The 58949-nt window shown below is 39.6% G+C and overlaps 1 protein-coding gene across 1 annotated transcript; it reads right to left on the reverse strand.

The window, feature by feature from the left end:
• Positions 1–443: 443 nt before the first annotated feature.
• WARS2 (tryptophanyl tRNA synthetase 2, mitochondrial) lies at positions 444–39453 on the reverse strand. Its single transcript, XM_058800232.1, has 6 exons — positions 39376–39453; positions 19160–19417; positions 7877–7957; positions 6059–6144; positions 3335–3453; positions 444–1323 (listed from the first exon to the last, which is right to left on the reverse strand). Exons 1-6 carry the CDS (start codon positions 39427–39429, stop codon positions 875–877), a joined length of 1047 nt encoding a protein of 348 aa, XP_058656215.1. The 5' UTR covers positions 39430–39453; the 3' UTR covers positions 444–874.
• Between the last annotated feature and the right edge of the window lie 19496 nt (positions 39454–58949).

Below are 58949 nucleotides of genomic sequence, written 5' to 3' on the forward strand. Positions count from 1 at the left end.
AGCACAATTTTCTAAAGAAGCAATTTTGTAAACTTTACAGAAAGTTCTCTGATTCTCAACCCAACATTTCTTTGATTCAGGACTACATCTCCTCTTCTACACCTTTTTTAAAGCAATTCTAGACTTGATGCTGAACTGAAAATCCTGGAGCTGCCTGTTAAACAGAACAGCAGGTGAAACAGGAGCAGCTGAAGCACGTCATTTTTCACTGAAGCACCTTAGACCTGACCAGCAGGATGGCACAAATGGCAGAAGTGAAATTCACTTCATACCAACTACATAGATACAAAAAAATAATTCACACTGAATTTGAAGAAACTATAAGAAGTAAGTTCTCTCTTCATCATCCTGAGCATTTATTTTTAGGTCTCTGCTTTTATTGTGGTTATCCAAGAACATGTTCAATCACTATATCAAAGCTGAATAACCCCCAGTAGGATAAATTGTCCCTCTGTAACAACAGCACATACACAGCTAAGCATGTTCTTGAGGGGATTACAAATCCTTCTGCTAGATTCTGATCACCTTACCTACACTTCAGCTTCTTGCAGTGGTCAGTGGAAAAATCCAAAAACCCACACAGGCAACCTTATAATCTGCTTTTGCACAATTTCTTTGTGAATTGTGATTGCTTCTGTCCTCCCTCTTTGCCTAGCCAGACAAGCTTAATGCTGGTCCCACAGGAAATACCTGGCTTCATGCACATTTTTTAATGCAATCACCTTCAACATTCTCCTTGGGTCTTCCAGGAGAAAAAGTTTTTGTTTCAAACCAAAATGATTAATAATTAATAAATGATTTTGTTATAAATAACAAAATCTCTGTCCCATGATACAAAAGTCCTTGCAACTACAAGCTGCAAGTCCAGCAGCTTCTATTGAAATCCCACCAATCTCCTTATTTCTTGATAGACAGGAGCAGCCAGTTCTTTGGCTTTCTCTGCTCCATCCTCTAAAACCTTTATCAGATGAGACTTGTCTTCCTGGAGTTTCTTGATTTCACTCCTGATAGGTGCAAATTTTTGGATAACGGCCTCTGCCACCACCATTTTGTAGTGAGCAGTGTCGAGACCTGTGGCTTGGTGCAGCACGTCTTTGATGCTCAGCCCCGTCACCGCGGCGTGGATGGACACCAGGTTGGAGACACCGGGGCGGGCGGCGGGCTCGTAGGTCACCTCCGAGGTGAAGTCAGTCACAGCTTTGCGGAACTTCAGCACTATTTCATCTGGGCTGTCTGCTATGGTAATGGTGGCTAACTTCTGCGGGTCTGACTTGGACATCTTCGCCGACGGATCTCTGAGGGATTTTATTCTCTTTGTTGTACCTTTAAAAACAAAAAGTTATGAGCACAGACAATGGTTTCTTATGACAATTGCTAAGAACAGTGTGCAGCTATATGATGAAGCTGTTTATTCTTGCTCGAAAATGAACTGTGAGCACAATCATGTATGTTCTGTTTAGTCCTTGCATCCTTCCCGTCCTTCTAAGAAGCCACCTTTCTCCTCTCATAAGCTGAATGAAGCCCATTCCATTTCTTCCATCCTCAAGAAGCAGGAAATTCTGCTGGAGCTACTTCTAATATTTTATGTGGCTTACATGCTGATTTCCCCCCAAATTTTTCCCTCATCTATCACTGCACTTTACTGAATAGTTTTGAGCAGCAGAGAAACAGGTTAACTCCACTGGTAAAAAAAAAAAAATAGAATCCCATAACAGTTAATCTCCTTATTTCAGGAAACTCTTCCACTCAAAATCTCTTGCAAATTCTCCTAAATCTCAGTAAAACAGTTATTAAAATTCTCTAACTCAACACTGACCAGCTCTGTTAGATGTAAAGCACTGTTTAGATAAGAAGGGTGTGGGTGTTGTACAAACTGCTAAGATACATGCATGTACATGAAACAGGTAAGTAGCATTAGGAGAATATTGCAAAGTACTTTAACAGCATCAATCCACACTGCTTCAGTTTTTCACCAAGAAATATAATTCATGGAGTACCTAAAGTATCACTTATCTACAGAGTACTAATACCAGTTGTTTTTACACACCTAATACAGCCAACAAAATTACCTGCATACTGGTCATAGATGGCCTATGTACTCAGTGAAAGGATAAGGGTTCTTCCAGCATACAATTCAGACTGCCCCAGAAAGTGCTTTGTTCTGAAATCACTTTTTGGAAGAGTCTCTTCTGCAAATTTGAAAGAGTCCAGGTAATTCAATTGTCTACAGCTAGTGAGTCTGAATAGGTCCTCTACCTTCTCCATCCATCTAGGATGTTTTGTTGGTTTGCATATACTTATGAAGTAGTACTTCAGAAGTACTACTTAAGAAGGAATACCTTTTGGGAGCAAAATTAAATGTTTTTTTCCTTTTTTTTTTTCCAAATTGAGCTTTTTATTTAATGGTAAACAGTCTCACTTGCATCAGAGGCTACACTCAGCTCCTCTCTGTAGTGTTTAGTACTCCATTAGAAACTGTAGCATTTGCAATCCCTGATATTCTCAAAACACCACTCCAGGTCTAACATAATTTTTGTCACTGAGGCTTGAAAATTGAGAAAGCTTTATTACTGCCTGTCTTTTCTAAGGTGAGAGCTCCTTGCCCTTTTGGGGGCGAAGGTCTCTGCTGTGCATTCCTCTACATTACTTACAACAAAGATGCAGCGCTTCATCCTTGCCCAATTCTTCACGTTTCTTAGCAAACATGCCATTTGCGCCATCTGACTCCTCCTCACCCCCCGGCCTATGACCTTACAGCTCAAAAATGGCTGAGAAGATTTTCCTTGTAAGTCTTCCTGAGACTAAGATCAAAACCGTAAAGTCTTAAGCTCTGTGACAGACACATATTGAAATACTCAAGCATATATTAAACACCCTTAAAAAAAATTGGAGCACTGTACATATAACCCAACAGGCTGTTCAGCAACCTTAAAGTAAACATCTCTGACTTGGACACTGAAGAATTCTGCTTGCTAGAGGTCTGTTGCCTTGTTGCTTACATGTCTCCTGAATGAGCAACATGGAATAGAGACCCTACTCTTTTTAAAAAGTCCAGTGCGTGAAGAGCAAGGCTGACTGGCAGCAGAGTGCATCTGGCCCACTGGACTAGAATACCAGACGTCACGTACATTCCTCAACCATGGATTTCTAAAGCCTTATATCTATCTTGGGAGTTCATTTTCACAGCCTCTAGGCTCTTTTTGCCAGGTTTTAATTTTCCACTCCCTTAATATCAGTTTGCCCCTTTTTCTTGGTCCCTGAAACTACTTCCACAATGTTTAAATCCATCTTCAACTTCGAAGTGCAGTTAAGGGGAAAAAAATAACGAACTCACTTAAAATGGCTTTGGGCACAGGAAAGAATTCTCCATATTTCTTGTTGAAATGTTGTGCTATATCTTGGGCTAGTTCCAGGTGCAGGACTTGATCTTCTCCAACAGGAACACGTGTTGACCTTTTAATAAAAGACAGATACAGGAAACTCAGCAAAGCTCTCTGGTTCTGCTGAAAGGTTACTCAAGACTGTAACAGCTTCTGCCATGACTGAGGGCCAGACTGAGCCAAACACTCAGTCCCAGCTAGATAAAGGTGCTGTGGGAGCAAGATCCCAAACTGAACATATTCAAGGATGACTCTGCTTTTTGTGCTGAACTGAAGCACATAACCAAGGGCAAAAATAGCCATTTGTGAAGACATATATGGCAAAGATACCTGTAAGAGCAACTCATTAAACTCAGCTCAAAGAAAGGTTTCTTTAGTATCTCCTGTTGCCTCTTTAGAGATCAAAGAGCACATGCTATAGTGTAAAAAAAAGTAAGAAAGATCTGCAAGGCATAAAGTGCAGGCAGCTTGTCATGTCAAGTCTCAGGAAAACATAACTGCTGTTGAGGAGTTAGTACTGAGAATGTATCAAGGGAAGGAAAGAAGAGAGTGTTTCTTCTTCATCACAATTGTATAAATCATGTGGTCCAGCGCCTCTATTGTCACAAGAGTTATTAGAGGATTCAAAGGATAATTTGATCTTCTGTATTGAACTCAATGGCTTGAATACACTTCTGGAGGGAAACACAATCTGCATCAGAGGACATGAGGAGGTGAAGAGTCCATTACTTCCCCTGGTGATTCTTTCCCACAGTTAATCATACTTGCTAAAAATGTATGATTCTTTTAGATGAGGCAGACTTGAAATCTTGCCAGCTTTTGATTACTTTCCCATCCCCCAGCAGATTTTTTTTCCTAAGGCTTACGGGGTATTCAGCTATGAATACTGGACATGTTCCAAAATAAGGAAGTTCACCATGCATCTTTTAAGTTCCCAGAAAATTTCAGATCAACATGGTACGCTTTCCTTCCGATTCTGAATTACTGGAATCAATTTGTCCACCTTTATTCTCAACCAGCCAGCAAGGCAACCTAAAAACAGTTACAGTAGGAATCAATAGGACAGCACAGTGCCCTATAACTGAGAGAAAATCAGTTACCATAATCAATATACTTTAAGCAGGTCAAAAGAAATGTTTCCATATGCCAAAATGGTTCCATATTCACAAAGTTTGCCACTAAACAGAAAACATATTATCTCCATAAAAGTCTCTGCACGATACCTTGCCTTTTTCCTTGCTGGCTTTTAAAAAAACTTTTTCTATTCTGGTGCTATTTTTACTTCTTTCTGTCGTGCATTTACCTTCTGTCCATTTTCCTGTCTCTTTGATCCTTGGTTCATCTGAGCTAGTACTGTTTCTCCCCCTCCTCCAGCTCTAAATTCTACTTCATGACTGCTGTTCCCTTCCTGTGTTTCCATTTCTCACCAATTCTTGTTCCTCATATTATTTTGTTTACATTAAAACATTTCTTATTAAAGACATTAAGTCAAGTTTCTTCAAAGAGATACTGTTTCTCTTTCAATTCCTTGTTTTGTGCTCTGGGTGGACAGCCTGCTGTTAATACAGATAGTAGCCAACAAACCACTGGCTTTGCTAAGGAAAGATGAAACACCTGATCTTATTAGAGATGGAAGAGACAGACATGGTTGAGCTCAATCAAAACAACGTGATTTCTGATAAAGTTGTCTAAATTTCACCCTTAAATACTTGATGCTCAAATCACTCAAATATTTGACAATCAAATGGGACTCACTTCAAATAAAATCATTACGATATTCAAAATAATTCTGCCTTTTGCTTGCTTCCTGTTATTTTTAGTTAAAATTTAGGTAAATTAGAAATACCATCTCTTGGTCTTTTAACAGTCCCGTTTTCCCTACTATGATCAATTAACATGAAATTTCTCTAGATACATTTTTCTGAATTCACAGCTGGTTAATCTTGGTTAGTCTGACCTGACATCCTTGTCCTCAGTTCTGTGTTAATTCTCCGTCCCAATCAATACTCACAAGTTCCTTCAGAACAATGCTACAAAGTACATATGCTCTGAACATAAAAAAAAAAAATCATATAGGGTGCACTGTCTTCAACATTTACTTACTGAGACAGTTTAAATCATATTATGAAATACAACTAGTGATTACAATGCACTACAAGTTCTATTAGCCAGGCTACAGGCTTAGGCATGGTGAGTCCCCAGTCCCTCACTAGGGGCTGTTTCCACTGCAGCACTAGCCAGGTACTACAAGCTGCAGTCAGTAAGTTTCACTTTTTCACCAGTATGAACTGGCCTACACAGAATCCCCCACTAATATTGGTATGCTACATACAGACAGTTTAAGTACAGTACACTGCATAAAATAAAGCATAAGTACTTTAAAAAAAAAGTGTATCAGTGTGAATGTGCAATATGTATAATTAAAAATCAGTCTGTTACAATTGCCTAATAATTATTCTCACATGACCAGATTTTGCTCTTTACAGCCCTGTCAGTAGCTTTTTAACCAGGCTAGATTTCAACCAGCCACTCAAGAGTCTGTCTGTCATCCATTTCCAATCTTCTGATCTAATCACACCCAGCTCCCCTGCTCAATAAGTTAGCGTGTTGACCTGACAGGCATTCATTCCAATGTAGCTGAACAGACATTGCCCATGGGCTCACATGCTGCCTCTTACTTGTACAGTAAAATATCTGCTGCTTGAAGCACAGGGTAAGTCAACAAACCAACAGTTCCTTCGCTATTCTGGCTGGCACGCTTCATCTGTTTGGAAAAGAAAAACAGAAGAATCACACTTTTGACTAATGGTATCAAGGTCTGTGATTTTAATTAATTAGAATTCTGAGTAATTGAGAAATTTATTATGTAGCTCTACAGAAGACAGTGTCAAGTAAAATCCACTACTTATGAATATATTCTGGTTGATGTCTTACATTTATGAATTTCTCTACACTGTTCTGATATTCTAGTGAGAAGGGAACATAGGGTTTCTTTTGTTTTCTGTTTGTAACCATATTAATGGAAATGATTTCAAATGCAAAACCATAAGGCTAAGTTATTAAACTTGGATATTACACATAAATCCTACTTTTTAAATAGTGTCTTCAGCAATAAAATTTTGAAACACTTCATATTGGAGATACAAAAAGATATTAAAAGGTATTAACCTGTGTTAGAGATCAAGACACAGTGATCACACACAGTCACCAGGACAGCCAGTGACAGCTGGGAGAAGCCAGACCTACAGAGGCAGAGTCCAGTGCTGTCTCCATCAGTTCTCACTGCTCCCCACAATCTACCTAATGCATTCAAGTCCTCTACTGCTCCCTGATATGGATCACCTAGATCAAGACAGTCAGGGTGCAAACACTAACACTGTTCTAGCAATGACATATCTGTGTTTTACTTTTAGGAATATTTAAGTATACTAACCCCCTTGAAATCTGAATTATTTCATTAGGACTGATCAAATATATTTCAACTTGTCTCACACTCTCCAACAGATCCTGAATTCTGTCTCCATCTTAAGTGCCTAGGGTTCAGGGAACCTAATTTGCAAAGCCTAGCACCTGTAACACCTATCTGTAGGTCTGGAAAGTCAATCCAGTCAAAGTAGGATTTAGGAGCTTAACTTTAGAACCTCAGGTTTGAAAAGGTTTGCTTTAATCTATGCCATGCATTAACACTGGTTGCTGTATTTAAGTTTTACTGGTTTTATTTAATTAAGAAGGAAAGCAGGAAAAAAGAAAACATCTGGAGGTATTTAAGGCTGCTCTGAACTCTGCAAGCCCAAACTGCTCTTAAGCTGTTGGGTTTTTTTTTTTTCCCCTTTTCAGATACTTCTCTCTCCTGTCTTTTTCTGCTTACTAAATGTCAAAATAAAATACAAGGAAATTAAATGTAAGAACTCTATTGATGCAGTCAGGCTAATGCAACACCAAGATTAAGAAGATGAATATTTGACACTCATAGAGGCAAACATTTAAGATAAAATATCACTCAGCACATTTTTAATATTTATAATTTCTATACTCCTCTTCAAACATATGCCTCTTTTGAACACTCTTCCATAAAATCTACAGAGCAGCCACTCTTTATAGTGGAAAATAAAAAGCTGTTTATGGAACTCCTTAATCGGCAAGGCCCAAGGTTTCCACTGCAATATCTTCCATTACTCCTGCATTATTAAACAAGCACTGAAATAACACTGAATGTTCTAGCAGTTTAATAACAGCAAACAAACCTCCTTTTTAGCACAGTTTTTCTGCAAATCTCTGCCAAAACCACAATTCTGTAGCTTCCAGCAGAAAAATGTTCACTAAGAAGAACAGAACTGGAGAGGTATGTTTTACCCCTTCCACCACAAGACTACAGAATTACTTAAAGCAAGAACAACCAAGGTAAAGTTGGTACTTCATACATGACAAGTATTTCCAGGATAACATTTCTACTCAATTCCCATAAATTTCTTTTAAATTTACCAAACTGTCCATACCTTCCACTGGGGCAAACGTAGCAGACGTGGCACATTAGTTAAGCACCCAAGAATCCAGGCAAGTTCTGCATGCTCAGGAACCTGAAAGTAAGAAGTTAGAATCTATTTAAATCTTCCTCCTTTATATGCATATTTTCTCAAAGTCAGTAAGAATAAATTACATCAAAGATGAGAAAACCATTTATTTCTGTATATTACTTTTTCAGTAAGGTCAAGCGACAAGCTAATGGAAAGTTTTGGACACTGCCAGGATTGAATACCCTATATCAAAATAGTATAGCAAGGTTCTTGATCCTATCCACCCATATTCTAAACAAGGAAGAAAATGCTTTAGCAATAGCAGAGTTGAGCAGACATGTAAACTCCTTTGCTTGAGTACTTGATTCACTCTTTGCAATATTGGCAGGTTTGAATCTTTAAGAGGATGCTAACTGTCTCAAAGATGTTCAAAGCTGCATGTTTGCAATATAATATAACATAACAACTCATACAGAAGGCAGTAAAAAGTGTTTCTTGATAAGTAAGAACTACTAGGATTATTAATTGCAATTCTTTTGTTGTCACATTTTAAATACAGTAATTTCCTAGCTAGTAGTCATTGGACTACTTTGTGGACCAATGTGCAAAAGTATCCAACCTCCAGACTACAGCTCAGTGGTTAGAAATATTTCAGGTTGATTCTTTCCCTTCTTTCTGCCTTTCCCACTGATTCAGGGTTTTTATTAATTCCCTCATGCTTATTTGACCTATAATCTTCTGTGCACAAGACAAAGTGCAACAAAATACTGGAGTAAAATGAACTTCATGGAAAATACTGAGCACAAGACTCCTACTTCATCTAGAAGGAATCACCATCTGGTTGAAAGTGGTTTCTCATTTCTTTCTTCTAGTCACGGACAGAGAGAGATGGTGCTCTGTTGCACTTGTGTTGACAAGAACCCTCTTTAAAAGCTATGCAGTCATTGATTCAGCCCTGTCAGATGTTGCTTTCGCAGCCAAGACTGCACGTGCGTTTCACTGGATCAGTGGATTTGACATTACATCAGTTACCAAAACACCAAGTGATCTAAACAGTATTTGTTGGGTTGAATACACGGTTCTTGGTCCTACCAAGTCATACTCACTTCCCACCTTGAAGCACACAGTCCTCTCCTAAATATTACTAAAGTGCTGAATATGCTGAAGAAAAAGCCTGATAAAATGGGGACAAAATATGTAGAAGTATACCAAAGGGTAGAGATTTCAGCTGGAATAAAATTCAGTACTGGAGGCTAATGAGTCAGCATTCATCATCCAAATTGAAGTAACTGACTGTGTACTGGTGTGTGAATCAGGAGGTTCTAGGCTTAAACCACAAATCATTTGTCAGACTAAATCACAGTTTAAGTTACTGTGTTTTACTTGGCAAGAGGGGCAGGTAATTGCTGCCTTTGGTTGGTCATGGGGCATCTGCTCAAATATTACTCATTTAGCTATTTTAGTATTTCATCACACTGATTGCACAAATCTGATACAATGAAACTGGAAGACGTATATGATGATGCATATGACACCAGAAGAATAATGGCTCAGTCTGTTCTTCCTTTCACTGAGTAATATCCATGGATCACAATCAGGAGAAGCCATTCTCCCAGACAAACTCCATCCACTTCTTGCTGCAGGTCCATTTAAAACTGCAGGCAAATGTCTTCATTAAACAACCAAAACACAAGAATGTGAGAAATAACACTGTACTGGATCACAACAAAGGCAATGCAGCCTTGTGCCCTATTTCCAGGAGTAGTATTTGGGGCAAACACAGGAGGCTACTGCTTCCTACAGTATCTTCCCCTCATACTTCTCCAGCATCCATAATTGTTGCATTAGGGAATATCAGAAGGAATATTAGAATTATCCCTGGCTCAGTCCTGGTAATGTACCCAGATTCCCCAGGAAACTTCTCCATCATCCATAATTGTTGCACTAGGGAATATCAGAAGGAATATTAGAATTATCCCTGGCCCAGTCCTGGTAATGTGCCCAGATTCCCCAGGAATATGTCTAATTGTTTTCTGAACCAGCTGATAGTGCCCACTTCATAACCCCATGGAGCAGCAAGCTCCAGAGGCTTAAACCTGATGTGTAAAGAAATAATTTAGCCACTAATGTATCTATGTTTATTTACTGGTTTTGAATACCACCTGTTTCTTATATTGCACAATTTGGTGAACAATTCCACATCCACCTTATTCAGTGTATTTCTGATTTTGAAAACTGTGATTGCATATACGCCTCAGCCTTCTCCTCTTCAAACTGAAGCAACCCTGACTTCTGATTTTTTCCTTCTTAAGGCAGCTACTCTATCCCCTGCGGCATGAATTCCTCTCCTTTGTATCATATCTAAATCATTAGTTCATTCTGGAGACTCTAAGCCTTCACCCGGTATTCAAAAAATGGGCATATTAAGGTTTGCATGGTGACAAAACATCATCTCTGTCTTACTCACAACACCCTTTCTGGTGATGTGGTGATGATGACTTATCATTGGCTCTTTTGAAAATTGCTTGAGCTGAGCCAATGATTTCAGAGAACTGCCAATGATGACTCCAGGACCTTCTTTCCTGGATTTTGTGAAGAAGGTTTAGAATACTTTTACCCAGATGTTTTAAAGTATTTAAAGATCTTCTACCCCTTATTTGCCTGTCCACTCTGTTTTATGAGTTCTTTTGGAACTCCTTTCCTTGGCATAGCATTTGGCTACACAAAAGGACTTAATACTGTCAGTGAACTTCTGTTCACTACTTTCTTCAGGTCATGAAGGAAAATGTTGACTAGAACTGCTTCCAGCAAGAATTCCTGAGCAACATGACTGCTGACTGTGCCATTCAAAAAAAATGAGTGAGCATTACAGCCTATGTGGCTTGCAATAGCGATATGATTTGTCTTTCAACAGAGAAGAGAGATCTCATATTTGCATAAATCTACAAAATGCTTTTCAGTTGATTCCTATTGTGTTAGGTAGTGTTTATTGTGCCATCACAAGGAAAACCTTTGTCAGAGAAACATCACTTTTCACACAATTTTCATTAAAAAGAGTATGACTGTTAGAGAGGCATTCTGCTTGCTTTTTTAATTTATTTTTTAAAGGAGGTTACCCAATAATCCAACAAGGATTTCAAGAAATAAAAGTATAAAGAGCTCCAATTAATTCAGGTTATTCTGTTTACTTTTTAACCAATGAAGAACTCAATTTCATTTGTATTTTAAAATCTGACAACAAACCACTGTCTAGAGCTACAACGTACTTCAGGATCACCCAGTTTTTCAAAAGACAACAGATAATAATAAACTTAACTCTTTTCCAAAGAACACATAATTTTCTCAGCGTGCACTCTCCTCCCACTACATCAGTATAAAAGTAATACAAATGGTAGAAAACCAGAATTACATCTCCAATTAACAAAACTCACAACCAGTGACAGTTGCTGAACTGTATGTCAAACCAAACTCCAAGAATGTCACAATCACTGGTAATTCTGAAAATCAGCTATCAATTAAATCCTTCAGGTCAACTTCAGCTACTTTTATGTCCTGAAAAAAATATAATAGTCTGTTTTCAGTATAAACATTATTTTCTTGGGAAATATTTCTTGCAGCCTTGCTGAAAATATTTCCAGGAATAACAGTTTTTAAGTGCTCTATTTATTGTTTCCCTTTATAAATTCAACTATTTCCCATTTAAAATTTTCCAAAACTTCTTACCCATATCCCTATAGCAATCTCCCCTTCTCAGGCAGCCCAAATCCTACCCTTTGCTCTTCTCAGTAAATATAGCAAGTTTCTCTCTCTTTTCCTACTCTGTGCTCTTGCTTATTTTAACAATTTTTGTTTTCAAATCTCACACAAGTCTGTAAAAACTATCAACATTTCTCAAAGGGTTGAGATGGCCACCTCTATGCTATTACCAGGGACACATTTCCTCCTTCAATCTCCATTAGATTAAGCATCCCCCACAACCTGGCTTACTAATCAGTAATCAAAGAGTTATTTCCAGAGCAAACTACATACATTCCTTCCCTGTGGCCTGACAAGGCTAAAGCTGCCTACACAGATTCCTTTAATTTTTTTAAAGCACACATATTCAACAGAGGTGACCATTTCCAAATGATAATGAGCAGTTATCTAAAAGGCACAAACACTTCTGTTTCTTCACCTGAGCACCCTGCTCCTCCCTTTTTAAAGACAAATAGCTTCTTCATTATTTACTTGTGCAGCCATTTGAAGTTATTAACCTCAGGTCACATTTCATACTTGGATCTCTGGAGCTTTATATGCTGGAGTACAATCTCAGGGCTTCTTCCTGTAAATCTATTTTTTTGTCCTTGATCCTAGCTATTCCTTACCAAATTCTTGTTGATATTCCCTTGCCACAGCCAATTATATATATATATGGAAAAGCAGTAGCTACTTTTAGTCCAAATAATTCTACATGACTTTTTATCATTAAACTTAGAGCTGAGGAAGATAGCAAGCTGTGAGATTCAAGAACAGTGGGAGAGGCATGAATAGTGGAAGCAGATTTGAAAGCAGGCAAATCAGCAACACTGGGCCTCAGCTTTCTGAGGTTATAATACAAAGTTGTGTGTTGGCAGCTGAAGTGGCTTTCTGCAAAAAGAGATGCAGAGTTTTATTTGCAAGATGGACTTCCTCAAGTTGCAACCTATAGCCCTTCTCTGTAAGGCACTGCCAATTTGCTGCACAACTATCATGAGGAAACAGCTTTCCTCAGCAGAGTAACCTCATTAAGGGCTACATTTTAAAGGGGCAGTAAATTTTAAATATTTAATTTTGATAGAACAGAGTACAAACAAAGTCTCAGGAGGTAATTTGGATAGCTGTGTCCTAAAAGAAATTGAAACAGAGAAGGGAAAAAGTCCTACATTTAAAAAGAAATTAAACCAATTTTTAGGACTTTTGTGTCTTCTAGAAGTACCAGTAAGAGCTTCTGCAAAGTTCAAGAGGCCCTTTTCAAAAGCAAATGATGCTCACATTTTTCTTGAATAAGAGGTAAGGTTTTATTAATGTGTAAGGTTGAAGGCAATATGTTCAAGATACTTAGCAATGTGTCTCTATATTACACAGCTAAAGAAAAAAAAAAGACCATAACAAGACAAAAAAATAGACTACCCTTGAATAAAATGCACACAGTGCAGGTACTCTTATGACAAAAAATTTGCCAGAGTATCCCAAATTTGTGTTCAAAGAAATAATTGATTGGGTAGAATAAGTTTATGGTTACAAAGGCAATATGGGATTTAAAGAACATGTTAAGCAACATATTGAATTGGGAGGTGGTTATCTAGTTATTGTCAGTAAATGTGTTAGTATCTATCCCTCTCACCTTTACCTTGGAACAATTTAGTCACATATCCTTATTTATATTTGGTTAAAACATACAGAAATAAGATCTGCCTCTCCTTTTTGAAGAACCTGACCAAGAATATTCCTAGTGGAATTAAGCTTTACTGGTTATAAACCCCGACAGACCACAGCAATTTGGCCAAAGCACCCTCTCCTCTCCTTTATTTATTATGAAATTAACTTATTTTCAGAAACATTCTCCTAGTATAACTCACAATACTGTTTGAAAAATTAGTCTGGTGTGTCCAGAAGACTGGTGAAGAGAGGAAAATATAACAGCTACATAATAGTATGAGATGAAGAAGGTAAATTAAGGCAGAAAAGAAAAAAAAAAAAAAAAAGAGAAATCCCAGTGAACCATGACTTTCCTTCCCACTGAGCTCTAGTTATGTCTAGTCCAGTCCATGAGAGAGAAAACAGAGGAATGAAAGAAGCAGAATAATTTTCTAAATTAAACAGTCACATACTTCCTCTTATGACAGGAAGTTTCAATGGACCGTGCTAAATTAATGTACTTTAATGAATTTATAAGCTATGATGCAATAGAAGCTTTTCAGCCCTTCTGAAAATTGGACAAGGGGTAGTGTGAATCCATTCAAACTCTGCCCACAAAACAAAGCAGATGGATACTTCTGGAAAATAACAGCAGTGAAACAGTGCACACATTTATATTGTTGTATTTTGGCTTTTGGAGTCAAGGCTAAGACAAATTTGCAAATTCCCACCTCCCAGAGTTACTGCCTCAATTTGCTTGCACACTGCAAGAATACTGCAGCTGATTATACTCAGAAAATAAATCAGCCTATCCAGAAGGATGAAAACTGCAATTTTCCACCCAGAAACAGAACATTATGTTGTCCAGAAACTCACAGGACTCCTCAGAGAAGTGCTCATGCAGCGTATCAAGCACTGCCTTCTGAATCAACTCTGATGGAATTTTAGTTTCCCTTGGGACATTTAGCATGTGTCTGCTACAACAGATAGGTGGACAGGAAGAACAGCCTGAGACCACATAAAAGCAAAATAAGTTTCCAATATTGTTTTGACTGTGAAGCAGATGAGATACAAAATGGTTATGGGTAAGAACTGAAATGTGTAGTGTACCCACCACGAATCAGAGAAAATGGGTTATATCATGTAAGTTTACCATGTGTGCAGATTGCATACTGTCTTCCTTATTTACCCCCCCATAGTCCTTTTTGGTTTTATTAAAAGATCTAAGTTTTATGAAAGATGACTCTTACAGCTTTTATCAGTTATGGTACAATTTAAGGAATATATTTTCTGTTTCTTCGAATACTGTCACGATATGTTGTATAAGTCATTATTCCATAACTTCTTTTTTATGCCCCCTAGGCAAAGGCAGCCACTTAAAGCATATCTTGACATTATTTTCTCTAAGAGGGTTTCATACATCTTGCAGCTGTACTCCAAACAAAAATGCACTATTTTTAAATATGCATTTATTTTTATTTTTCATTCTTACTAAAATTGTCACTTTTCTATAACTTCCTACTTGAGAAAATATAATTAAACAAGCTGTAATGAAAGAGCTTCTCTCACTGGGAGGCCATTTTACTGTCCAACATACACCACAATTGTTTTTCTAGATATTCTAATTAAATGTGCTTGTTTATAACCCTTCACAGACAATGTGGTTCCAAACACTACCCTAATTATTCATCACCATCCTTCTTGCTTCTAAATATTTTCAAGTTATCATCGCTCGTTCTTTGTAGCCACTACTTCCCTAGGCTGGAATTCAAGTTTTTATATGGTAATGGAAGTGTGGGAGATATTTGTTGAACTGCAATGTATTAAGACCAAACATACAGCCAGCCATTAACTTACTCTTTGTACATGCTTTTAAACAATATAATCTATAAATGGTAAATTCTGAAGCATACAAAACTAATTTTCATCCAATTACTAGCACTTTCCATTTATAGGTAATTTAGCTGTAAATCCAATACAAAAGAACATAAACCATATGCTCTCTAAACAATACAATAAAAAACTTGCCTATGCAAAATTTGTCACTTTTATATAATTCTAATTGAAAGGCAAGGACATCACTGAAATCTGTTCTGGGATTCCAAGTGAACTTCACCTGTATCCTTATCATAACAGCACCTTTTGGACCTAGTATAGGCATGAGAGGTATCTGTTCTCACCACACTTTCTCCCAGCAGTCAGTCTGTGATTCCTATTGTTCAGCTTTTTGCCCCTTGCTTGTATTGAAAAGGATGCTAAAGTGTGTGAAAACTTTGGAGGCAGGTATTTCAGATATCACTGGATTAGAGATTTGAAAGAAAAGCCTAAGTAAGTAAAATAAATGAAACCCTTACCAAAAGGCACAGGCCTTTTGAGAAACCAAGTAGCATTATATTTTTTCACATATGGCCAACATATTCCAGAGAAGCAACACAAACAGCAAAATACAGACAGAGAAAGCCAAACAAACAAGCAAAGAACAATAAAACCCAAGCCTTTTTCAACAATTCTAGACTACTCATACCCACTGTAATCTAGAGAAAGTGAGAGGACACAACAGCATTTACATGAATGAATGCATGAGCAATTCCCTTAGTGGGGCTTACCACTACTAGCATACTTCTGTAGTGCAAGAATTTCATTCTGCTTTAATGCTACAGAATCAGGGTACAGAAAAAGTCATTAGTTGTGGTGGGTTTTGGTGATTAAAACTAGAAGTTCCTAAATAATACGGTTTTTTTGCATGAAGTTTGTTTAAAAAAAAGAACAGAAATGTCATTCAGGAGTAATTAAAGAAGTATTTCTGTGATCTACAAATTAGGTAATTTTCTAGATAGAACTCAAAATACAATAAAAATTACAGCATGCTAAGCTACTGAGAATTCTCATTCAGCAGTTTGATCTGCTATTGAAAAAAACTGCTCTGTCCATAATTAAATACCTAATCCAGTTTTCTATTTGTGGCTGGATTTTCACTGCTTTCCTGCTATCTCTGGAAGTACACACACCCTATTTCAGTATACAATCAGTTTTGGCCACTTTGCTTTACACCTCAGCCAAATGTTTGTAAACAAAAGTGGGACTCTTTTAGACCACCCCTGGAGACTGCTACAGTGGCTGAAAAGGAGGTCAGCTCCTTTTTTTTTTTTTGGAAATCTGAGAAATTTCCAATCAAAATCCAGCAATAAACTTTCTTGATTAGCAATAGCTGTAATCCATCTTACACCTTCATTTTTAGGAACAATCATCTCGATATTATGACATTCCGTAATGTACTATTTCATTATCATGCTAAAACAATAATCACATTAGCAAGGTTCCTGTCTCCTTTCCTCACATGAAGAGCTGCATGCAGATACTCCTTTTAATTGCTTCCAGAGAAACATCTGGTGCTGCCTATGTAAATGTAACAGATCACAGTGCATCTCTGGGTATACCTGACCACTTCATACAGCTTGCACAGACTTGGTTTGGGGAAGCAGACTTCAGCCTGAACCAGTCCTGAAACAGTCTATATTCACAAACAACTGAACAGTTCTTCTGATTGCAGTATGACAATGAGCTTTCAAAAATATGCTAGAATCAGTCATTTCTGAAAGTTGTATGGATACTTGTATGCTAAGTATTGGTAATAATATTCAAGACATCAGACATGGCTCAAATGTTTAATCTAATGGTTTAGATTTAGTAAGAACAATGTCCATTAGATCTGGACAGATAAGGACACAGAAAAATTAAGGTAAAAAGGCAAATTAAAGTCTATTTAACTGAGGCCAGCCTAACCACCATAAGGAAAATCTGAATCATATTTGGTGGAAACTTTTGTTTGATAAAGCAGAACATGTTTAAGTTTAGCTATTTTAGGTTTTCACTGTTTTTTGACTGTATTGGTACTGTAGAAGCACTGCACAAAGATCCATCATTTCCTGAGTCTGACACTTTCTCTTTGGGCGTTCAAAGATTCAATCTCTGCATTATTATATTTTGAAAGATAAAACATACTTTCTGTGGCTGAGCGCAATGTAAGATCCTCACAGATAATCTGCTGGCTTCAAGGGAAGCCTGAGTGTTGCTTTTAGCAAGACCTTGAACAGCACAAGTTTAGCTTTTAGACCAGTAGGAATATAAGAAAAGCAACACTGGACCAGATCAAATATCCACCTCTGACAGAAATCAACAAAAAAAAAAAAGAATGTAAGTACAGAAAAGCATGGACACTCTCCCATCTGTGGTTTCACCACTTCCTGTAGAGGTGACTGCTCAGATATGCAACAGTCCCAAAGCAATTTTTCAGATTAATTTGTCGAGTCCCTTTCTGAATTCATATAAATTTCAGCATGCATTGTATCCTGTGTCATGGGGTTTTGTAACCCAGTTGTGGATTTTGTGAGATGCATTGCTATGCTTGTGTTGAATCTTCCACGTTTTAACTTTTTTCGATATTTGTCAGTTCACATCCTTCAGTGGACAAAACAATTTCTACATATCACTTGCAGTTTCATAAACCTTCACTTTATTCCTCTCTAACCATAACCTGCAAAGCATTTCTCCTTCATGCTGAAGAGTCTTCTCTGTGTATCTAGTCACTGATCCTGTGTTGTAACTAATTGAATTGTTCACTTGCTTGAAAACAAGAAAAAAACCTCTCTAGACTGGTTTTTACTGCATCATTGGCTTGGAACTCACCTTGCGATTATTCCAGCTAATGACTTCATCATTTTGAGCTGACAAGTTAGAGTACAGGAAAATTAAAACCCAAGCTGGTAACATATTTAAAATTATAAACAAATTTGAAAAAATGGGGTGAATTTATTTAAACATATTTTCACTAGAATTCTGAGCTCATCTATTTAGACTGTTTTTTTAATACAGAGGAAAAGTGAAGCAGGAAGTGTATCTGTCTTCATCAATTCATGATTCACCAGGGATATAGAGCTATGATTGCCATTTACAGTTTAACAACCCCAGGAAACTCTGCCTGTAAAGAATCATGTTGAAAGGGAGAATACAATACCATTTCAGCTTGCATTGATAAAATTCAGATCCTGTGTGCACATCATCTTTGCAGTTCTGTTGCAAAGATACTTGTGGGTGTCCTCACAAGAGCAGAAGCTATGACACATCTGTGTCTGTGGAAATTACAGAACATTGCCAGTTTAGAGTCAGTAACAGAAAGTTCATTAAGCAAGAAACTAAGTTGAGTTCCAGGAAAATGTAACATGTGATAGCTATATGCCAAGCGGGAAGGTAAGCCCAGTCCCCCTTGGGGTAGTCCAGAGAAGCACATGGTTTACATACATGAATTACCAGATCAGATAGAAAAGCATCCGCATGAAAAGGAGGTTATAGCAAAGAAGGGAAAGTAAGCCCCAGAGAAGATGTAACCTCCTGATGATCATGGTGGAACTGATACAAAACATACCATGTTAATCACCTGTTACTTTGTGATTACTGTGCAGCTGGCAGAATAAGTGGCAATAGCTGATACAAAAGCATAGAAACATGTTTTCCTTACCTTTATGGTTCCACATAAACACAGGCCGTGTTTATGCATTTATGAGTTAACCTTTTGTGATTAAAGTGATGCAGAGACAAATTAGTGGTCTTCTAAGAGGTCTTTGAAGTATATTACTCATAATCTGTACAAACTCCTAGATCTGCTTCAGAAATTTAGTGTACTTATCCCTAAATGGGCTTCTCAGTCATGGTTGCAGCATTCACAATTTCAAAACTGCAGCAAGGGATAAGTTTAAAATCCAACACTGCTAACATTTTCTAGGTCCACCAACACAAACACGATTAAGGAGTTCAGTAATCCTGCACTCATTCATTAAGACCTGTGGAAAGCCACTTAATCAGAAACAAATCCAACACAACAGGAGCACTCACCAGTGACTGCCGGAAGAGGAGACACTTGTTGGGGTCAATCCCGCAGGCAAGGATGGCAGCAGTGGTGTCCAGGATGTTCTGGCGCAGGACAGCTGGCTCCTTGGGCATGGTGAAAGAGTGCATGTCCATAATGCTATAGAGCACTGAGCTGCACTCTTCCTGCAGATTCACCCAGTTCTGAATGGCTCCAAGGTAGTTACCCAGATGAGGGGTCCCAGTCGGCTGGATACCAGAGAAAATCCGATCCATGACCATGTTCTGTGACAAAGCATTGGCAAGATTAACACACACATTTTTTTGACAGATTCTTTTATATTTTAAAGTAATTTTAAAAGCCTCATTTATGCGTGTCTCTTCTCCCCACCTCTCAGTGTATTAATGTATAAATGACCTCAGGATCAATAATTGCAGTAAGTCAGTTAAATGCTCTATCTTACAGCAAAGAGATTAACAACTACCACAATTTTAATCTGTCAGATTGCATATGCAAAAAAAAAATACAGCTGTAAACAAGATTAGTGAAAAGCTGGTCTCAGAAAGCAAGAGGTAGATTCTTCCATTTCTTTTGCACCAAAGCTGTATGTTTCTCTTTAGTTTCTATATCCACACTTCAGTTTCTATATCCACTCTGATACAGAAACTTAGGGTCACAGAGTAGAGAAAGTCAAATACTTGTGTTGTAAACTCATGCAATGTCCCAGTAGATTGCCATCTTAACTCCCATGAATATTGAAGTCTTATTTTTCTAGCTGCAAAGAACATTTTGAGCAGCTCCTGAAAGAAACCTACTTCTTGACCCAAAGGTCAAAGAATAATGAAAGAGATCATCAAAGTTCTGAAACTCCCCATTTTGGTAGCAATAGAATTTCTAAAAGATCTCTACAAAGAAACACGGCTACAGCTCAAGATTGCACTTGGAATACTGTTCATGCATCAGGACCAACACTGGAAAAGAGTTCACAGAGAAACAGCAAAAACAAAAAAAGACTAAGAAGTTGAGGTTGTGAGCAAAGATTAAAAGGCTTGAAACATGTATAGCTTGGCTAAGTGACAGTTACCATCTTAGAAAATTTGTTTTCCTGCATCCCAGCCCTCCATCTGACCATTTTCTCAGAGCCCTGAGCTGTCAGCATATGATCAATTACCTCCCTGACCTTCCCAAAGAATTCCACCATATTCAGAAGTAGCTCAGCAATGTTTTATGTGAAAATGTTTGCAACATGCCAAGTTGCAAGAGCGTGCAAGACCGCTCAATTTATAAATGCGGGTCCCTCCCCATCACAGCAAATACAATACAAATCCTCAGACTCAGTTGTGTGGCAGGATCATCAACTTCATTGTGCCTGTGGCTGCACAGTTTTTTTTCCTGCTAAGTTTTATGAGCAACATCTATCACTTAGCAGGAAGCATTTATTTACTGATGTAGTCTGTTTTCTTTTCTGTGAATCTCTTACAAATGTGTGGGACAAAAAAAAGTCACACAACTATTAAACCACACAAAATGGCAGTAAAAGTCAAGGCCAAGTACCATTACTTTTAACTATTAAAAAAAGGACTTTGAATTGACTTAATTCATTTTGACTCAGACTTGAGAAATATTAATGAGAAAGTATTTCCAAGTGGAATAGGACTTTTTCAATTTTAAGCATGATGTATAGCTCAGAAAAGCCTAGACTATTTCTTTCTAAATTTGCTGGAAAATTCTCTTTTCTTCTAAAGTAAGCTTGTTTTTCAGATCAAAACAATTTTCTTACCCAATGTTTAAGTGTTTGAGCTGACATACCAAGAGCAGCTTTGGGCTAGCTGTCATGCTAATTTCTCCTGCTCACATAAATGCCTACACATTTAAGTCTTGATAGCAACCCTTCACCCAATCCCAAATATCTTCTTGACTTCCAGTATATTCTTGACTCAGTTTTTAAGTATTTTGAAGCTCCAGCACAGGAGCTTCAAGGTAGTCACTTGAAGCAACGAAAAGCACACCACTTCTTCCAACAGCAATTCCAGCTTCCAGTCCTTGTGTTTCAGTCCTTGACCACCCACCCATGTGTCTCTTTTCTTCATTACACAAAAATGGAGTTATGATACTCAATCTCTCACTTGGCATTTGATTCCTTGTTTTCCTAGGAACCTATATCAGAGAACTTCTCACCCCTCACAGAATCCACTCACCTCCCACTAAGCCACTACCTGGCCCAGGACTGCAGCCAGCTTCCTGTTAACACTGAGAAGGGCCAGGTGCTCTCTTGCAGAAGGAGGCATTCAACATTCCAATGTGTATAAATGAGATGAAGTCTTATAGAAACTTGGGATTCACTAGACTTCAGAGCTGTACTTCTATTACTACAGGCCTAGAGCAGCTGCTAGGAAACGCAATGGGTACTTCACAGGCATAACATTTGTTTTTTGCTTCCTATGTTTCTTAACTAAGATAATAAGAAGTCAGGGAGGAAATAGTTGACCAGCAACATGGTGTTCTACCCCTGCTGGGGTCCCAGAACAGTTGGTTGTTTGTCAGAGCACATAACCTTCCTTCACGTCTGTATCTCCGCTCACTAAGTTCAAATCCTGATGCTCCTTCCCACAATTACTTCTCCCCACAGAACTGGTTGTTTTCTGGTGCCCATTTATATGCTTGTTTAACAACACTCTTCTTCACAGACCATAATTCTTAGAGCCCTTCTCTCCATTTTCTTATTTCATCCCTCCTGCATTCATTTCTTCCTCCACTTGTGCTTTACACCCCTTGCTTCCCCAAAGAGCTCTTATATACAGCTCTTGATATACAGCTCTTACTGTAAGAAGGCACAGAGAATGCCATGTTAAGATGATTACTATTATTACTAATTAAGCTATTACTGCCTTGACTCCAGTCACTTCATACAAAATATGTTTTCTACCTGCACGGTTATAAAAGCTAAGAAATGTCATCGTGCCAGAAATCCACTACGGACCCACATCAATTACAGTATCTTCGGATGATAAATTAAAACATAGTACAGAAACTTGCACATCTTCCAACTTCAGTCTAGTAAAAGACAGCATCACCTGACATGTCATGTCTCCTGATGGTACTGCTTCTTTTCCCTGGGACTTGAAGCTGGTGCTACTTCAGTGCAGGAGCAGCTCTACCCCCTGGGGTAACTGTGTGTCATACCAGGGCACAGGAATTTCTGTGCACTCAGCACAGATCAGCTCATATGCCGGTACCTTGACCCAAGAAGTGCCAACACCCTGAGCCCTTGGAGAACAGTTCTGTCTAGAAATTTTATTGGTCCCCAAGTCAGGCAGACTCAGTTCCCTTGCAGCTGCAGTCCTTGCTTTGGATGTGTCCCATAACAGGTTCATTATCTGCCTTTTCAACTTCTCAGATCACTGTCCAGTCTGTAGATAATGTTATTATGAGCATATTGGATGTATTGGCAAAATTGTGTCCCTTAATGTGAGTATAATACACTCAATACATAAAAATGCAATAGTGACATTTAAACAGGCAGTCTGAGAATGTCTTTCACCAAGAAAATATAAGACATCAGTGTCTCAGCATAAACTGTATGTTCAAATACTGTACTTACTCCAAAAATTCAAAGGCTAACAATGAGCTAATGAAAGGTAGGTTTGTTACAGTACTACATAAGTTAGCATCTGGTGACACACTACGTGTTGAAAAGAAAATACACAATGTACAATGTCAAATGGACACAGTTTCATATAAAGAAAGAATCAAGTTCTCTATCCATTAAAGAGAATACCTGTGAAGGCAAGCATGATATCTTTAATGGTGCTTTGTATGTTCAAATGGTAAACAAATACAAAAGGTTTGTTCAGTATAAGGTCAATAAATAGCAAGTGAAACATTAGAAGCAAACAGTAGCAGTATTATATTCAGTTTAAGCACAGCAATTACTTAACCTGAAGTAGAGAATTCACAGAAATAAGTAACTCCAATAATGAAAACTGAGCTAGGCTGAACCTGAGTAAAGCATTAGCAAATCCATTACAAAGAACAAACCCATTCTGGCTCCCAGCTGAGGGACCAGTTGACTAGGAGTCTTTCATCTTTAACTCCTTTGATTCCATTTAACAACATAAAGCACGAGAAGTTACAGCAAACAGGGTGGCATGAAATATTCCATTGTGTTAGCAAAAGTCTATATTAAAAAAAGCCCACACAAAACACCCTCAAATGAATCTTGGATTTCTTGCACTAAAAATATACAAAGAACATTGCTCCTTTGGAGAGAGTTTATGTTCCCTGTTTGTTCACTCCGTGAGAAGCAGCGGGCAGCATAGCAGCGTGGCAGGGGACTTGTGCCTGGTACCATGAAATCATGGGGCTGGAATGCACTTCAATGGAGCTCTTAGGTCAGGGGATGGGAGCTGTGTGCTCCAAAGTACTGGAGCTGGAAAAGGATAAAAACAAAAGGAGTGAAGACTTCCCAACGGAGCAGAGTGAAAGCCACAAGACATGCAGCTCCAGCCCACAGGCACTCACTCATTCAGACATCTGTAGTAAGCACAGTGTGAGCCTGCTGTTCGTATGTTTAACTCTGTGTGGTGTGTGCACCTACACCAGCAGTGCTGCACGTTAATTCTCATGCCTGCTACGAGTGCTGCATCTGACAGGTGACTTAGCACCTACTACTTTTGTTTTCTCTCTAAAAGACCTCTGCAGGGCAGTTCTAAACACCACAGTGCATTTCTCAGCTGCATTACCGAATGAAGCTTGGTCCCAAACCTGTTAAGATTCAGGTGTTCTCTCACCTAACCTTCCTTTTGTCATGAGATCAACAACTGCCATTCCTTATACTGAAAAGATATCAACATCCAAATGCTCACAAATAATCAGGAATAAGCATTTCATCCTTATCCCAGAGTAGGATGGCTAAAGTCTCATCCTGCCATCCTGTAGCATGGCCATAGCCATTTTCAATGCAAAACAAGAAAGATGACAGCTTCCAAAAGTCCAATTCTGCTCTCTTGGACCAAAGCAGAGTTTTTCTCTGTAGGGAAGGTGAGCTACAACTGTCAAGGACTCAATTCAGCAGTCAAAACCACAATAATTCCCTCTCATGAGACAGATGTGCCAGAACTGGAAGATACACCAAAGCTGATTAAGGAAAACATCCATGCAGATCCAAGCATCCCATGTTACAGACAATTCTTGGTATCCTGGCTATATATTTCATGTTTAGCTTTATGAATTCTGACACTGCTGAACACAAGAATTTATTTACCTGTTGGATACACATACTTGCCTGGTACAGTCAAGAAAAAACTGCATCTCAAATATGTAGTAAAATGAGTTGTAAAATAGTTCCCCCTTCACAAAGAGTTACAGAAATAAAATCAAGTGAAAGCATTCACAAAACTTAGGTTTTCAGAATCTCTCTTCTTTACAACTCCACATAAATATTGCCATCACACACTTGAAATGACAGCAGACAAGCTACAATTATAGGGTAACCTTATGCCTATGCTTTAGTCTCTTTTGGGTTTTAAAACCAGAGAAATGTAGCGCCCATTCAAGGAGGTACGAGAAAGCTGCCAGTAAACAAACAATTCTCAGGATTGTTTTCTCTTTTTATTTTGGCACGGGCATGTTATAAAATTACATAAAAGCATACATAAAAATGTGGCTGGTTGGAGTCTAGTTAAGACCTATTGTTTAACACAACAAACCATTAAATGATCACATTAATCCTGCCCTAGAAATACAGAGGCGGTGCCTGTCAGCTTCTCCATCTACCCAGTCATAGGGAGACAGACAAAATCAAATTCAAAGGAGGCTTTTGCCAATTATATCCTTGGAGTGACTGAAGGTAAGGACAAAGCTTCGGACTAACTAGTTTCTTTGGACTTTGTTAATGACTTTATATCAGCAGCCTAACAGATGAGAGATAGGCTTATGCCTCCATCTATAATATAAATATTTTAATTTCTATATAATACTGACTCACAAACTCACCCTGGGCTGAAACAAAAGCAGGAGATTTTAGACCCAAACCTCACAATGTTACAGAAAATTATGACAGTACTACAAGAGCAGCTGCAACAGAAATCACCTCCCAAGCCACAGCAATGGTTACATTCACATGCCACAGCATTTAGCTGCTCTGCTTTATTTGAACAGCCATTTACTCGGGGCAGAACAGGTGAAGAGCCAAGTGAGATCCACAGCATCAGAGCTAATTCTAAACACAGGTGGTGGGCACGACAGAGAGAGCAGGAAGTCGACAGGAGAATCACTGCTGACATGTAGGACAGGGAAGATTGATGGCTTCCCTCTCTAGTTTTCCCCACTGTGTAGGCACGCAGGGGGTGGGGGAAAGGGACGGAGAAGCTGCTGTGCTGGCGACATAACACACCACAAGGCTCCACAGCACCAGCGCTGATTAATGATGCTGGAACGGCTCAGGAAACAGCAAAGGATCATTCACAGACTTTGCTCTTCTTGTTATAATTTTATTCGTGGGGATTCATTTTGCCCCAGCTGCCTCAAGCTGAAGTGAGTTCAAATTTGCCAGATGAAAAGAAAATGTAGAAGTCAAAGGGAAGAAAGAGCAGCATAAGCAAACACAGACATGCATAGAACACAAAAACTGGAAAATTTGAAAATTCTAACATGAAGATCCTCTCAACAGGGATCAAAAAGGGAAGAAAAATAAAACGAAAACAACACAACCAAAACCTTGCTCCAGCCTCAGAGACAAAAGAAATTCTTTGGCTGACAAAAGTCACCAACTACTGCATCTTTTGCATCTGTCTACAATTTTTTTATTTCCCTTATTAATACTTTGCAACTTCAAAGCTCTGGTTGCTAAAATAATATGCTCATCTGTTAACACTGGCTTAGCAAAACATGTCTTGAGACACTTATTAAGCAGCAAAATGAAGGGAAGCCAGACGAGTCACATTTTACAAGATAAAGCATAAATTTTAAAGCCTAATTGGGACAATTTAAGTATTAATGTTGTTACAGAAAGAAAAAAAATGAAGGAAAAGGGAAACTTAGGAGCAGCATATGTATTACATACTTTGTTTCCTTTATTGTTTTTAATGCAATTACTTCTCTGCAAACTTGCTGTAGAAACTTTTAAACATGCTTATTTTGATCTGATAATTTAATATGCCAAATTCATCTGGTGCAAATGCTATTTCAACACGCTTAATTCTTAAAATGAGAGACTAAAGATCTAACATTAAATTAGAAAGAAACATATTTATACCAGAGCAAGTTTTCAGATAAATAGCTTCTGAGTAAAGATTAACCCATTGCCCAGAAACTGAACTAAATAAAGATTTAAACAGAATTGCCTAGTATCCCTTTCTTGAATGTCAAATGCACTCAAACTTCAGTAGGACTTTAATATTTATATTTCAAATGAAAAACACATTGGAAGGAGGAACATTTACAGCACATACTAGCCCCACCCTATAAATTTAACTCTGCCCTCTAGGGCTAGCAAAAGAACTCAACGAAGCTGCGGCTGGGTTAGGCTGCCCTCTCACGCTGCCTTGGTACAGATGACTCAGCAAATGGCTCCTTTCATGTGGCTCGCTGCATCCCGCAAGTGGATTCTCTCATTTGCTTTATGAGCCCCACGCGCCACTCGGGGTGCTAATGACAGCTGCACTGACAGACCCCAGCATTATCTACAGCCAGGCTGCCACGGCTCTGCCGCCACACACCACAGGGCTCCTCCAGACCTGAGGCAGCCACGGACCCTCCCCACCGTGGGGAGTGGAACAGGGAATAACCTCTGGTGAGGGGCCTGGAGACAGCCAGCAGCCTCCTGGCTCAGAAGAGCTGGCTCCAGTGCTCTGCAGGGGCTGGGACAAGAACCTGTGCTAACATTTGTGCAGAGCTGGTGGAGGAACCAAGCACTGGGTCTGCATGCAGCCAACAGTGGCCACCAACTTTACCCTAAACCACAATGCCTTCCTGAGCAAGGACACAGCCTGGTGGTTTTCATTTTTCCTGCTGCGCTCCTTACAGTTCTCCACATCAACTTGAAGGACAGCATGTTAGAGCTCCTGTTCAGAGCTGAGCCATAACCCAGCTACAGAGCAGGTCCAACACACACTGAAACATGCACTACTTCTGCACCTCCTGGGTTTCAAGGGTGTGCACAGAACTGCAATTAATGGCCTCAGATGGTGCCTGATGCAACCTTAACCCTGATTGATGATTCTCAAACCATTTACTTGCCTTTTTAAAGCTGAAGCAATGAAGTTTCTTCAATCAAACTATCTAAACATAGACATTAACTGCAGATCTTATGAGTTAATTTCACCTAGGGTAGGTGAAAGGCTAAAAGAATTTATAATAATATTTATTAACAATTATGACATAAGGAAGGTAATTAGTGCCTCACTGACAGAAAGCTGCAGCAGGAGCTTAGCCTGAACCATCAGCAGGAACATTCTGGCCAGACAGGCAAGGCGGGAAAGTAAGGTCAGATTGATACATGCTGCTTCCAAAACCATCAGATGATACACTCAATGCTCAAAAGATGAAAATTTGACAGTTCCAGTACTGCAGGCATTGCTTGGAAGAGATGGTGCCAGGGAAAAGGAAAGGGATAAGCAGGACTACCTTTGCTACACTGTGAAGAACACCCCTAAGATACAAATCCATATAAAAAGTTCGTTGAACAATGTGGTTGAACCAGCAACAACTAAAGTTTTCAGGCACAGGTGCTTCCTGGAAACAGCTGCTCAAAGCACCCATCAGGTCTGGTATTTTTCTGATCCATATACAGCCCCACAAAGCACACTGGCACGGAAGCACCAGGCCTGGGAGCTCACAGAGAACCTCGTTTTCCACTCTGCAACCTCATGGAGTTACTCTGTATCAGTCAGCTCAACTTCAGTTCCTGAAAAGATACAGGAACAAATAATGAACTGCGAAGAAATTACAGAAATAACAGAAGACAGTGGTATTTCTCAAGAACTGGTGCCTCTCAAAAACACTGATAGCCTGCAACAGCACAAGAGATGCTAGAATGGAAATGAAATACTAAAGGTTACATCCTACTTTTCATTCAATTCCAATACTATCTCAGTTTCCAACAAGATAGAGAAATAGCACCTTGAATACAATATTATGTGCTGGGGGTGAAACTGGAGAGAAAAAAATATCCTGAAAACAGCACCTATTGATGGCTTACAGTGGTTGGGGAAAGATATATCAAATACAGTTTTTCAGGGTTTTGTGCTGGTAAATTTGATATCTTTGTATCTCAAAATACAAAATCTAGATGATGAAATGGAGCATTCATTAAATTTGCAGACAAAACAAAATTAGAAGGATGATAAGGGCTCAAAATAATCTTTACAAAGCAAAGAAATGGTCTGAAAAAATAGTATGCTATTTACCAGGCAAAAGTACACAGATTTATACAGAAAAGTCTACTCAACCACATAAACAGAGGAAGGAGAACAGCTGTCAAGGCAACAACTACAGAACAGGGTCTGAGGTTTGTAATATTTTAAAAGGTGAGCATGAATCAATATCATGCAGCTGCAAAACCACCACATTTATAAACTACACCAAAAATTGCACAGGAATATATGAATAGGATGAAAATCCAGAAAACAATTTGCTCATTTTACTCAGGATGAGGATGGCCTCAAGATGCAAAAGTTGGATAGTTTTAGGTCCTGTCTTCAAAAGAGTGGTAAAAAGAGGCCATAGAAGTTCAATCAAGTCCAGTGAATGACCTGAATAAAAAAGACTACAGAGGAAAGTTCAAAGTGTTTTTATTCTAGTGGAAGGAAGACTGTGAAAGTAAAAGGTATTAAACAATGAGCTTAAGATGAAGTAAGAAAGATTCAGACCAAATGTAAAAAAAGTTTCCAAGAGTAAGAAAAAACAAAGCATTTCAGATGAATGCTTAGAGAGGTTTTTTGTTATAAATAAATAAATAAATAAATAAATAAATATGTTGTATGTTGATAAAGATGTATGGGCACTTAATTTTTACTTTGGGCCAGGGGAAACACCAGATCACCCCAAACAGGGTCTGTTCTAGCCCTCTGAGCCCATAATGTTACATAGGCGTGATTAAAGTCAAAGTGAGATGATCAAAAAGGATGGAAAAGGAATTGGAATTTTATTTAGATAGATTGGATCTCATGGCATTTCAAGTCCTTCTAACTGCATTCAACAAAAATGCAAGAATTGAGGCCTTTTCACCGATAGCAGCTGAACACTGACGGCTGCTGAACACTGACAAGCTTTGAAAAACCATTCCATGTTGTTGAAAGATGGGAAATACAAGTTAACATTTAACACAAGTAAACTGGTACATGCCCACAATTAGAAGTATACATTGCTCAACAGAATAAATGTAATAGCAACAAGTTAACAATTAGCATTTATTTTGCTACAAAATACATGTGGAACTATCAAAATGCAGTGAAAAGTGTAATATATTTATAAATTATAGACTATTTGATATATGAAAGGTTGCTGTGATTTTAATATATTACACTCTTCTAAGTACCAAAACGTTAACAATCTTGAAGCAAAACAAAGGCTAAAGAATGCCCCCCCAACTAAATACTTCCCTCACAGAGAAATTAGAGAAGTTTTATGTTTTTGATCACAGTAGTATCCAAATCTCTTAAAACCATCTGATTGCTCTTGCTCTTTCTCTGACCTCTAGCTGAAAGAGATTTTATTGCATTTTTTTATATATTTTCTTTAAGTGAGGAGTCAGCTTGCTACTAAGATTGCCCTGTGGGATATAAACAAAGAATATCAACTTACATCTAGAAGGATATTTTTTTAAAAATACTTTTTGTTTGGAATTACTACGTTTCTTCAGAATATTGTCCTAGAAACTCAAAGAGTAGTTCATTTCCTCTCCATTATTTTATTTGGCAATTTCCTGTAGCATGGAAAAGTTGGCTTTGTTTCACATGGGGCCAAAATTAACACAGCTGTTCAAAAACTTTCACCTTGTGGTCACAGCATGAAATTCATCTCAGGTGAATAGAAAAGTTTTAAAACCACCTGATGGATGTTGAGAGGCCTTAGAATGTAGAAATCCCAGTAAATTCCCAAATGATGCACACATGCACAAAGAAAATGCTACAGCTGATCCTCCTTGTCTATGCTGGAGAGAATTCCATGAATTTAAGTTTTTTAGACAATAATCACACTTGCATAAGGGACTTCTAGAGAATTTAAAAAACGTTTTCTGGAGCTAGACAATTCTCACAGACTACATTTAAACTGTTGTTAACAGCACAGGTTGGTCCTGAAATCATCAGGCTGGGCTGTTTCCACAGAAAGGACAAAGAACAGATGAGCAATGGATGAGGGGTACAATGGACACACAAGTGTTCATCTGTGCTCAGGTCAAGAGAATGTAGCCAAGTGACATGAGAATGGTGAAATCAAGCTGTGACTCGCTGATTAGACAGCTTGAGGCTAGAAACATCAAATGAAAAGTTCCCTAGTTAGTGTGTGACACTCACTGTTTTGCTGGTCCTAAAGAGGAGATGAGATGAGATGAGATGAGATGAGATGAGATGAGATGAGATGAGATGAGATGAGATGAGATGAGATGAGATGTTCCTTGCTAACTTACATGTATTATTCAAACTGGCCCACAGAAAGCCAGGAAAATCACCAACTCCCAGTTTGGATGCATCCCATGGAGTAAATCAGTGTTAAAAAAACCACTTGCTTTTACTGTTAGTATCCCAGAGATGTACAATACTTCATTTTCTTTGGGTACTGGCAAGTATTCTGAATACTGGAGACTTACAATGTTTCATGGTCAACTGTGAAAACATCCCTCTGGAAGGAGTGACAGCACCTCTGGCTGTTGTGACCTGGCTTAATGCTTGATGAACAAGAGTCAGAGTGCTGACATTGCTTTAACTCTGCAAAGACCTAAAATGTAGATATCGTAAAAAAAGTACCCAACAAAACACTCCAGTGGAAGTGCATGAAGAGCAGAATGTGAACTTGACTGCAGAAATTACATGGGCTAATTTGTTGCCAGCAGAGATGCAAAATGAGATTCAGTCAGGAATTCAGAGGGCTGGACCTCTCATTCCCTTTACATAAGCAACAAAGAGGCTTTGAAATGTTTGAAACTGTTTTGTTCTTCCATGCAAACGGAAAGCACCCTATGGATGCCTATTAAGTAAAGTCTTTCCACATCTTGGCAAGTATGTGATTTCAAGAAAAATATTTGCAAATGGATAACCCAATTCAAGGACAAGTCAAAGACCACCTTTGAAAGTAACTTTGATGTGGCTATAAAAAGATTATATTTAGGAAGGATAGCATAACGTGGTTCTGTTGTTACAAGTTTGTACCTCCCTGTATTCCTTTGCTGTTTTTCATGTAAAAAGCAATGCTGGTAAGCAGAGAAGTGAATGTCCATGAGACATAGGATTAAGGCAGAATCTCTGAAAAGAACTGCTCCCAACTAATGTATAAAGACAAAACAAGCCATTTAGCAATCTCACTGCCAAAGGACAGGGATATTGGAGCATCCACAAGTGTGAAAGCAAATGACAGCAACAGTTGCTATGTGAATCTTAGGTGAGATCATCAGGAAGCCTGGAATCTTTTATTAACATGGAAACACTACTATATCTTCCCCAAGGTACAGCTATCACACACAGATTTCAAAGTCAGAACTATGCACCTGGCAAAAGGAAAAGATGATGGTGAGACTAGGAAGTTGGGAAGACTTTTGCAGTTTACTTTCTTTTTTAATGCTCTCCAACAACCTTCAAATGAGATTAACAGGTCAGCCAGACTGAGGACAACACTATGCAGACCAATATACAATAATTAATTGTCACAGAGTGTATGCAATCAGAAACAACAATGATGGGATTCAGAACAATGCATGTTCCATCTGTCAGAATGGAGAATGCATGCAATTTCATCTCCTTTCAGCTTCCTTCTGGGAATTGGAAGAATCTTACAGAAAATCTGCACTTCAAAAATGGAAATATAGCCCTATCCAACCCTAGGGTCTTTCTGCAGAGAAATGTAAATATTGACACCCACCTACGTAAGTGAATGAGATGGGTTTACCACACTTTGTAATATCAATAAGAAACATTTAATTCACCCTCTAATCTGTACTGTAAAGCTCCAAACCACTTATCCATAAACAATACAGGTAGTCTAAACAAAAATAAATTCCTAGTCTGAAGAGTTATGAAAGTGTAATCCAAATACAAAATGAAGCATAGAAGGGCTTATAACATGAACTACGTGCAACACCATGAAAACTGAGGAAACCCTTATTTTAAACTTCACACAACACTTATTCTTCATTCAGTTATTGTGCAGACATCACTGAAGCAATTGGGTAAACTTCACCACTCTATTGCTTCAGCCAGCTCCAAGGAGCAGATGCATGCCCTAGCATAATTCAAAGAACTTGAAGCTAAAAGTAAAAGCAGATATTTCATTTCTGGTAGCAATCATCACATTTCAGCACAAGAATGAGGGAAATGAAAAAGTAAGTATATATATTTTATCATCTAATTTTGCATGTATACATATGTATATGTATATATACATATATACAAATATGTATCTATTTCCTCTCCCATGCAGCAAGAATTTCAGTGCACTCTCAAGGTGGGTATCTATCTCAGGGGCAAAAATATATTTAATCCAATCCAGTAGATATATAGATTTGCCTGATACAGCAGAAAATTATAAAATCTGCTATGTGATTTGTCTGAGTTGGGGCTTCCAAGAATGATACTGCTAGTCAAGGGCTCAAATAATCAAATGGAAAACAATTTCAATTAACTGATTACAAACACAGCAAAACTAAAAAAAATTATGATCTAAGGTGACTTAACTGACTTGGGGTTTTTCTTCACTTCAGCTTCTGATCCTGCTGCAATTTGAGTCAACTCCACAAAATGTTTGTTCATCTAACCCTAGAGTCACAGTATAAACCACAACTTGTGTCATGGAAAAAGTAATTGTTAAGTGTCTAGAATAGCACTTGCTGTACTAGCAAATGGAAATTCTATCTGCCAATGAGCCAGCATTAAAATGGGACCCCAGTCTGCTGTCTAGAGACAGAGGTGATCTGCTGCAGACTGATTCACAACGCTTGTTCAGCATATGCACTGGAGAAATTCACACCAAACTTCAACATCCACGATGGCCAGAGTAGCATCTTTCATTAAACTCCCTGTACAAAAACATGTTAATAAACTCAGAAGTTCCTCAAGAGAAAAAACAGGCTTAGTCAAGACACTAAAAGCAAGGGCCAGAGGGGGAAAGAATGGAGGGACTCTACCCAAGCCCTGACAAGATGCCAGAACAAAGGGCTGTTTCCTGCTAAAACAATCTATATTTGCCAGACTTTATTGTTAGAACTCCATTCTGAAATGAATAGGACCCGTTCATGCCTCAAAGATCCTTCATGTCTGTTTACAGTGGGGCTCTCTCTGTGCAGCTACAACAGTGGTCAAAATCCAGTATGGACAAGGCACTAAGCAAGGCAGATCACAAGAAGTCTCTCTACAGCTGCAAGTCTAATAAATCTGTGTGGAAACCTGAGATATCTCAAATTCAGTGAAAATACAAGAAACGTATATTGCCACTGTATACTAACTTGCCTTCCATTCTGAAAATTATACAAAAGCTAATGATTTCATTCTTGCATAAAGAACTATTCCACTGCTTTATCTGAAAGTTAAGCCAGTCTCCCCAGAGGATTAAATATATTTATATTATTTAGCTATTGTTTACCTATTTATTTATTTAGCTAGTTAGTGATTAGAATAAAAACAAATGACTGATTAGGGAAAACTTCCACTCCAACTCGAATAGAAGACACCAGAGTTTTAATGCAAAGGCTGGAATATGTTGCTAAATCTAGTTGATTTCATAAGGATCTGAGTAACTAAATAACTTTTAGTATCTGTGCCCAATAACAATAGTAAAAACTGTTAAAATTCAGGAAAATAGGAAATAAAAAATAAAAGGCACCAATTTCTACAAATGAATCCACATAGAGGCTACTTTACTTGGAAAGAATTTCTCAAATCACTTAGATCTTTCCTAAAGCTCCTGTATATTACAATATATTTAAGTAGTCCATACTGGACACCAGGAGACATTGAGGTATTTCCATTTCCAGCTTTTTTCCCCTCAGTCAAAAGCATTTTGCTACTTCCAACCTTAATGCTCTCTAGAAGAAAGAGATGCAACACAGGGGATTGTCACAATCATAAATCCAGAGCAAGCACTTAAAAATCTGCCTGTTCATCCATCAATTTCAGCCTACAAGTGTCTGGACAGGCATTCTGAAGTTGACCTGCTGCAGTAACCTGTGTATGTGTGCAGCTTGTTACATGCACCTGGGGACCCATTTCATTAATGGTTAACAAAGTGACCCCTATGTGACAGCAACAAATTCAATATGGGAACAGGGATGCATTTAAATTGTTTGCATTTCATTCATAACACATCTGAACGATTCTGAAAACTGAGCTCTCTCTCCCACTGTAGTTTTAACTACAATCTTTGAAATCCTTAAGGATTAGGGTATGGTAATTTCAGTTACTTCCTTTCTCTGGAGCCCCATATGGTAACCATAGCTAAAAATTTTGAAGATTTTATTTGCAATCTGGGAAAAAAGCATTTTAATGGTCTTCTCCAAAACAACCCTTCAAGTTTTACCTAACTGCCTTTTTCACAGCCATCTTTGTTAAAAAATATGAAACATGACCAGTCATTAACATGACTAGCACAGTAACAGTGATCAGGTGACCTGAATACAGAAGGAACAACACTTCCTCAAAAAAAGTAAATCAAATTTCACCAGACCCAAACAATCTGAAGATCTCCTCTTAAACTACTGACAGTACTGGCCAGAATCACTGAGGTTCACAGAAGCCCAGCAAAGTATCAGAAAACCAAAAAAGGAAAAATGGCAATCCCATCCTCAAAAACACAGGAAAAGAGGAGCAGTCCGTGAAGTAGTCTGCTTAGCATTAATACTCAGTGAACACAATCCATCTTTTGCAATTTCCTAGAAGATAACTAGAGAAAAAGAACAGCAAATGTGGATTTGTTAGGAGCAAGGCATGCCAGATTAGTCTAACTGGCCTTGAGACTCATTAGGCTGCCACAGCAGGGGAAAACGCAGTAAAGGCCTCTTGATTTTAGCACTACCTTTGGTCATGAACGGTAAGGCAAACCAGAGAAACTACATTCAGGGATCTATACTGTGGTATTTTTTAATAGATATTGACTCAGGTAAAGAAGCAGATACATTCCTAAATGAGCTGCTAAGACTACCACTATATTGGCTTTCTTGGATTTGAAGATCCTGCACTTGTAGCGGTCCTGACTAAACATTCACCAGAGATATTTTCTGTGCAACACTCACCAAAAGGTAGAAACAACATCCTTGGAAGAGTGGGACTCAAACCAATTTTCTCTTTATACGACCTGCATGCACTAGAGTCAGTGTCCTGAGTTTCATTACAGCAAATCCAACTTGGACTGCCAGAAAAAAAAAAAAAAAGACTAAATTCTAGCACCAAAGAGGAAAGGATTTTGATGTTAAAAAACATCAACCCTTATGGATGGAAGATGCAGTTCTGTACCACATAATGCTAACAGAGAATCCACTTTCTGATGCATCACTCTTGTGGAAGTTGACAGAGATGAAGGTTGTAGGACATCAAAATGTACAGCTTAGCAACAATAATACAGCCGCTGTAACAGATCATGTGTGGAGGCAAGGCAAGGTCTCTCCTACCAAAGAGGAAGATTAGGATAGGAGAAAAGGCAGCAAAATGTCAAGTTATTTAAAAGATATTGTCAGGAAGAAAAGCAATACAGGTATTAGAGTATTCTTACAGTAATTGTAGTAGTGATAGCTACTTTGATACTAGAAAAGAAAAATTAAGCCAAAGACTCCTGATTTCTTGAAGGCAAATAACATCTAAATGTGTCTTTCCAGCTGAGTGTCTTGAAAGCCATCTAGTGATGCATGAGACCATCAAAAGCAAGACCTTGCCATTCTTCTACCTCCCCTTTGCAGTCAGGACTAAACCCAATCCATGTTTCATCAGGACATACACCAATTGACTGACTCACCTTAGATTACATTTTCCTACTGACAGGTTATGCCATAGTTGGATTTTTCATGATTTTATCAGTAATTCCCTGGAGTTCCTGCAGTGGCCATTTTTAAGAGTGTCTCATCAAAGAAACAGACTTGATGAAATGACTTTCTATAATCCTGGCTTAGAGAGCACTGAAGAACAGTAAATCAGGGAATTTGAAAATAAGCTCTTAAAAGTTAAGATACCCCAAATGTAATTAATCTCCCCAGGAAAACATTACTTTCTTCTTAGCCACATTTATTATGCATACATATTTGTGTGCTAGAGATATGTAACACAAAATGTACAGAGCAACTTTTCCACAGCATGGTAAATCCAGCACAGGGATGAACTGTGCACTACAGTGAAACAAAGCTGAAGCCACATAAATTATGTCTTCTGGTGACTATGACTGCATTATTGAACACTTAAACATCAAAACTATAAGGGTGACAGTAGACACACTGCTCAAGCTTGAAGGCAAACACTTTTCCAGCTTGAAATTTGAATATTCCTCATCAGCAGGCAGCAAATACATGATCTGTTCCAAAGTGTCTACCGTAGTAGCTGAACCACTCCTGAGTCCAGTCTGGCAACAGGAACAGCACACATAAGGAAGCCATTTTTCCTCCTCAATTCTTTAGAAGATGCAGTGTAAGTACCAGTTCAAGTCCAGTACAATTCTTTCCAGATAGACATAAGAGGGCACTTCAAGTGAGAGAGAAAAGGGACAAAATCCCACAGCACACTGGACTTGCAAATTTAGCACCAGAGGAACAACTTAAATTACTGCTGTTACTTGAGTGTGGGTGACCTGAGCCACAAAAAATTGGTCAGAACACTGTGCAAATAACACCAGGGTTGTAGCCTCAATCCCCATATGGGGTTTTACCTAAGAGCTGAACTGGATGATCCATGTGGGTCCCTTCCAACCCAGAATATTCCGTGACTTCTGTGAGCCAACACTAACTTTGTGGTTCTTTTTTTTTTTTTTTTTTAATTTTACATTTAAACATTTAAAGAATAACAGGAAGGAGTTACATTCTCAGACCCATCACACCTTTAAGACATCATGGCAACAGCAACCAGGCCATAAAGCACCTCGTAAGTAATCTAGACCTTATAGGTGACTCAGAGGTGGCAAAGAAATGCACATCAGAGTAAATATTAAAATACAACATGAGCTGTATTCACTCAGAGCAGATTTCTTTATTATGCAAGAAAATTGAGATTTCTTTGCTGGAGGAATGAAAGCAGGGGAGGGCATCTGTTGTGATACTGAACAGAGCCAAAAGAGTCACCATTTGCATCAGGAAAGATAAGTATATTCAAATCCCTTCAATATTTTTCAAGGAACTTTTGAGTTCTAAAAATAATGAGTGGTTTGAGGTATCTTTGGCAGACCTGCTTTGCTGCATATTACAGGGGCAGGGTAACTACTCAAATTTTAAGTGTGAGAAACCGAAGAAGATTTAGGCACATGTAAATGAAATTAAATCAAAGCACCTCAAGACATGCAAACACCCAACAAGCTTATTGAGGATGCCACACTGAGATTCTTTAGCTCTTCTATATTGCTACAATTCAACACAGTCTTAAACATATATTTTTTGGTTCAGAATTCATTTAAGCAGAAACCTTACTTCTGCCTCACACTAACAACTAATAGGAAGAACACAGCTGTTAAGTGAAATATCAGTTATCAGAGCTTCATATGGCATAACAGGTTCTTCCTCTTTTGCTTTCACTCTACCTCCTCAATAGAAAGGGCAGAATCAAGGTCATCACCTGTTCTAGAACATAATGAAATATGCCTTGACTTTTTAATGTTAAGAATCCTAGTTCTGAAATAGTCCTGCAAATGTGTAGTTTACCCCGTTCACTACCATATACACCAACTTTTTGTGCATTAGTGTGTGTTACAGCTTGATGTGCTCAAAATATCAACTCCATGGCTGAGAGTCACAGAACCCACTTGCTGCAAAATCACAGACAGTACAGATTACACCATGAAACAGAAAGGAAACTTTGATCTTCTGCTGACCCTATTTCTTCTCACAAGTAACATGAGACATATCTACCCTGACAACCATTCTGAATAATGTGTTCCATTATTGAAACATACCATACCATTCAGGATTTGGATGACGTGCCAAAAGCAAGATTTTCATGAAAAAGCCAGTTGTCCAACTAGGGGAAACATTCTCTAAAATTATGCAATGTTACTATTACTGTCATCGCATTCTTCCGCTTATTTTAAAAACAAGGCTACAAGCTACAGAAAAATTTAGATTTCTAAGGCAAGCCATTCATAGATCTAAAACTATGAAGGAGGCTGCCTACAAAGATGACACTGAATATATACTTACCTGACCTGGCTGATTGCTTGGAGTTATCTTACAAAACACAATCAAAGCAATCAGCTGCCCATTTATTTAAATTTTCTAATAGAATGTGGGGAAATGAGAAGAGGGGAGGCTCCTTATGGGTTAAAATGAAAATCCCAAATGTATTAAAGAAATTCAAACACTACACCCTACTGAGGTCGTGTAAGTACCAAGGGGAGGGGCTGACATACATCCATTCAAAAACTTATGAAGTTTGTTTTTTTCCTTCCTGCTGCAGAAGACAGGAGTTTGTAGCCAGTAGGTGCATTTAAAACCGAAAGGCAAGAAGCAAAGACCAAGGCTGAAACTGCGCACAACCCCAGCGGCACCTCAGCGCTTGAGCGACCCCCACAACGCCGGCTCTTGCCGGCTCAGGCCTCCCTCTCTCCCGCTTCCTGAGCGCCCCGCGGAGTCAAAGGCCCTGCGGCTGAGCGGAGCCAGCGAGAACCAGCTGGGAAGCGGGAGGGACGAGCCGAGAAGCGGGAGGGACAGACAGACAACCGGGAATGCCGGCGGGGACCGCGGCACCCTGAGGGGCGGCAGAGCCGGCCCGGCCCCGCCCCGCGCCCCCCGCTCTGCGCATGCGCGGGGCCGGCCCGCGGCACGGGGCGGGATGGCGGCCGCGGCCGGAGCGCGGGGCTCGTCCCAGGCTGGGCACACCGGGAGGCGGTGGGGGAGATGCCCCAGGCCGGTTACCTGGCCGAGGGTCCCGCGGTGTAGGGCCCGGATCAGGCCACTCGGTGTCGCCATGGCAAAGGCGGGAATGAAGAGGCGGGGGGGAGGGACACGGGGCAGGAGCCGGGCAGGTTCCGCGCATGTCCCGCAGGCGCGGTGCGGGAGCGGCCGCTGGCGGGGCGCGGTTACCGGGAAGGGGCGGCGCTGGCAGCGACGTGGGCACGGGCCCGTGTGGGAGTGAAGGTCATCGCTTTCCGGTTTCCATGGCTCCTGCCTCACCTGCGGGGTGCCCTTGGAACGGCTCCTCTCAACAGCGCGTCCGGTCCGAGGCCTCCTCCATCCCTGCATCCTTCCGGCTGCCTGGCCTTGCCCACGGCCGCTGTTCCACGGAGAGATTCGCAGCCAGGCCGCTGCTGGAAAGTGCGCGGCAGTGCCTGTCCTGTCAAACTAACTAAAGTCAGCCCCCGCAGAAACCCCCGGAAAGCTGCTTTCTGCCCTCAGTCTGCTCTGCTCTGCTCTGCCCGAAAGCCGAGGCAGAAGCAGCTCTCGTTGTCCAGCACCTCAGACACAGCGTGTCCCCAAATCCAGTCTTTGTGCCGCGTCTCCTCCCTTGTGCCCGGTAACCAAAGCAAGAAGCACCGAAATTACTAATGAGGTTTCAAAAGCTCCCGAAGAAGTCGTGCATCAGCCCCTCCTGTCAGGTCCTGTGCAAAAGGTGCCTGGTTTCTCCCCAGTGCATTTCTCCCCAGTTCAGTGCCCAGGCTGGGGAGCCACAAAAGGCTTGTTGCCAGTGTCCGGGTGATGTGAACCCATGCTCTTATGAAGTCTGCAAGGGAATCTATTGCAGACTCTGGGAAAGCAAACCAGCCATCAGGAAAGTGCACTTGTAGGTCTGTTACCAGGCACCGTGCGTTGGACTGGTGATTATTTCCAGTAGCCCACTCCAACCCTGTCACTGGGGATATTATTATGGAAAGTTCCCAACTCTAAATCTGGGTTTAGTAGTTAAACCTCTGTAAATTTACATAACTGTTTATTTATTTTCACTTTGATGCATTGGTTAGTGACAATTTTTATATTTTAAAACCCTATGTGAAGAGTGCTTAGTACATAAGAGCATAATCTTCATGTACTTTCCCAGGCACTGCTCTGATACAAATTGTAAAAAATTGACTTTGGTTTTTACGAACTTTTATTTGAATGCAGAAATTGTATAAATAATTTTTTTTAAATAATTTGCATTATCACTAAATATTTTGCATAATTCGAGCTGAAAGCTTCTGTGTGTGATGTTCATCTTTGAAGTTTTTATTCAGTGTTTCAGCAAAAATGTGTCAGCCTTTTTTGAGAACATAACTAGACAAAAATGATGTGAAACTCAGTGAAGTTATTAGGGAAGAAGCTGAAAAATCAAATGTTTTGAAATTTTCTAGTTCTAAGACCAAAAAATGATGGGACAAAAGCCCATTGCTGCTCCACTAATGTGAGACTGAAGATATGATCTGAGTGGAGCATTAGGCAGTATCCCTCATAGTGGGAGGGATGGGCAGCTGCCCTACCCCGTCTCCCAAGTAGAACTATTCCCTTTTGGAGACTAAATGGAGCAGGTAGAGCTGTCTTAAACTGATGCCATGAAGAGCACGATGAGACAAATGGAATATAAACTTACCTTCAAAAAGTTGTGAAGAAAATTGATGTAATGTGATAAGAAAACATTAAGACAAATTTTCAGTTGCAGATAATTCAAACCACAAATCTTTTCCAGTATGTTTACCAGGGAGAAAGCTTTCAGCATCTAATGAATATCAATATTATAATGTGGTTATAAAACCGTAAGTTAAGCATTGGTTTGAGTCAAAATGATGAAGAAAAAAGCTATGTAGAATTCAGCAATAAAAACCTAAAGAATGAAGATGAAGTTAATACTTCAAAAAAAGCATTAGTGCTGATTTTCAAGGTTATTGGAATTTGAGTTAATAAATGGAACAATAAAAGGTGAAATTTTTGAGACTTTTGTAATGCCTTTGACTTAGTATCGCAGAGAATTCTGATAAACATACATGAAGTGGCTAAGGGCTGATTAGATGACAAGTCTTTGAAAGTACCTGTTATAGTAGAGTTGTATGGTGAGCTGTGCTTTTCCTGCTCAGTACTGCTGCTGGGAATCTGGAAATAGATTCTGAATAATTTATGTTGAAATGTGCCGTTGGCACAAATATTGACAAACTTGTAAATAACACTAAAAACACCATGATCAAACAGATAATAAAAATCTATTAAAGCAAAGCGTGTTCTGAAATCAAATTGAAACTGAAGTAATAGGTTGAATTAAAGTTGGATTTTTTTCTTTAACAAGAACTGAGCCTGTGTTATTACTTTTAGTTCTTTATTTAACCCAAACACACAAAAAAAATCAATACAATATTTACAACAGCTCTTTAACACAAGAAGAGCCCACTGCTATGGCAGAAATCTAGGCAGGGGTAGAAGAATAAGCATGGGATGTTCTTGGTGCAGGCAGAGAGGGAGAGTGGTGTGAACGTGTAAGGCAGGTGAGATGAGGACGAGGTTGGCTTGAGAATCACAGAGGAGATGACAGCTTGCATCCTGAGAGATAGTCAGGTTAGGAGAGAAGGATTCCCTGCTAGTGTTTATTGTCCTCTGAAATCTCCCACTGCTGCTAAAACACCTCTGGCCTCTCTCATGTATTGTTCCTAAACACTTTCCCCCTACCCTTATTACCCCAATGCACGTTATGAAGACATTCATGACTGTTGAGATGTGAGGAATTTGCTACAGAGCTCAAATTAGGAAAATTGGTAGACCAGAACTCAGTCAAAATATCACCAGTGCATTTCGCTGGTTTTAATACTACCGGACTGACAGTGGGCTTAAAAACAAGAGTTTTATACAAAGTCTTTCAGATCAATATGTGTACTATGGGACATGGTGATTTTGCAAGAGACCTAGAGATTGTGTTGGACAAGTAAATCTATTTCTAATGCTGCCCTGTAGCTCATATAGTCCAGTTTTTAGTACTGGGGTACCAGTTAGAAATTGCTAAGTCCACTTTGGGTTTCCATGCCTAAAAAAAGATATTTGCAAAATCAGGGAAATAACTACACATGATAGCTGTAAAATTATTTAAGAAAACACTAAGTACATACACAGTTGAATAATTAGTGAAGATACAGGAAGTCCTAGAAGCAGAACAGAAAGACTGATTCCTTTTTTCCAGGTAGGAAGACCTCTGTGGCTGGACTACAGCCCACAAAACTTTTATTTTCATGAAGCCTTCAAGAGACAGTGCTTTACATAGGAGCGTGTAACATTTTGTGATGTGAACAGGCTTCTGGGGATCAGCTAGGGATGTGTAGAGAGATTTTATGCACAGCCTTCTTGTCTTACCTAACATAGAAGTTTGAGTTTTAACAGCAGAGTGTAAAATGGAAGAATTGTTCAAGAAGCTGAATAAATTTTGAAAAATTTGCTTTGTTTCTTTCCGCTGTGAAAAATCATGTGTGCTAAAGTATTTTTTGTTCCTCACCTGAAAAAATATCAGAAATTCTATGCACTCCAAGCTAAAAGCTTTTTTTTTTGGTCACTGTGCTTCCAATGTATCATATGCTAGAAACATGAAACAATATAAAATATTGGAAGATATCTTGTTAATTTAACATGTAAGAGTTATGTTTTATGCTTACTCTATCTGCTTACTTTATCTCCCATCTTTAAGATAGAGTGACAGGTCTTCAAGTCAGCATTGCCAAAATAATTTCACTAATACTCTTGAATCATTCACATGCTCTGATAAAAATAACAAAAAAAATATAGAAGAAAATTAGTAACTTTCTACTCAATGAAGAGATTATGACAGGAAATCCTATGGTAAGAAAAATTTGGGCACCATTTTGGATAAAAAAATTATTTTAAAAAATTAACAAACTCAATGATGCAAGACATTTGCAGAAAAAGTAGTATACTATGATATTGCTAGACACAGTATCATCATACACAAAAGAAGAGAGGGAAATTAATTAAATTACATCACAGGATTGTTGCTGTCATTTCTCAATATCTGAGTGATCATGTATTTTAATGTAGCTTGTGGGAGGGGTAATTATAATTGTTTTTATTGTGTGCTACAACATTTCTCAAATACTGTCTAAAATAGGATGCCTTTGTGCTGTGCATTACTCAAGCACACACCAGATAACAGCCCCTGCCCCAAATATCTCTCAGTTAAAAAAAAGTGAACACAGATCAAAGAGTGCATGACACACAGAGTGGTAAATGAATTTGCAGAAATCAATATACAAATATTGTTGTTTTTCAAGTGAAGGTTGTCATTAGCAAGGTAATACCTGAATGAAAGAGCAAGGAAAGGAGATTTAGGCAAGCTGAAGAAGGGAGACCAGGGAGGCTGTGATGTGAAGAAAAGTGAGAGGAGAAGTTTGAACAGGCAGCCAAACAGCATGGGAAAGAGCCCAGTCAAACCCTTCACACTGTCATACATAAAGAACTTCACTTGAGATGTGTAGTTTGGAGTAGTTTAAAAAGCACATCTTCAAATGCTTGAGAGCCTAGAGGTTAGCAGCAAGACTGGCTGAAGAGGGTGAATCAATTACTCTTACCTGCTTCATTTTTATTTTACACACGCTATGGAAGAATCTTTTGGCCATTTTTATACATCTGTCTGTTCAGTGAAGCTTTAGGAGGGCAGTCACTTGGAAGTGCTGAAGATGTGGCAGAGAGCAGGAAGAGGACTTGTACTGTCTCTTGTATGCTGAAACTGTTGGTAGTATCAAAGCATGGCTGAGAGCTGTATCCTCTGAAGTTAATGGAAAAACAGTGTTGGTAGCCACTGAGAAATAAAAATACGTAAATTTCTCTGAGATCTGTAAACCTTTTCTTCCTATAATATGCTGGGAAAAAGAAATCTTTCCTACGTGTTCTTTTGTATTATCATCAGTTATGGTGACTGTGTTCTTTTACATTCATTTTGAATCTGTGTTTCCTGTCATGAGCAGATTAAAAACAGAAGAGAGTGGAGTGAAAGTTTTCTATTGCAAACATCTGTTTCTGAAAAAGGATTGTATTTCCATGTCCTGGAACATCAAGGGGAAAACCTTGCCCTCCCCAGACACACACCTTTGGTTTGCAGCAATAAGGAGTTTATAGACAAGGTTGCTTTACTACAGTAAATAGAAAACCCATTTCTGTATTTCCGGTGAGTAATACAGCCTGGATGTCTGAAGAGATCTTCAATTATTCCCAGCAGAGAGCTATCTTATTGTATGTCTTTAAAATGGTTGACAATTTTTTGGGTGTGACATGAGCAATGCTTTTAATAACTCCTGTCTTTTGTATCTGAAACTACATTTTATATGCAAATATGGTTGTCCAGATAAGTGTTAGGGAGTGTCATTAGAAATGGTGAATGGACATACTCCATGGAAGTCAATGAAATCTAAAAAAAAGCCCAAAACTACAGTGTCAACAGACTTCAAAAAGAAAAAAAAAATGATGCTGTTGTATCGTCCATATCTGTCTCCTTTTAAATAACACAAGGCTGGAAAATGAGAGAAAAGATGTAAGAAACACTTGGGACCAGATATATAGTACTTTCTCATACTTTTTGGTATTCTTACAGGAATTTAGCCCTGGAAAGGAGGAAATTTATTTGTTTAGAAGCGACCCTGAGACCTTCCTATCCCCTACATAAATGCCCTCCTTTTAAAACTTCAATATACGAATATCCATCAGTACAAATATCACCCAAAATATATTGCACTAGATTAATGTACTCCCTCACCCCTTTGAACCCAGAGATCTGTTGTTTGCAAAACTGGAACAAATTTGGGACACAATTTAATAGAATCATCATCTGGGTTGGTTCTTAATTTGTAATTGTCTCGGGCAGTGAGGAGTCTTGTGCTGGTATGCAGCTGTGATTTTTTTTCCTTTCCAAAGTGGAAGCACGTCTTCAAGTAACAGTTTCACTTTGGGCAACATTACTAGTGAGGATGGTCTTCTGTCTCCTAATTATTTCCCTCATCTGCCAAATCTCCTTCATGTATACACAACTGATGGTGATATTTCCATATCTGTGAACATAATCAAAACTCAAGGCTTCAAATATCAATATTAGAATTAATTGAAAAAAACAAAGAAAATGTAAAGCTTTAAAGTTTCAAAACCAGGTCGGCAAAGTTAAGAACTTGTTAGAAAATTCTTGTAAGCCAACAGATTTAGAAAATTCGGGAATGGATAGGAATTCACAGTCTGAATCTGTGCTTTGTAACTCTGGTTGTTTAGTAAGAGAACTGGCAGTTGGCTGTTTACAGTGGTAATTAATATGACATCTCTCTCACCTTCTCTAGAGGATATATTACAGTGTGAACATCTGCCCGTGACTTACATGGTTATCCAAGATACTCAGAAGACAATCTAGAAAAAATATGGAAGTGAATCCTTCATCCTGCTTGTTGGAATGAGGATCCTTAAGATGTGAGAGGAGGGTACAGGGAGATCTGCTTGTCTAATATGCATTTAAATTGGGGGTCATTAGGCACCAGACACTTATGTAAAGACATTGATGTAAACCCTATTACTTATTTTTATAAATAGTTCCAGTTTCTGTTAAATATACCCTATTTCCAATATAAATTAGTCTGCTTTCCAATTTTAGATTGTGTAACCTTATTGCCTTTTCAGCTAAAACACTTTTTAGTTTAAGAAATCTTCTCCCTTTATAATCAAAGAATGTTTTTATTTTTGTTTCTTAAAGAAACAGCACAGACTTCTTTTCCCCCTCCCACAACTGTTGAAAAATAGGTTTTACATATTTTAAATTGCAATTGTGACTCCTTCATCTTTTCAGCTTTTTAAGCTCTTCTGTTCATGGTTAGCACCAAAATGTGCTGCAATACTATTGCTATTCTCATTATCATTCATCTGCTTCTTCTCAACAATATGCTAAGAAAAAAATAAAAATAGAAGCTTTACTGAGAAAGTTTGCAGATGATGCACAGATTGATAGAACTATAAATAGCATTTATGTGTTTGAGAATAAGGTTAGCTGCTGCACCGAACTGAGCTCAATTCTTTAAATCTGATATCTGTCAATTTCAGTGTCATTGTTTTCCACAGTCCCTCAATTTGTGAGGGTGACAGGTATTTTAATTTCCAGGTGTGTGACCTTCCCCATTTATGTGTCTTCAGACTCATTGCTTTAATGAGTTCCTCTTCCTACCAAATAATCCAGCTGTGTATAACTAGCACAATGCAGTTTATCATTCCACTAAGCTGTGTATCATCTGCAAACTTTATTAGCAGCACTTTCCTGTTTTCTTCCTTGTGGTTAATAAAAATGCAGATTGCTAAAATGAGATCAGAAGCTTAACACCTGTAGACCTGGTAAAGATTTAACATCCAGCTAATGTATAGTTCCATATACACTTTATTGATTATTTCATATTAATCTAAAAAATAAGGCTATAATGAAGTACCAAAATAAACTCTTTTCAAAAAATGTAGCTATGGCACAGCCAAATGTATTTCTAGAAAGAATGAAGTACGTAAAATGCAGAGTTGTTATAATTATCTCTAAAAAGATCACTGTCATGTGAATATTTAATAGCATTCCTAGACAAAGTTTTTCAAACTTGTTCTGGTTCTTATTTTACCTTTTATATGCACTTTTGTGGCTATGCTCTGACTATTGTGTTCCCTTCTGGGGAACACAAACTACCTATGGTTTATGGGACACTTTGACTGGGTATGCAGCTGCTTTGTTTCATCAGAGCAATGAAAGGCTGCTGAAAGAGATTCTAGCACCCTTTCCTTTCTGAACTCCAAATCCTTCCTGATTTGTCACCCCTCATCATCAATTATTCTTCTTACCTCCTTGTTTGCATTCCCTTATCTTGGCTTTATCTGCAAATATTAGGAATTCCCCTGGCTCACATGATTCTTCTCCCCTTGTATGCCAAACTGGTACTTAATTCTGGTGGAGTGACCAGCTGCTGAGGGCACTAGATTTGTTAGGGGTGATAGCAAAACCTCCCTGCTCTGCCACCTTCTTATCTTGTGCAGAGAATGCACATGTCCACTTTCCTCTTCATCACTCCTCCGGGGAGAGGGCTCCTGGTTTCCCCTTTGGTGCAGAAGACAAGCATGGTGCCTCCCACCTTCCTCTCAGCCTGCCTGAAAAGAGGGCCTGGCACAATAGGTGCTTTCCTTCCAGAGGCTTCATATGAATGGCCATACTTGCTGTTGGTTTTTGTTACTAAAAGTTGTTTGGTTGTTGTTGTTGTTTTTCCCCCCATGCAGGGTTGTTCCCTTTTGTACTGGCCACCATCATCCATTGTTCTCCATGAAACAGAAACTGCCTTTGCCCTTGGGGGAGATGGTGGCTGCCTATACTGTGAGGCATCATAAAACACAGACCCCGTTGGGAACAATGGGGAAAAGCCTTCCCAACGTGGCCACCAGCTGAGGCCCATGCTGGGCCCTGGGGAGCAGCAGCCACGCTGAGGGGAGGCAGCTGTCCACCATGGAGCCTCCTCTTGGCCCTGCCTGAGGGAAAATGAGATTACATGCAACAGGAAAAACATCCAAACCAAACCAGCTTAATTACAAGAAGCAAGTGAAATAAAGTCCTTGTGCAAGGTTACAAAGAGTTCTACTTCTGTGTGAGCTAGCAGAGCTCTTCGCCAGTTTTGTAGGGGAGGTTGAAAATCTTTTTGCCGCTTTCTCTTTTTGGTTGCCTTAACTCTCTCTTAAAAACTAAGTGAACAAAATTCTCATTTGACAGTTTTAATAGGCAACAATTTTTGTCACAGAATAATAAGCATTTTGTCTATGAAAATATTATATTTTTCCACCCTTACTCCCTTTTTACTGGACAGCCTTCTTCCTCATAAACTCTTGGCTCTATGGACTATGTATTATTTTTTAAACAAGATTGGAGATAAAGAAAGGTAAAATAATGGGTGGTTCATTTTCAATCTCTAAGTAAATCAATATATTCAAATATGTCTTTCAAGTCACTGTAAAATATGTAACCAAACTGTATGTATTGTGCTGCTAAGGAGAGTACATTGCATCTTTTTAACGGAGAGTAAGGAATCCAGAAAGCATGCCTGAGTCTGAAAATTCTATCTAACTCTAGAATATTTTGTTGCCTCTGACACATTAATTTAGTGAGAGAAAATATTTCAAAATATGAAAAATTTGAGAGCAAACATCATCAACAATTTTGCACAAACCATACTGTAGGAATGTTGTGATTATTTTTGAAAATAAGTATTGTGAGTGACGGAAAGAAATTGGAAGACCTCTCTTAACAGGAATTCAAACTGTTCAGGTAATTAAAATCACAATTAGCATACTCAACCAAGTCAAACTATAATCTGTTAAAATGCCTTGTACATAAGCCTCCAGATCTCCATTCTTGTACATTTACAGTTCTGTAGGATGAACAGTCACTTGCTGCCATTATTCTTTGTAGCTTAAAATTTCTTCTTGAGCAGAAGGCTTAACCCTGCCACAGAGTGATGCTTTATGATTATCGCCCATGGCCATCTGAGTGTCCTTGTAATTCAGTTGATAAAGTTGATCTGTAAAGGTTTAGCATATGCTCTCTGCTCTGCAAAATAGGGACAGTAATTTTATTTTGAAAGTAGCAATTGTTCTAGAATTGTGAAGAAGCCACATTCTCAACAGAGACAGTAAGTATTTACTGGTACTGTACAATTATTAATGTGACTTTGGGAGCTGAAAGGCAGAGTTTTGGTTTTGAATCACCATAAATCCCACTCAGGGTGCTAGGTGTGCTGCTCGCCTTCCACACTGACTAAGAGAGTGTTTAGCAAAAGCTTAAAAAATTGAATCTGTTACCCCAACATAAGCATTGAATGCAGGGTCGGAGGATCAATGAGAGTGATTGAAACAATGGAAAGCTGGAGGAAGCAGGAAGGGAGCAAACCCAAAAATCGTGGTACAAGAAATGAAGTGAATACACAATGGCCTTGAAAGAAAGCCAAGGAAAGGAGTTTTTTGAGCAGAGCCCTGACGGCAAGCAGATCTGGGATCATGAGCAAAGCAACACATTCTTGTTCAATCTTATAGTTATTTCAAGAAGTGGGACTTTTTTTGTAGCAAAACAAGATTACTTCAAAGAAATACCTGGCTCTTGTAACCAATTTCTCATTCTAATGGAAACAGCCTGCTATATTGTGCATGCAGGCGAACTGCTCAGGCCATGATGGAGTTAGACACTAAAATCAGAGAGGGCAAACAATGAAGAAAAACAGGGAAAGAGACAGAGGGAGATTTTAGAAAAAGGCATGGCAAAATGGGAGAAATGAAAACTTACAGGAAATTAACCAAGGGCACAGAGATATGAAAGAATGAAGTCAGGATGTAATCTCCAGCATGATAGTCAGTCAACCAAGAGATGCTAATGTCTGGGGGAAAGAGTAAACCCTAAAGTGCACCCATGTTCAAATTTATGATAAAAAAGAGCCTGTGCCTCCCACCCCTTTGCTATTTCAGAAAAGCAGCCTTCTCTGCCTGACAGGCAGCCAGGCATCATGATGGAGGGCTAAAACACATGAAGCTGCTGCCCATTTGGAACACACTCTGTCTCCTTTCACATCTGCAGAGCATTTAGCTGCTTGCATCTGGTTGTGTTTGCGCAAATATAATTCCATATTCACTAATAATTCCCGAGGCTAAAGGCCCCTCTCCTGTAACCTTGTTAATATTCTCACAAGGCCTGGTGTGAACGCCTCACAGCATTTGGATTAGAATTCAGTCTGGTGGGTTTCCCCCCCGCCCCCGTCTCTTACTCCTTCTCTCACTCGTACTTTTCTGGCCTCCAGTTTCCTGGCCACCCACATGACGAGACACTCTCCCTCCCGCTCTCTCCCCATTCTCAGTTTCAAGGAATTTCCTTTTGTCAAAGGCGAAGTGTGATTGACATATTTTCCCCCTCTTAAGTGCAGTCTTCTTAATACTTGATTTAACTATGTCCTTATGGGGCTCGTATAATCATTACCTAGGTGAGAAAGAGACCCCCTGCTCCCTCACTAGCATCCAATCTTGGCCTTCAAGCGCCAGACAACTGGCTACTTAGCGCTTTTTACATGGTTTTTATTCACTTTTTAAAGACATTTTTATTAATTTGGTGATGATGAGGTGTTCCAGATTGACAGCATTGGAAACTGAAGTAATTTGTTTGTCCACAAAACGGGTACCACTGAAGCAGCAGACCTGCTGGCTCCCCTACTAGTGTTCATGGGGATCCCCTTTCAGAAAAATTGCCTTCTCCTCTGGCCTTTGTGGAAAGAAGGCAATTCAATTTTCTAATCAGTACTCAACCCTGATGCTAAGAGTGATAAAAAACTGAGCTGGAGCTCACTCTGACCACAGTGTCACAGGAATGAGGGGCACAAGCATTTTGCTGGCCTGCTTCTGATTTCTGCACTCTTTAGCACAAGAAATGGTTTCCTTTTGTTCTCCAGACTATTTTCCATGTGACCTGCATAGCATGGGCTGTGAACAAATGTCCACCCAGGTAGAGTCAAGGTGTGTTAGTGGGGGGACAAAGAGTTAAAGGAAAATGGCTGTGGGATTTGGGAAGGCAGGTGGACTACTGGCAGAAAAAGAGGAAGGTGAGTCCCCAGGCTGGTAGTTTGGAGTCCTTAATGATCTCTGTTGGACACCCTGCTGCAATGCTCTGTTTTCATCCATGGCTTGTGTACAGGAAAGTAAAATTCTGGATTATGATGTCTGTGGGTTGGCTGTGGGAATGGGGTTGAAGAGATTGCTCAGACTGAACCAAAAATTTTCAATACAATGTAGGAAGGGCTACTAATGAGTTTTTGAATTGAGATTTGCAAGATCTTAGGACACCTTTTTATCCATATGAGACATGTTTTAATCCAACCAGATTTTTGTATTGAATTTAACAGTAATAGTCCTGAAAACTGATTGGTATAACCAACATATAAAGAAATGTTTCTAATAATGCATGTGGAAAATTTATGCCACATCACTGTAACACCTTGTTTTCTGTTTTGTATCATCTTTGCTGCATTTGAAATAACTAGAGTGAAATTTCCCATATCAGGGATTAATCTCTGTATCTTGCATCCTTCTTTTCCCCCTTCTGTGAAAAATGGGGGAAAAATAAATAACTGAGTTTTCAGAAAATATTTTAGGAGACTATTCTCACATATGCTGCAAAAACATGAAAGGGATGCCGGTAACAATTAATAATCCCTACCTAATTTGGATGAAAGAGTTGTCTTTTGATCAGTAGATGGTGTGGAAGGTCCTTCTGATGTCAGGAATGTATTCTTGCCCATTTCCACAAAAAAATTCCCACATTTAGTCAAGTTGTGAGCCTCAGGAAGTCCCACTTCACACAAAGACATTAGAAATGCAAGGAAGGAAGGATTGGAAGGATTTTGTCCTGTTTTCAGCCCCAGAGGTGGATGGAAATCTTCTCTCCCAGCAGAGCAGCGGGGTACATGCTGTGCCCATGCTGTGTCAGGTCAGGGGAGATGAACAGTGCTGCTCCCTCCACTGTGCTTTCAATGTTTGTCTGACAGACCCTGGAAGAAGAGAAGCAACCTTCCTGACAAGACTGCAAAAGGTAGGGACCTGGGACTGAAGCACTGTGAATGAAGGCATTGGGACAAAATGCTGCTGAGCTCAATGTCTTGATGTTCTGAGAAAGGGGTGGGAGGCTTACAGTGTGATGAGGGAGAGGCATGGACCTCAGATACTTGGCTCCAGAAACAGAACAGAAATTTCCTCACATTGGAATTTCATCAATATAAGAGGGGAAAACCCACCCAGAACTAGAACTAGAAAATTAATGGTTCAGGCTTCAGAGCAGTTTTTGGATAATATGCAGAGTAAGACATGAGGCACATATTGAACAATGAGTATAAAAGAAGACTTTGAATACCCAGAATCTTCAGCTGTGGTCCAATGGAAAATTGTGTGGTTATGGAATCGAACATGGTAAGGTAGCTCACGGATAGAGCTGACATAAGGTCAGGCTTGATCCTTGACATCTGAGTGTTTGACTTTGCAACATTAATAGTTTATCAGCACATTATTGTTCATAAAGTACATTGACCTGGTATAGCCTGTAGGCTAGGAACTCACTGCTGCAAAGTGAGTTAGGTTCTTTATCTCATTAACAGCTTAAATTAAATTAATTAACTACCTTATCTCTGGTTTCAAGCCATAAGGATTCAAAAGAACACATCCTTTGCACAGCCAGATTCTGTGTTTTCTGCAATGAGATCGGACCAAATGGTAATGATATAAAAAAATCCTTTCATTCTTGTCTTCCTTTCTTCACACAAACATGTGCAGCTGTGGCCCATATCTGCTGAAAATAGTCATCACCACAATATGGCAATGAATATTTTCAACCATTCTTTTAAGAAAGCTTTTATCTTTTCTTGGCCTCACAATGTCTCCAGGCAATCTATCTCCATTGTCAGGGCCTTGTTTTGTGAACTATTGTTTCAAGAAGCATAGCCCAGGACTTTTTTTTCCCTGGTATGTGCCTGGGAAGGAGTTAATTTGTAGATGGCTTAAGCAGTGTATCAGATTACAGTCCTCAGCCTTGCTGCTGCCATGTGCCAACTGCTTCCCTTGCCACAAACACCCATGACCTGTTTTGCCCTGGCTTTGCATGCATTTGGTTTGCAAACTGGCCAGAAACTCATGTTGGGTACCTGACTACAGATATTGGTAAAATTCTGTGTTTATGAGTTAGAGGAATGTGCCAGATTCCATTGCTGTGGAGTAAACATGGCAATGCTTCCAGAAGGTGAGGAGAGAACTGTTGTTTCCAGCTCCAAGGCAGCTCTGTGCTGCTGCAATGGTTTGCCCCTGGTTCAGGTTCTCACACTTATTTCTGTAACTGCAATAGTCAGAAGTTTTTTCTTAAAATCAAAGCTATAATTTCTAGAGCATGGTTTATGGTAGGTGGGTTGTCCATGGCTGCAGAGCTTGGGAAGCAGAGTCTCTGAGTGTGCAGCAGAGCAGTCTGTTCCCCCAGAGCAGCTCACACCACACAGGATTATTGCTGTTCTGCCTTTTCCTCTGGGACATTTCTGTTGAACGCCTTATGCCACACATGGTTGTGCATGCCCCCTGTGAGATGAATTCTCCACCCTTGTGTCCTGTTGGGCCAGTCTTTTGTCTAATGTTAGGTGAAGCATGGCTCACTTTCCTGCCTGCTCAGGGCTGTGGTGTGGTGTTTGGAGGGGTTCTCAGGCTTATAGGACTGCATTGTTAACCACCGTACTCAAGGTGAAAAACCAGAAAGCAGCTTCTGCACACTGTCAACCAGCCTTGGCTTTCAGAATGACCCATTAGCTCAGGAGATAAGTGACCTGAAACATGTTAGAATGTTTATACAGTCTGGTTTTGCTGAAGAATATCCCCTCTTTTCTCTGTAGTCAAAAATTGAGTAATATGATCTCTTCTTTTTATTTCAAAGCAACAAATAAGCCCACACCTTCCTTGACAGATTTAAATATCTTTAAATCTTTTTCTTTTCCAAGTGTTTGAATTGCTGATGGAGTGTCTTGATGTGTCAGATGTTTTCCAGGTATATGTACAATACTAAATGTTGCAGCTGTATGTAAAATAGTAATTTCCTTAGAGTTCTTACAGTGTCAAACAAAGGGTACAGAAATTCTGGAATTGGAAATTGGGAGTAGGATGAAGCTAGTAGCAAGTAGCATCATGGTCCTGGAGAATAGGTCTGGAGGGACCTATAAGCACCAGGGTTCAGTTTGGAGTATGGGGAACATAATGCAGAGAGCACTTGAATCATTCAGTTGTCATCAGGTGTGATGTCCTGTCATCAGGACACAGTCATCAGGACTGTGAAGTCCACAGGTGAAGTACACCTCACTTCCTTTAATGGCCAGGCCAGATATGAAATGGCAAGCTGCTGCTTCTGCTTGCAATCTGAGAAGCAAAGACATTTCTGTCCCATCCTTCATCCTCAAAAGAAAAGCAAACATGAGGGATGCTGGGCCTTCTGTTTTAGAATCAGTAGTTTGACAACTACACTGTGAACATTGACTAATAGCAAGGAAAATGAAGATGTGGAATAAGAGAATAAGAGAATCCCAAACCCAGGATATCCCCTAGGAAGAGGAAAAACTGAGATATGGCAGCTGGTGTTTCTGTTGAGACGTGAGTGATCAGGAGCTCCCTTCTGCATCTGATTTTGAGCTGCCTGCAGACATGTAAGGTGCTGCTGCGGGCTGAGGTGTGAGACAGGGTGCCTCCTTTAGGCTTTCCAGAAGCAGCTCCTGTTCCTGTGGATGTTTTGGACAGTGAATGGCATTGTTCTGGGGGCTGCAGCTTGCACCGAGAGGATTTATACACCATGTCAAATCCCTCCTGTCTTGACCCCTCCTGACTCCTAGACATCTGTAAGGGAACACCCCTGAGAGGGTATCTTTAAGGAACTGTTTGTTTTGCAGTGAAGGGTAATCTCATAATAACCAGGGAGTTCCTCCAAGTTCCTGGGAGTACCGAGTGAACCTTGCCCAGCGCTGCTGGCTGAAACGTTGCAAACACAAGTACAATGGAGGCTCTGAAGAAAACAGAGGAGCTCAGCACCCAGACCCCGTGTTTATTTTCTCCAGAGATGAAGGGAGGACTGCAGGTCAGCCAGAATTGTGCATTTTGACTGGTATTTATTGACTCAGAAATCCTTGCTGACAGACAGACAGACAGTCAGTCAGGGAAGGGTTCCATTACAGTGACGTCGTTTCTTTCCCTCTTCTCCCCCGAGACTCCCACTGCTGGCACTCTTTGCACATTGCTGTGGCTTCTCCAGCTGGTGCTGGGACGAATGGCAGCTGCCTTTCACCTCACTGGTGCTGGAAGCCTGGCTGCCCCCAGGGAACACGACTGCTGGGCTCTCAATACACCCAGCAGCACATCTGTCAGAGATGGGGCAACAGCACAGAGATTGGTGTCCAGCCTTCCCTCTGAGACCTGGGCAAAGGCTGGAGGTCTGGGTCAGATGCTGAAGGTGATCCCTGAGTCAGGGATCGCACAGGGGGTCAGTGTACAGGGTGTGTCTGAAAGGGAAATATATCCCCGATCTCTGTTCAGCCCTATTGCCTCCTTCCATTCCCTAATGCCACCACTGCTAATTAGGCCTCTGATTGCCCATGTCTAATATTGTGCTTTAGGAGAGATTTGAGTCCTTTCTGTAAATGACAGTAAGGCACATCTAGTGGCAGATCTAGTGACAGCTACATGCAGGGATGCTGCAACACTGAGCAGCCTCTGTTCAGGCCAAGGGTCATGGCTTTCATACTTTTGATTCCTAATATGGATCCTCTAGCATGTCCCTTTGGATTAAAGACCATGCTGGAGACTTGTATCTATTGCAAGCAGGACAGTTTCCTATGCTTTTAGCCATCAAGAGCAACTTTTTTTGGTGAGTCCTCACTGGAAGTGTAAAATACTGTATTCTTCATCCTTTGTCAGAATTGAGAGGCAAAATGTGCATATTTAAATAGCATGAATTGTTTCTTTTTCCCCCACACTCTCCATGGTTTTTTTTAGGATGAGTTATCTCATTTTGAGTCCATTAAACCAAAGGGTGCAGCAGAGTTTGGCTTGGAAGGGACCTTAAGATCATATAATTTTCAAACCCCCTGCCATGGGCAGAGACACTTCCCACTAGACCAGCTTGCTCAGAGCCCCATCCAACCTGGCCTTGAACACTTCAGGGATGGGGCATCCACAGCTTCTCTGGGAAACCCATTCCAGTGTTTCATCAACCTCACAGTACAGAATTTTTTTGCAGCATCTAATCTAAACTGTCTTGAAGTTTGAGGCTCTTTCCTCTTGTCCTGTCACTCCAGCCTTTCTAAAAAGTCCTTCTTCTCCTGTAGCCCCTTCAAGTACTGGAAGGTGCTATAAGACCTCCCTGGAGCCTTCTCTTCTCCAGGCTGAACAACATGAACTCCATCAGGAGTGTTTGCAGCAAAGCAGTGCCAGATAGATCCGGTCAGAAGTTTTTTATTTGCTTCACAAACATTGTATCAGCAGCATGGACGCACAATGAATCACGCTGATCTCTTGGTTAGTGAAACTTAGACTAGGGATGCTACAAAGTGACAATGAGGGTGCCTTTTCAGATGCAGTCACAATGAACATGCTGTCTCTGCAAACACAGATGGGTATGAATGAGAACCCAAGCATCAGATAATTCAGTCCACTTTTTGATTGCCAATGCAAGATTATGTGCAACAGTACACATTTTGTTTTAACAGTTTTTAATGATGGGTGTCTTCCGTGTTTGGATTCTGGCTGTTTTTCCCGTAATTTGATTCATGCAGTGAGGCATGGTTGCAACACTTTCTGTTCTGTGACAGAATGCTTCTTACATCACCTAACATATATGGAATTCTTTTCAGGCTCTACCTCATTAAAACCCGATGCTTAGATCTCCTGCCTCTCTAATGTACAGGGGCAGATCTAGGCATATTTTCACTTTGAAAAGATTTCCTTTCCTTTTCATTAATGACAGCTATACAGCTGTCTAAAGACTGTGGAGATCTCTCTCTACACTGCTGTGTTTACTGTCTTTGTAATCTGTTTTGGAGAGCCACATGCTTTTGTTCCCCCAGTAAAGCTCCTCTAAGTAGAACCTGTTTTCCCTAGTGTGGCCCTCCCTAATGTGGTCCTCCCAGTAAATAGGAATAAAGAGGGTGAGGTGCTCAATATGTGTGTGGTGGATGCCAGTGATGGGATGGTACTGCAAGGAAAAGGCTTTCTCAGCTGTGTCTTGGCTGCTGGGAGTGTTTCATGTCAGGGGGCTGAAAAAGTGCATCTCTCTGTGAGGGTGCATATGGAGCACCCTCAGAGTGCTTATAGGTGCACACCAACCGACAGGGCTAAGGATAGGAAGACCAAACCAGCCCCCAAGCATTTTGTCATCTAGTCTTGCTGAGCTTTATGTCTAGCTGAGCAAAATGTATTACAAATACTTGCCAGAGTTGTCAGCACTCTAATGGCCTTCCATGCCTGAAGAGGGAGTAGCTTGACCATGGTGTTTCACCTAGGGGCTGACTTAAATAACTGGGATACCCCAAGCTAATTCCTGTTTGAATAAGAGCACATACATAGAAACAAACCTTGATTTAAAAGCAAACTAAGTGATTACCAGTCTATTACATGACTATCACACTGTAACTTTTAATTTTTTTTCTCTTTACTCCACTGCTTTTCTTAACTTTCCCCATGAGGTGCACTGTCTTTATGGCAGTGACTTTCAGTCTGTGACCACAGAATCCTGGAAGTTGGGGGACTGCTTCTAAAGGGTGTGAGAAATAAGAGCAAAGTACATGGGCTGTGCTGTAATTGATATAGTGAAATATCTACAGTAGATGTTCCTGTGCCCATTGGCATGGTCAGGAAAGTAGGGTGATAGGTATTTCTCATGGGAAGAAGCAGGGTATTTGAATCCCAAGTTTGTGGCAGTTTTGTAATTTTTAGATTCTGCTTTGTTTCAAGAGAGGCATGGCACTTTGTACTTGGTACTTTGCTGGTACTTTGTAGCTTGATGGCACCTCCCAGGAGTGTCCTGTACCCGCAGAAAAAAAGGATACACAGTGCAGAGGGTGTTCACATGTGATTGGAATAGGTTCCATGCTACAGAGGTATAGTGTATCTGGCTCAAAATTCTGTGTGAGGAAATCTTGGACATGACATCCATGCACAGGAAAGATGCTGACATCAAAGAGTGAAAGTAATCTCCTTAATAAAGGGAGGCACAGATGCAAACCTGTCCTGGACTTGGAGGTGAAAATTTTTTGATCCTGTGCAAATGACTATGAATCAGTTATGTTTGATCTCTAATTCAGATCCTATTTAGTACCTTTCAAGTACACTCCCTTGTGTTCTATTCCATTTCTTTTACCCTTGCTTGAAGTGCTACCATGGCCCATTTGGCCACCTGTTAAATTTGATTCTGGTTTTGCCCAGCACCTTGGAGCCCCTTTTCTTCAGAGTCTGTGGTTCCATCTGTTTGTGTCAGCTGTGTTCTAGAAACAGATTTTTTTGCCATTTTTGTTTTCCCTCCAAAGCAAGTGACAAGCACAATGGATGCAGCAAAACTCTCTTCCATTGTTACTTGTAGTTAGCTCTTAGCTTTTCCTTGCAAACCTCAGTCAACTCCACTTAGCTTAGCTGTCTTTGTCAGAAGGGGAAACAGACTTTGCTGTTTTGTTTTCTACCAGTGAACCCCAGCAAAGAATGGTACTTACATTATAGAAAATCTACCCACATAGTGCAGATCTGCAGTCTTACTGTCATTGATCCATGGCTTAGGCCTAGGAAAAATTAATTTTGGCAGTTTGGCTAGAGGCAGATTAAAGCATTTTTAAAAAATAACAGATCTCTGGGTTCTTTCACAGATCTCCTTTTGGTTTTGTTTCTTTCCCAAAGCATCTTGTGTTTTCCTGCAGACAAACAGAATGATGTGAGATACTATGTATACCTAATCTATGCGAAAT

Source organism: Ammospiza caudacuta, chromosome 2 (assembly GCF_027887145.1).
Source record: "Ammospiza caudacuta isolate bAmmCau1 chromosome 2, bAmmCau1.pri, whole genome shotgun sequence".
Taxonomy (NCBI): domain Eukaryota; kingdom Metazoa; phylum Chordata; class Aves; order Passeriformes; family Passerellidae; genus Ammospiza; species Ammospiza caudacuta.

What these genes read in the sequence shown, in the direction of transcription:
- WARS2 (XM_058800232.1), bottom strand. Translation starts at nt 39,429, where the DNA reads ATGGCGACACCGAGTGGCCTGATCCGGGCCCTACACCGCGGGACCCTC. An exon ending in TCCTCTTCCGGCAGTCACTG is followed by an intron (nt 7,958 to 19,159) that starts GTGAGTGCTCCT and finishes TCTTACTTTCAG; the next exon opens with GTTCCTGAGCATGCAGAACT. An exon ending in TACGTTTGCCCCAGTGGAAG is followed by an intron (nt 6,145 to 7,876) that starts GTATGGACAGTT and finishes TTTTCCAAACAG; the next exon opens with ATGAAGCGTGCCAGCCAGAA.